The 72,089-nt window shown below is 43.2% G+C and overlaps 2 protein-coding genes and 1 long non-coding RNA gene across 4 annotated transcripts in view; 2 read left to right on the top strand and 1 right to left on the bottom strand.

Moving 5' to 3' along the window:
• The window catches only part of LOC308294485 (gamma-glutamylcyclotransferase-like), a 4,440-nt gene extending 3,589 nt beyond the window's left edge, over positions 1 to 851 (top strand). The window contains exon 4 of the mRNA XM_080737219.1: positions 504 to 851. Within this exon, the coding sequence (XP_080593345.1) occupies positions 504 to 659 (156 nt within the window). The 3' untranslated portion in view covers positions 660 to 851. The remainder of the gene's footprint in view (positions 1 to 503) is intronic.
• Positions 852 to 2,056: 1,205 nt separating this feature from the next.
• nod1 (nucleotide-binding oligomerization domain containing 1) lies at positions 2,057 to 18,625 on the top strand. 2 transcript variants are annotated; one of them, XM_080745531.1, is made up of 13 exons: positions 2,057 to 2,265; positions 4,035 to 4,202; positions 4,630 to 4,731; positions 5,982 to 6,156; positions 8,810 to 10,643; positions 12,299 to 12,382; positions 13,311 to 13,394; positions 13,491 to 13,574; positions 14,544 to 14,627; positions 15,075 to 15,158; positions 15,828 to 15,911; positions 16,890 to 16,973; positions 17,823 to 18,625. In XM_080745531.1, exons 2-13 carry the CDS (start codon positions 4,119 to 4,121, stop codon positions 17,893 to 17,895), a joined length of 2,856 nt encoding a protein of 951 aa, XP_080601657.1. In that variant the 5' UTR covers positions 2,057 to 2,265; positions 4,035 to 4,118; the 3' UTR covers positions 17,896 to 18,625. The 2 variants fall into 2 exon arrangements, with proteins under 2 accessions (XP_080601657.1, XP_080601658.1); XM_080745532.1 differs by lacking the exon at positions 4,630 to 4,731.
• Positions 18,626 to 31,853: 13,228 nt separating this feature from the next.
• LOC308303819 lies at positions 31,854 to 43,612 on the bottom strand. Its single transcript, XR_013963023.1, has 5 exons — positions 43,476 to 43,612; positions 42,983 to 43,021; positions 42,911 to 42,952; positions 32,319 to 32,499; positions 31,854 to 32,103 (listed from the first exon to the last, which is right to left on the bottom strand). It is a non-coding gene; the product is annotated as an uncharacterized lncRNA (long non-coding RNA).
• Positions 43,613 to 72,089: the final 28,477 nt, after the last annotated feature.

Here is a 72,089-nt window from a genome sequence, read left to right as displayed (position 1 = left end):
CGAACGTCGTTCACGGGCGTCAGAATGACCGCGTTCGACAATATCGTTCATCAAGCGAAAACAATTACGTTCAGTTCACGTTCGCCCAAAATATGAACGTGTTCATGAACGATCGTTCTTTGAACGCGTTCGGGTACAACACTGGACACACCGCACTTTTATTCTACCCATGAGGCGGGTTCTGCCAATGCATTTCAATGGGAACGGAGCATTGTTTTGCAGAAATCCGCAAAGGGCAGCAAACTGCTCCACTCCCATTGAAATGCATTGGCAGAATCCGCCCCCATACAGTAGGTAGAATAAAAGTGCGTTGTTACCGTGCCCTTAGACCGGCAACCACTTGGGAACCCCTTTTTGGGGTAGTTGTTGCTATGTACAGCATATAGCAACATAATGTAGTTGTAATTTCTGAACAAATAGTTGACGTTTTTCAGAAAACAGGATTTAGAAGGCCTCAGGTCTAGACCTCTTAAACCTTTTTTGTGTGTGTTCTTTCTTTGCAGGTAGTGTGTCTGGGTGCCATACAGAACGGTCTGCCACAGCATTACATAGACAAGCTGGAGGCGGTGGAGACCAACGGATACAGTGGTCCATCTGTTCTGGACAAGATCCCGGGTTTGAGTCCTGCTGCTGATAAAAATCACACCAGTGTGAACTGAGCGGTGGTGTCCATTCATTTCAAGTGTGTGTGTGTGTGTGTGTGTGTGTGTGTGTGTGTGTGTGTGTGTGTGTGTGTGTGTGTGTGTGTTTGAGCGTGTGTGTGTGTGTGTGTGCATGCATGTAAAAAAAGTCTGTGTGCCGTATCAACATTACAATTCATTATCACACCAATAAAAACATAACAGTTCCAATGGATGTTGGTTTTCCATATAATTTTTATGTTCTTCTTCTTTTCATATATTCTCTTTCACATCAGGACATTGTAATTATTAATAGACTCCCAGACCCAGACTCCCTCCCCGGAGTTCAGAGTTTGGGTATAGAATTACACTATGTGTAGGATGTAATTTGCATACAGATGTAAGGGGACTTAGTTTAATTGACTACAATTTTAAATATGTATTTTAATTTAAAAGAACAATCCTCTCTGTCACACTTTTATCAGTGATCACTGGCAGATCACCCTCCCCTGTGCCTACGGTTGCTGACCCCATATATAGAAATGATCAATGTGGAGAGTGAGTATCAAAGATCTTCTGTGGCTGCAATTTACAATTTACCAGATGCTCATTTCCAGACCGACTTGCAAGTGAGAAATCAGAAGAATAGCAGAGCTAAGCATCAGTGTTAATTTTGTCTACCAAAACATCAAAAAATGTTTGTCGACTATGTTTTTTCACTGACGAAAACAAAATGCAAACTAAAACTAAGACTAAATATATAGGCAATTTCGTCAACAAATAAAATCTAGAGTAAAATGTTAGGGAGTGCAGTGGAGAAGAGATCCAGTGGAACTAAATGACAGGTCGTTTTATGTTTGGTTGCATGCGCTCTGAAAATAGCAGATCTACAAGCTCACAACACATGGCATCGGCTATTTTCAGCATGCAACCAAACATCAAGGTAAATTGAGTGCAGAGAGAACAATTAGTGCCACAAAGAAACTATAATAGGTCAACAATAGGCTCATTGTTTATACCCTATAGTTTCTTTGAGTCTGAAATCTGTTTGCAAAACTATGGTTTGGGACCTATTTATGGGTCATGATGGCCCCCAAAAAAATAAAGTCACCATGCATAATAAATTGATATAACTATTAACCATATTTGAACTGGGGACCCCTCCCCCTCCCTATTCCCGACTGTGAAATTATTATTATTCCACATAGCCTACATTTGTTGTTTATTTAAATCATACTTTATCAAGTTTATATAGGCCTAGTGAGTGTTTAAACACAGACAGATAGTGGCGGGATACTGGTTTCACAACAGAGATGACGTAATAACTTTCACTTTCACTTCCCTTAGTGTCAAGCATAATCGCTTACTGTTTGCATAGGAGTTTATTATCAGATACCAGATGGGTGGAGCACACCGCAGCGACCGTTTATGAAAACAAAAGACAGTAGGCTACAGACCACTGTTCCGGTTTTGTTTGTTTTGTCATTAATAATAGCGACAGTATTTATATGGGGCGTGGATCAGGAGCAGAGAGAGACCGTTCCTCACAACCGTTACAGAGTGGTCGGATTAAAGACTGACAGACGTATGTAAACATGTTCTGACACGTTGATGGAGGGAGAGCACGTGCGTGTATGTTGTTGTGGTAAGTTTAAACAATGATTGGCTAATAATGTTTGACAACAGATTATCATTAAATTGTTTGCCGTTGGCTTTATTATTATCAGCCTAAATCAGGAAGAGTAGCCTAGTAGTAGGCTACGTAGCCTACTGGGCCATAGACAGGCTGCCCGCTACCAAGGTGGGCAGTGGGCACTTCTGGGCACCTCAATATAAAAATGTAGGCTATATTTTATCCAAAATGTAAAAAAAAATATATTATATAGCCATACATCAAGTCAAGTCAAGGTCAAGGATGACGGGCATGATGGGAACATGCACAGTGCATCATTGTCAGACTTTATTTTATTTTATTTCAATCTTTCAACTTTTTGTTTATGACCCAAAATGCCTTGATTACATACTACACAGGTTTTGTAGCAATTGTAGAAATGGAAGCCCTTAATTGTTGAATGTAATAAGCATGTTGTAATCATGTAGGGCAGGCTAATAGCCTACTTTACTTTTACATTTTTTGACAACATAGATTCTTTTACATCGAGGTGCTCAGATGGGCCTATGTGCCCACCTATATCAGTGTTTTATCCATTTCATATAGTCAGCTGTCCTCCTGTAGAACAGGGTATAAACATTCATAGTAAAGTATCAAACATTTGGAGAGAGAGAGAGAGAGAGAGAGAGAGAGAGAGAGAGAGAGAAAGAAATGGACATAACCCGTGGTATTGATGTGTGATAGGCTGTAGTGTTGTATGTAGATGTAGTAGGCTACAGACTGTATATTATGTTCCCCATTTTCAACAGTTTTGATTATATTTTGACACTTGCTTAGGCAATGTAAACTTATATTTTCTCCTGCCAATAAGCATGGCATGGGGCTATGGTAATAGGATAGGTGGGCACTATTATATAGGCCAGGGACATATAGGCAACTCAATGTAAAAAAAAAAAAAAATTTATGGGAGGGAATTTGAATATATATATACATATTATATAGGCCTTTATATATATATATATATATATATATATATATATATATATATATATATATATATATATATATATATATATATATATTAGGGCTGGGATGCGATTAAAAATGTTAATCTAATTAATTACAGGCTCTGTGATTAATTAATCGCAATTAATCACATTTAATCGCACACTGATATTTGACCTGAGAAGCATTTTTTTTTCAAGTAAAACACATTTTGTTGTACGAGTGAATCAACGAATGAGTTTTTTTAATCTAAATTTCGCATCCACTGGGCCAAGCAAAGCACTCTGATCGGCTACTTCTCCCTTTGCGTTTGTTGTCTCTTCTTGTTTGGTGCATCGCTATGATCAGTGTGCCCGAAACTGAAGGTTCTGTGGTGCAAAAACTAGTGCGATTAAAATCGCGTTAATTTTCTGTAATTAATTAATCGCAAGTAATCAGTTAAAGTCCCAGCCCTAATATATATATATATATATATATATATATATATATATATATATATATATATATATATATATATTAGAACATGCTTAATCATTCAACAATTAAGCTCTAATATTCCTACAATTGCTACACATTTCTACGAAACCTGTGCAGTGTATATCCAGTCATTTTGAAAAAAAGGGCGTAGGCCTGCGTAGGCCCGCTGAAGAAGAAAAAAAAAGATAGATGTTCAGTATGAGTCAAGATTCAAGAAGTATTTCACAAGCCTGACACATCAATTCAAGTCCAATTTCATTATAAAGCCTAAATCAATTCTCAAATATTGTTTTCTTCATTTGTTATGTTTTTCATTCAAGAAAGGGAACGTTTTCAACTCGAGTTGACTTCTTGGCATCTCACGACTCGAGACCTCTGCTGCTGCTTCGTGTGGTTAATGAGTGATGGGCCATAATGGAGAAGAAGGAGCCCTTCCTGGCACCAAAGTGCAGCTCCTCACATGGCACCGAGAGGTGCTGGTCTCCCAGGTTAGGCTGTCACGATTATGACATTTTACATGACGAATAATTGTCACTCAAATAATTACGATTAACGATTTAAATGTGTTTTTGTAGTTGACAATTACATTTCTGTTTGGCTTTTAGGCTTTGAATTTGCACATGGTAGATATGACACATAACCTAAATATACAAAGAAATTACTCACATATTTGACAACTTTATACTTAAAAAAAATAAAATAAAATAAAATTGATAGTGGAAATAGCCGATCGTTGTGAGTTTGTAGATCTGCTATTTCTACTATTTTTGACTTTCTTTTTAAATATAAGAACATTTCTCAACATGGAAACGATTGACGATTAAGAAAAATAAGCGATTATGTCAAATAAACGCGATTATGTAAAATAATTGCGATTAGACGAACATGTAATAATTGTGACAGCCCTACTCGCAGGTGAAAAGCATCCAGTGCATCCTTGACAACCTGTCACACAGCGGTTTCTTGTGTTCGGAGGATGTGGAGATAGTGCAGCGCGCCACCACGGCCCCTGATAAGGTAGTGAAAAAGAGGAAATGGGCGTTTTGGTTTTGGCACAAGTCATCATGCCATTTGGCTGTAAAATGATGAACTGAAACTCTTAGCCTAGCACATTCTCGGTCCTTTTGGTAGGCTACAAGTTGGGAGTTCTACGCAGACAGGGGAAGTTGCCTTACATAAGGACAACCGCAGCATACAGCATGTCTCAATGAATTGAGTACAAAGGACCCCAATGTAAACAAGACATAGTGCTTTCTTGGGTTTAAAGGAGTAGTTCACCCCCAAAATGACTTTTTTTCTATTGATTAGTCACGCAATAGAGACTAGAGTTCAAAAATATTTGTAGTTTTTTGTCGCATTCCTAAGACAACAATGTGATAACAATAAATTTACCCCCATTCGTTCCGGATGGGGACCCGTTTCGAAACGGGTCCCCATCCGGAATCAATGGGGGTAAATTTACTCGAATCAAATTTTTGTCTTAGGAGTGTGACAAAAAATATATATATATTATTGAACTCTACTCTCCAAAAAAAGTCATTTTGGGGGTGAACTACTCCTTTAAATCCTATTAGTAGACCCTGTATCTGAACTGTACTACTGTCCAGTGCTTTTTCCTATGCAAACTGCTAATAAAGTATTCAATCAATCAATCAATCAATCAATCAATCAATCACAATGCTGATGAAGGCTTGACTCAAAAACATGTTCTCTCTGCAGCGTACCATGCCAATTTATATATTTAAATAAAGTGCCTCAAATTACAGTTCACAGAGATTCTCTTGTAGAGATGTATTGTAAAGTAACATTTCCCGACCGTGCACCTGGCAAGAATGCTCAGTGAGATTGAAACGAGTTGGAGTCATTCTTGCTTCCCTGGTGTAAAGATGTTTTCGATATGTGCGGAAATAGCACATCTACAAGCTCACAGTGCATCAGACTCGTTGAGAGCTTGTAGATTGGCAATTATGTGCGACAATGTTGTACGATGAACTACAGTACATTATAACATTGTTTTTTTATACTGAAATCATGTTATTTGTAATTCTATATATTCATAATTGTTGTTTGCAAATCATTTTCTATGTTTTTAATGTTGCTATACAGTATACCGTACTCATAGGTAGAGGCTTTTTACTTCCTCCTGGCACTTTTCCTTTTTACATTTTGCGTACCGTTTGTTGTATTGGTTTTACATTCTGTGCTACAAATCAAATACATCAAGTGGTTAATGTTTTCCTGTTTACCTTCCTGACAATAATCTACAGGTACGCAAAATCTTGGAGCTGGTCCAGGGTAAAGGAGAGGAGGCCTGTGAGTGCTTCATCTATGTTCTTTATACAGTGCGTGATGCTTACATAGACCTCCAGCCATGGCTGAAAGACATCAGCTACCAGCCAACAGAGTTCACTCAGAAGATACAAGTGGTCAACACAGATCCCAGTGAGTAATTAAGTATTACTGAATTGCAGCTTTTAGTTTTAATTAAGGGTAGCTTACTGGCAATACCCTCTAGACCAGTGGTTCCCAAACTTTTTAGCTCAAGAGAAATTTGACCAGGGACCCAAACTAGTGAAAACAGCAGATCTACAAGCTCACAATGCATTGCGTCGCAAGGCATTGTGAGCTTGTAGATCAGCTACTTTGAACATGTTTGGCCAATGTTTGACCCGTTTTATAGTATAGTTTGTTGATCATTGATGCAGTACATTTCTTTTGTATTAAAATGGTTTTATAAGTCCTTAAATTGTCACTTAACTCGACACCCACCCCCCTCCCCCCAAAATCATGTGGGCCCGACCCACAGGTTGAGAACCACTGCTCTAGGCATGCCTGCTGTAGCTTTGACGTGTAGTCTACTTCTACAGAATGTGCAGTCAGGCTACTTAGTTTGTACTCGTTTACTGTACTGTACTGCACCTGTCCTCTGGTGTAGAACACGCCATTTATGAAGAGTTTCAACGTCCCAGGTCCCAGACTGGTGACTTTAATCAACAACGTTTTTCAGGCATTCATTCAGCAGTTAAGCCTGTTTTGTGAATTCCTTGTGCATGCTTTCAGAGATATCCTAAGGCAAACACACCTTTCAGCTATGGCACACACCAGAGTTATGTAAAAAGAGATGTGACAAAAAGGAAGTCCAAAATGCAAAATTGACCCTCATGCAGATGTAGTTCCTGGTACAGTACATGTGAAATGTATTCACATGGTGATATACAGATACCTTTTAAATACACCTTTTAAAGTGCACCACAAACTATCTATTGTGCTGCTATTTTACCGTTTTCTACAAACATCCAGGACCTTCTGAGAGGTTCCATGATCAGCTATTTCTGTAAAAAAAAAAAAAAGATAAAACAAAATAGTCAGTTGGAATTGTCACCACTCTCTTTACACACATCAGCACCATATAGGTGCATCTTTTTTGTGATTTGTGGATGATACTGAAGTGGAGACTGAGCTGTCAGCCACAGCGCTATTAGGATCTTTTCTCAGCACTTAGATGGAAACTCTCTTAACAAATCTGTACCTGTACAGTCAGGTATAGTGACCAAAATAAACAGTGCATTTATATAAAGTGTCTTTCCAAAGCGCTTCACAATGTGCGTAACGCACATTGCACATTCACCCACATGGCAGAGGAAACCATGCAAAGCACCGACCTGCTCACCAGAAGCATTTCAGTGTCTTGCTCAAAGACACTTCGACTCTAATCCAAGGGGAGCCACAGGGATCGAACCGGGAACCATCCGATTTCCAAGCAACTGCTCTTCCTCAGTCATTCAACCCTTACTACAGTATTTTCTAATTCAGTATTTCACAGTAACATGATAAACACTATAATTGTCCACATTATGAGTACCTATAGTGCACAGGTCTTCAACAGGGGGTCTGTGACGTGACCCCTAGGGGGGGTCCTCAGAGTTACTACAGGAGGGCCTCCAAATGTTCTTTACATTAACCACTTGAACACTAGCATCCCTATTCTGTCGGGTAATTCCCCCAAATCTACAAGCTCACAACATATTGCGTTGTGACGTTGTGCGTTGTGTGGCTACTTTGGTGTATTGGAAAAAAAGAGTATTGAGGGTTGAAATGGTAAAATATCTGTACATTTAACAAAAAACATTAATTCACTTGATACCTATGAGTGTGGTCTATGAAGCTATCTATGAAATAAATTGGAAAAAAGTTGAATATATTTATATATGCAGTGGGGGATTAGGGGTCCCTGCTTCATCTCTTTCTCAGCTAAGGGGTCCTTGACCTGAAAAACATTGAAGACATTTGATCTAGGGCCAAGAAGTCTAGTTCTTCGTCCAACAGCCACGGGTTACTGTTGGACAGAGAAGAGAACTATGTTGAAATGTATTTGAGTAAACAAATTCCACATAGCAAAGCTCAAGTTTTTCATACTATTGGGATCTGTGCAGCTTTCAACTGCTCAGTAGAAATATCTCCACCCCACTAACTATAAACTATAGTAGCCCCCTATTTCTGACAAATAATACTGGAAGTGCAAAAATACTGGAAGCCTGCTATTGTGCTGATGGAAGTGCTGTAAATCAAAGGCACAAAATATATTTTTTCCTTTATCGATTCTTAGTTTGACTAATCGAAATTAGACGTTTGCCCTGGACCCAAAGTACTGAATCTAGCAGATCACTGCTGCTTACGTGGCTGAGTGGCGCAAAACAACCTTGTAGTTCTGCTACTTTCACTACGTTTTTATTTGTATTTTGATGATTTTTTTCCCTTCTTTTTCTTATGAATTTGTTTTTGATTCATGAAAAATTGTGACTTTGAAATAATCCCTCGTGAGTCGTGGCCCATATAACTTGACCCCCGGGAGGCACCGCCGAGTGAGCTTAGGCGAGCTAGTCGCCGTGCCGAACATTTCGTCGGCCGCTCGAGCCCACCCAACGCCATCTGAGTCACTGTATGTCCGGACAGGGACAGAATTGTAAATCATATATGCACCTATCCCCCCCCCCCCTCCCCCCTTTCAAGTCACATGTTGACGTTTGGTCAATAAGTCACATTATGCCTAATGGGGGTGAGACAGTGTTGTCTCACTAGTTTGTTCCCCTCTCAGTCAGCAGGTACTGCGAGAAGCTGAGGGATCAAGTGGGCCGCGACACCCACTTCATCACGTCGTACGCCCAGCGAGAGCAGACCCTGCTGGACGAGCTGTACACCGACACGCTGATGGAGCTGCAGAGCGGCCGCAACGAGAGCCTGGGCTTCCTGGAGAGCCCCGAGCAGATCCTGGGGGACGAGGGGGTCTTCAGCCCCCAGGCCGAGACCATCTACGTGACGGGGGACGCCGGCGTGGGCAAGTCCATCCTCCTGCAGAAGCTGCAGAACCTCTGGTCCAAGCGCGAGTTGCGAACGGACGCTATGTTCTTCTTTAAGTTCCGCTGTCGAATGTTCATCGCGTTCAAAGACACGGATGAGATGTCCCTCCGGGACCTGCTGTTCAGCCACAACTGCTACCCAGACCAGGATGTGGACGACGAGGCTTTCAATTACATCGTCCGCTTCCCGGAGAAGGCTCTTTTCACGTTCGACGGCTACGACGAGATCCACGGGGAACTGGATCTGGTCAACATGCCCACGGTCGCCTCGCCGCACGACAAGGCGCATCCCCTCCTGCTGCTGATCAGTCTGCTCTGTGGGAAACTTCTGCAGGGCTCGCAGAAGGTCCTGACGGCACGGACGGGGACAGAGTTCCAGAGCAGCATGGTCAGGAAGAAGGTGGTCCTCCGCGGGTTCTCCCCGGCCCACCTCCGGGCCTACACCGCCCTGCACTTCAAGGGGCCGGAGCAGCGGTCCCTGGTGACCACCCAGCTGGACGCCAACCCCCACCTCTGCGGCCTCTGCTCCACGCCTCTCTTCTGCTGGATCGTCTTCAAGTGCTTCAAGCACCTGCACAGCGTGCACGACAACTGCGCGCTGCCCGGAGCGTGCGTGACTCTCACCGGCGTCTTCCTCCTGCTGTCCGAGGTCTGCCTCAGCCGCTCTGCGGCCCTGCCTCCGCCGGCGGCGGGGCTTGTGAAGAAGAGGAGCGCCAGGTGCACCTCCGAGACGTTCAGGGCGGGACTGAGGCCCCTGGCGGCCTTCGGGCGGCTGGCCCTGCAGGGCTTACAAACGAGCACCTTCGTATTCGACCAGGAGATGGTGACGGCCTGCGGCCTGACCGAGGAGGACCTGCTCGTGGGCTTCCTCCGGCCCGTGGGCCACTACGACGCCTGCGGAAGCCCTGCCACGTACGAGTTCCTCCACATGACCTTGCAGTCCTTCTTGGCCGCGTTCTCTCTGGTGCTGGACGAGCAGGTCGCCACGAGCTCCGTGGTAAAGTTCTTCATGGAGTGCAGCCGTAAGAGGGAAACCACCCACTGCCTGCCCTGCACCTCCTGCGTCGGCGGCTCTCACGGGAATCTCCCGGGACCACAGGACCCGTTCCGAAACACGGAGCACCTTCAGTTCGCCAACCTCTTCCTGTGCGGACTGCTCTCCAAGGCCAACGTGGCTCTGCTGGAGCACGTGGCGCCTCCGGTGCTGTTGAAGAAAAAAAGGGACTTCCTCAAATCCTACCTCTCCACCAGCGTCAAGTCGCACCTGCGCGGCTTGCCCCACTACACCACCGACGGCATCAGGAGGGTGCACGTGATGCCCCACTTCCTGTGGATGCTGCGGTGCATCTACGAGACGGGCAGCAGGGACGTGGCTCAGCTGGCGTCGAAGGGCATCACGGCCGGCTTCATCAAGGTGGCGTACTGCGACGTGTGCTCGGCGGACTGCAGCGCGCTCAACTTTGTGCTGCAGCACCGTGACAAGCCCATAGGGGTGGACCTGGACAACAACAACATCAGTGACTATGGGGTCATGCAGCTGAAGCCGTCCTTCTGCAAGATGTCGGTGCTGAGGTGAGGCGCGCGCGCGCACACACACACACACACACACACGATAAAAGGTTTCATGTACGTATGTTCTTAACCCATTTACACCCAAACACAAATCCGAGTGCCACACTGCGAGCTTGTAGATCTTCTATTTTTTTTTTAAATCGTGAACATTTGTGCAAGTCTTTGAATATCTTTGACCCGATTCTATTAATGTCTTCTAAATCAGTGGTTCTCAAACTTTTTCATGTCAAGGACCCCAAAAATGACATGTATTTGACCGTGGACCCCCATCTCAAAATATGTTGTTCCAGGGACCCCCCAGATGCACATATTTTAGTTACAAATGTTTGCTTTTAAAAATATATATATTTAAAGACTTGCAAAAAGCTGTGAGCTTGTATATCTGCTATGTTTCAATAGTTAAAGCATTAAATAATTCTAGGCCTAAATGGGTAATCTTAATTCACGGGTCTTCAGCGTTTCTTCGGCCCAAGGACCCCTTAGCTGAGAGAGAGATGAAGCATGGACCCCCCACTACATAATGTAAAAAAGCAAAATGTGTTGCAGATTAAACGCCTTCATAGACCTTTTTGACAGGACTATCATCTGTGTTCATCAAACCTTCAATACTTGGTAAACCTGACCTTTCACTCGGTACTTAGCCTGGTCTTTTTCCCCTCTACACCAAAAAATGTATTGATCTGTTAATCAGATCTACTGTGTGTTCAGGGGCGCAAATGGGGGGGTGACAAGGTGTTTTGGTCACCTTCCAGGTTCAATTTCGTCCCCTCCATTCACTTCCAGAAGTCCCCCCCGTCCCCCCCAGTCAGGGACCCCCAAGCCAAACTTTTAGGGGTCTGAATTCTGAAAATCACGCACTAAACGCGAGCGATTATTTTTAAGCCCCCCCCATCTAAAATCCCCAAATGGTTTGGTCCAGACCGTCCTGTGCGGCAGTGCCTTTCTAGCCATAGAAGAATAGCTTTCAGTTGACTCAGTGATGACGTCATAATATGGCGACTTGTTATGGCTGTGTGTCCTTATTATAACTCTCTGGGTGTCTGTGACTAGAGTCTAGAGAAGAGCACTGACTGGTGCACTGGTTTCAATTAAATTACTTTCTGGATCTGGACAATGACATTTGACGCTTGTACGTTTATTGGAATTAAATGGATACCAACCTCACGACCTGGCTGTCCCAAGTTGCTACAGAACTAGAAGTTAGAACTATGTACATTTCGGAAGGACCAAGTTGACCACAACAAGCAACAATGGTAAGTTTCTGATGAAGTGTGTGTTTTCGTGTAAGCTTTGGTTGTGTTGGTTATTGCAGTACTAGTGATAACTTCATAAGTAAATAAATAATACATCATAAAACCGTTAATGCCCGTATCTGAATGAAAATGAGGGGGGAAAACCGCCCGAAAACCGATCTTTGCACGCAAAAAAAACCAAATCGGTCGCGCGCGCAGGTCCCCTCCTATGCATTTACTGGATCTGCGCGCCTGTGTGTGTTCCCACCAGGCTGTCTGTTAATCAGATCTACTGTGTGTTCCCACCAGGCTGTCTGTTAATCAGATCTACTGTGTGTTCCCACCAGGCTGTCTGTTAATCAGATCTACTGTGTGTTCCCACCAGGCTGTCTGTTAATCAGATCTACTGTGTGTTCCCACCAGGCTGTCTGTTAATCAGATCTCGGACAGCAGTATCGGGGTGTTGGCGGAGGAGCTCTGTAAACACAAACAGTTGGAGTATCTGGGGTAAGAGATCGATTTATACACCTACAGGATCTGTGTGTGTGTGTGTGTGTGTGTGTGTGTGTGTGTGTGTGTGTGTGTGTGTGTGTGTGTGTGTGTGTGTGTGTGTGTGTGTGTCCCACGCATACCGGTAACTCAAGCACCGTCCGATCAATACATTTCAAACTTGCCATGAGGACCCAAGGGTGTGTTTGCTGTGCCGAGTGGGAATTTGGTCAGTACGGCGGTTGTCCAAAACCGAGAATCCACAACATATATCTGTTTGTGTGTGTGTCTGTGTAGTGGGTGCTGCAAGTGCTTAGTGCTCTGACAACGGGTACAATGGGCACTGCATTCCCATAGGCCGGGGAAGTGCTCCCAGCATGCATCACCCTAGCTAGCACAAGTATAATTCTTTTCAAATCTTTTTTATTGAAATGCAGTGTCATGTTAAGGCAGGTATACAAAGTGATGACAGCCCAAATCCCATTCCAATCACAATGGTTATTGACACAAAGTAGCATGAGTTAAGTATGGAGTAGCATGAGATTTGAAGCTATCATAGAACATAACATTCTAGTATAGAGTGAAGAAAATCCTGCCCATAAAAAAGGGTAATAAAAGAAAACATGTTTTTCCCCCTTCTGTATTCCCAATTTAGTATTGAAGCCAATTCCCCAAGCCCTGTTACTCTACGCTAGATCTATCCATGCTAATCCCCATAGTAGTCATTGGGAGGGTGAAGACAACAACATATACCCGAGCCGTCATGCCACTATCTTCTTTTCACCTGACATTGAGGAGCAGCACAAGTATAATTAAGTATGGAAATTAAGTATGGAACATAGTAGAGTCAGGCATTTCGAAATCGACAACACAAGGAAATTAACTTGGATAGGCAGAATATAAAAGTGATTAAACTGACTTGAATGTATTGACCTGTCTCTTTCAGGCTCTATAGCAATCACATCACAGACGTTGGAGCCAGACTTGTTGGACAGATAATTGAAGAGTGCCCAAAGCTTCGATGTGTCAAGTATGTTATAGGGTTTTAAATGAGATGTCTTATAAATGAGTGGTGTGTTTGTTTCATTCATTCTGACGTAACCTAACTCAACATAACTCCTGTTAGGATCGGCAAGAACAAAATTACCAGCGTCGGAGGGCGATATTTGGCCAGCGCCATTCAGAAGAGCACATCTATTTTTGACGTGGGGTAAGAGTTGACCGTCCTTTCACAGCGACAGCGACTAAGCCTTGCGCTATTGTTTGCAGACACACGTTGACTATAATGCAACCCTTCTCGACCTGTGGGCACCGGGGCTAACTGCAGGTGGACCCCAAATAAATCGATTGGCAAAACACTTTGAATGATTTTGTATGAATATATATACATGTATATAAAAAAATCTTTCTTTCTTTAAAACCTTTCTTTGAAATGTTTTTTCTTTGTCATAAATATAGGAACTTAGTTCATAATCAACTTCCATCATTTTTGTTGTTTTCCAGTAAGGGAGTAAACAAAAGAAAGAAACAATCTAACATTAAATATGCATATCAAAGGCAACATGAAATACATTAAGATACCTACATATACAGTACAGTACACATACTGTAGCATACGCCCATACAGTACTGTTAAGTACAAGGTGTGAAAGTGGTAAGTGGCAGTAGTTATAGTTCCATTGATCCAAGCCAGAACATGATTGGTTGATTGAGTGAAAATAAATATGCCCTGAAAATACACACAACCCACCCATCTGACCACTTAACATGGCAGCCGTTAAGTGGTCCAGGGACGTGCAGAGGCAGGGTCTAGAATGTCTAAAAGGGCATTTTGGTGAAAATATCGAAAATAGCCTAAGTCAATACTGGAGATGTGGTGTACGGCATGGATTTATACACAGAGAGGGCAATTCTTTCAACATAAGATTGACGCCGGCGTTCAAGTTCAGGAGAGTTTGGACAAGGCAATTTCTTGAATGCTGCCTTCAGGTATGGCATGGAAAGAGGGCATTTGCATTTCTTTCACCATAGTAAAAACTGCATTCATGGTTTGGAGAGGGCACTTTTTTGCAGATGGATAAAAGGGCAGGGGCTCAAGCCCCCTTTGATGTCTATATGTACACGTGCCTGGCAGCCGTTAAGTTTGAGAACCACTGTTTACAATGTCCCTGTTTTTCAGAATGTGGGGGAACACCATCGGGGATGAGGGAGCGAAAGCGTTCGCCGCTGCTCTGAGGAATCACCCGAGTCTCACCAACCTGAGGTGAGCGTTACACGTCAGTGTATCAAGCCGGGGGAGGCTCATTGGTTGAAATCGACTCATTTGATATGGTAGTAAATATAGCCCCCACTACAGGGCCGACAAGAACTAGAACCAGAACTTTCCAGAACCTAGAACTTCAAGAAGAAGTTCCGGGACCAAGTTCTGCTTACGTTTCCATCAACAAGACCTAACCGGGAAGGTCCCGAAAAAAGAAAAGAAAAGAGCATTAGCGCTGCTGGCCCTGCCCATAGGTTCCCAGAACTCAAGTTTAGTACTACATCAAGGGCAGGACCTAAAAAAGGTTCCCAGAACCGTGTTTGAAACCGGCCTGTGCATTATGGAAACAAAACCAGAAACCAAAAAAATAGGTTCAGGTTCTGGAAAGTTCTGGTTCAGCCTCGTAGTGGAAAAGGGGATTAAATGGCGGGTGTCTTTCTTTTCTTCTAGCCTCTCCGCCAATGGCATCACATCTGAAGGTGGGAGGAGCTTGGCTGAAGCGCTCAAAGAGAACACCTGCCTCAGAATCTTCTGGTAGGACCCAGGGTGGACCATTCAGGCTTATTCACTACCAGTGGTGTTAAGCAGTGGTTCTCAAACTTTTCAGGCTGCGACCCCCAAAATAATCATATTTTAACTGGGGACCCCCCACCCTGACGAGCACTAAGAGTTGAGGCATTATTTACATTTTGTATAACACGGTTGGTTCTATTGAGCTTGAGAAATGAGCCAATCTACAAAAAGTTAAAAATGTGATCCATCACTGCTGGATGACAGGATCATTTTTCATTTTTAAATAAAAATGTTAAAGAACTTACCTGAATAATTCAACATAAGTGTGAGGTTATTAAGTTGTGGATTGAATGTTGTAGACTAGAGGGCCAATTTTCATCGAGACATTTTTATGGATTCTAACTATGTCAGACAAATCTTTGACAACATGGACCCTAGCATCCCTATTCGGGGGTGAACATTCAGCGAAAATAGCAGATCTAATGCACTCACTGTGAGCGTGTAAATCGGCCTCATGCACCACATATATCCATTAGGAAATGGAGTGTTTATAGTCGTTGATTGATACATTAAGCCAGGGTTTCTCAAACTTTTACATTTCAATGTTTCCCCTTAACTCTGACAGTGTACAAATGGAACCAGAGTCCCTGTTACCCACTTTGAGAAACACTGCATTAAAAACTGTTTCAGGTTGGTGGAGAATGAGTTGTCTGACGACGTGGCCCCACATCTAGCTGAGCTGGTTAGAAGCAACACAGGACTGTCTCATCTCTGGTCAGAAGCCCACGCACGCACGCATGCACGCACACTCTTTCTCTCACACTCTCGCTTTTGAAAATATGCACCATTTTTACAATGATAATGACAGAATGCGGCTGAACATGTCAAATGGTGTAACCCCATAAAAAGTAGAAATATTATTGAATGTGTTATCCACTTAGAAAATAGATTTTATTTTATTAACCTCAAGATATCTTTTGGCAGCTGTTAAAATGAGTGGGGTATAATGCTGAGAAAACCCCTGTATATTATCATAACGTCAATGTCGGGCAGAAACCTCGCATCTCCAAGTTTTCATGTTTTTCCGCAAAGTAAAGCCTTGCTTCATCAGACAAGGCCGTCGCACAAAAGTAGTGAAAACAGCCGATCTACAAGCACACAACACCGTTGTGTGCTTGTAGATCGGCTGTTTTCACTAGTTTAGTTCATTCTTTTTAAATGATAAAAATGAACAGTTTTGGACATACAAGCCGGTTTCCACCTGACAACGACGATATTATTGTCCAGCCGACAGAGACGATCTGTGTATACGTACTGTATATGGTTTAGTTAAACTGAACCACTTGAACCACCCCATGCCAGCAAATACTGGTAACACCATGGACACAACACACTTGTTCAAAATATGGATGCTGGTCTGTGGTGGTTTAACTAAACCATACATGTACAGTATACAAACAGATTGTATCTCTCGGCTGGAAACCTCATACTGTATGTCCAAAACACTACTTTTGAGGAGTCAAATTCAGCAGAAGTAGCAGATCTGCCGAGCTCACTGGTCCAGCTACTGGATCGGCTACTAGTGATGCTTTTGTGTGACGTGTAGTAGGAGAAAGAAAATGGTTAAAAAGTTTAACATAAGGAGATAAGCGGTTCTGCCCCGACAGCGAGGAAATGTGATGAGCTGAAGCCTGTTTCTGGTGTGTGTGTGTGTGTGTGTGTGTGTGTGTGTGTGTGTGTGTGTGTGTGTAGGTTAATCAGTAACCGGTTCACTGTGGATGGAGTGAGGCAGCTCTCTGAAGCCCTGTCCGTCAACACATCCATCATAGAGATCTGGTGAGGAATCCTTTTCTTGTCTCAACAGCACTGGAAGAAGTCGTCCTAATGTTTCACTTAAAGCGGCACTTGTCCTGTCTCACCTAGACACAGGATCTGACATAAATATTGACCTGACGGTCAAGATTAAATCTAAAACGAGCAAGCAGGCATCATGCTCTATTAGCTCAATGGTAAAAATCTCAGCACTGGGTTCAAATATGGGCTTGAAGAGGAAAGTTGTATAGCGTAGCAATACCACTATATAAAAAATACTCACAACTTTACTTGTGTACAAGTACAAAAGCATCTCGTCACTGTCGGGCAGAAACCTTGTATCTCCAAGTTTCAAATTTGTACCTTTTTTTCGTGAAGCAAAGCCCTGCTTCATCAGACAAGGCTGTCGCACAAAAGTAGTGAAAACAGCCAATCTACAAGCACACAACGCCACGCATCGCGAGGCGCTGTCACTAGTTTAAATCACTAGTTTAGTGATTTAAATCACTAGTGTAGTTATTATTTTTTTCAATTATAAAAACACAGTTTTGGACATACAAGGTTTCCACCCGACAATGACGATATATTTATTTTTCTCTTTAATCAATTACACACCCCGCCCCAGAAGACTCACCCTACCACTCCACTGGTCACCAAATGATTGGCTCAGGAATTAAACAAAAACTAAGCCTTTTATGAATTCAAGGCTTCATCTGGTGTGTAAATGATTGAAAATAAGTATTCTATTATTATGTTTGGGGGTGAACAACGCTGTTTCTACTGTACATTGCAGCAATTTGATATACTTTAGCATTGAGGTACCCTTTCAGTAGTTTCTAATGATTCCTGCATTGTATGCTATGAATGTTTCAGTATCAAAGGAAACCGTGTCTCCGACGAGGAAGAGAAGCTGTTTGAAGCAGAGAAAAGACTGAAGTTCCACTGATTTGTGCCAACGTGAACTTGTTTTTTTCTCAAATGTTTTGCCACATTTAAACATCCTTTTCTACACACCTCTCCTTAAGAGTATTATTACCAGAGAAGTACAGTAAAGAGTGTAGTAGGAAATATTATTACAATTGTTAAAAGTATTAATATTACATCATTCTCTTAAATATAAAATTAAGAATTTCCTACGAATAAATTGATTGAGCGCATCAGTTACTTCACTTCCTCTTTGGGCAGAGAAGTTCAACAGTGACTATATTATTTACAAACAGTGTTAAAAGTATGTTTTATGTTTTGCTCCATATTAAAACAGCCAATGAAGCAAAGCCAATAGACTTAGTTCTCTTTTCTAGTTCACTGTGGAATTATACGTGAACACCACCTCTGTTACTGTAGGTGTTGAAGGTTATACAGTTATTTAAATAGACATGACTGGGTTTGGTGTTAACCACATTCAACCTAGCATCTCTATTTTTGTCATGTCATTATATGCAAAACATTTCCAACTTGAGTTTTTGAAGTATGGAATTTTAAAAGATGGAAAGGTTTGACCCCTGTATGACTGTGACTCCTGCATAGTGAAATGTGACTCACTGCAATGTTTTTTTTAGTTTTTTTCCCTCACCTTTTTGAAGATCATGAAAGTACAGAATGTAAGCTTTCAAATGGTGTATTTATTCAAATCTGAAAATATTTGAACATTTTAAACTTGTAAACCCAGAAGAGAGACCCCACAATGTTTACCTGTTGTAATATAAAGATTATACAACAATCGAACTCTGTTAATATTGGGGTGAAAAAAACAAACAATAATAATAAAGGAAGAATAGAAAAAAAAAAGTATTTTCAAATGTTCTGCCGTTTTACAACTTGTGAGTTCTGTCCGCTGAACCTGGACACAAAAAGTTCTTCAAGTATTCTTGCGTGTCTTTGGTCATCATGGCTCCTTGAGCGACAGAACAACTGGCATACTGTAGGAAAGTGGTTCCAAAACTGGTCTGGTCTCCAGCTTAATGTACAACATTGTTCAAGTATATACACTATACAGGGTATCTGCACGTTTCTAAAGTTTTGAGTTTTAAGAAGAATTGAACTGCTTTCAAGGCGCTTTTAATACCAAAATGGCCAAATTGTCAAATATTATGTAAGAATGAGGCAACATAAAAATAGCCGATTTACTTGTAGTCCGAACCGAGTCAGACTAAATGTAATGCCTTTAATTTAAAGTGCTAGTCGGGGTCCCCTGTTCAAATATGACTGTATCGCTGTCTGAAGTGGTGCTTAATCCACTTCCATAGGACGACAATATTCGTCGTCTTCTTCCTCCAGCGGTGGGAGGTCAGACGTGGTCAGACTCTTTTCTACATCTACCAGTCCCAATGTTGGTCACCATGAACCTTTTTTAAGTAATATACAGCAACAGAGTAAAGCTCTAGCTAAGTGGCCAAACACTGGTCCACTGGACGACATGAGTTGTACAATCTTTTTCTTAATATTGTATGAACATAAGTTTACAGGGAAAATAAACCGTTACAAATGGAAAAAGGTTAGGCAAGGATTGGCTGAGGTGGTGCGCTTAATCCACTTCATCCACATAAGTCATCGTCTCCCTCGTCTTCATCTAGCAGTGGGATTCTAGTCATAATTTTCTTCCTAGATAGAAGAGAAAATAATACACATTAATGAGTTAATTCTGATTCTTTAGACTTTGACCAATAGCAGTCAAAAACACCTTCTTTGTCACACAGAATGCTATAGATCTTTGATTCCCGATCTCGAGCTGTGCTGCGTGTCACTCCCCATCTCTCTTGGAGAGCAAAGGTCCGTTTCTCAATGGATTTGTCATCTAGGAGGGTTATTAAACAAATTTGGCCGGTGTGTATTTTTAAAAGTGCGGGGACATTATTTATAGACCAAATCCAAAATGGCTACTGCGAAAATGAACTTTTTAATGGTTTGACCTACAATGATTCACAATGCATTGTTTCAGAGTTTATTTTAGTCAAGGAATACATATTTGGTGTATATAATGATTTGACCTATTTTTGACCTTCAAATGCAAGATGCCAGGCTGCCAATTTTGAGCTCCAAAAGGTTTTTTCTTTCAAAATCGTCACAGAGCCTTCATATTAGGCTCTAATGATAGCTATCTGCTCATGGTGATTTGAATAATATACAGTATTAGTACACAGAAGTAATCTCTGGGGTCAATAAAGTCAATGTTTGTGTGTAGACAACAGTTGCTGATTTGCAGTTTCCCATTTAATTGTTCAGTTTGGTTTTCTGTTACTCTGTTGTTGCGCTCCCTCAAGCAGCACACAATCCTCATAGAAGATATGGAGCTTAGGGATCGTCTCACACGACTAATTGAGTCAACAACAGCACTGTCAGATCCTTACGCAAATGATATAATGAAAAATGTAATGTAAATATTATCCTCCTCCTATTTTCCAATTATTTAATTTAACATTTTGGAAAAATAGCCCATTATACAGAGGTGCCCACTCTTCCTTAATGCCCATTCTTCTTGCAGGCCTATCCGATAGGACACTACATTTGAAATCCTGGCCCAGTCCCAGCACGTGGTGTAACATGTAATTTTACTACTTTCACCATTTTATGTTAATTGTAAAATAAACCACACTATTATATTGTTGTTTTCATTAATTAAAAATTCGATTACATATTGGTGCTCCTAAACCTTTTCTGATGCTACTAAAGTTTTAAACTGGTAGCACCGGTGCCACCACGTAAAAAGGTTGATTTTGAGCCCTGATTAAGGTACAATCAGCTTGTTTAAAATACTTTACCTTTAATTTGAAGGCCACACAATTGTGGTGCTCCACTGTGACTGTAGTCCTTTTTTCCCCACATTGTATAACCACCTGTAACATGACAGAGAAAAGAAAATGCCCTTTACAGTCAGCTTATAACTAGGAAAGTGGCCACAACATCAATTGAACCGAATGGCATTTGGTTTCATTTTACACTCTTGAAAGTTTCAATCATGCACCAGTAGCACATATGACCCGCACACCATCTTACACTTAGCCAAAACACTCCTTTTTATTTAATGATTTAATCATTAAATAAAAAGGAGTGTTTTGGCTAAGTGTAAGATGGTGTGCGGGTCATATGTGCTACTGGTGCATGATTGAAAGTATACATTGAACCCTGCCTACGCACCCGTCTCTAAGTCTATCAGGTGTGCATAAGACCTCGTTGCCTACACTCTTGAAAGTTAAATTATTGTTAAACATCTGCATTACTTCATTTACAAAAAGTCTACACCAGGGGTCTTCAACAGGGCGTCTGGGACCCCTAGGGGGTCCTCAGAGTTACTACAGGGTGTGTTGACTAGCTGACAAGAGACAACAGTGGCCCAATTCCAATCCGTTGACTTGCTGGCTGACTCACTTGACTCACTGACTTAACCAAAGTCAACATGCACGTTCACTGTTTGGGGCTTAAGGGCTGGAGGGTTGTACTTGTTAGTGAGGGTGCGGGAAGGTTCTTTTTCTTTCTTTTTTTTCAGGATAACATCCAAATGTATTGACAAACGAAACCTTGTCTGTCACTCTGCAACTCCAACCCTCGCAGTCCACAGCGACTAGAGGCCACCTGTACACAGGGGGTCCTCCAAATCATAGTAACTTTATTCTCCTTAGCGTCCATATTCTCAGAATGTTATCCAAAAATAGCAAATCTGCAAACTCACAGCTTGTAAAACGGCAGTTTTCGGCAAAGAGGTTTGGTGTAAAAGGGGAAAAGAGCACACTAAGTACTAGCCTAAGAGTGAGGTCAAGTTTATTAAGTATTAATATCTGAGAACACAAATTGACTGTCAAACAATGAAACTATGTGGGATCTATGAAAATGTTGTGGGGGTCCCTGCTATCTCTCTCTCAGCTAAGGGGTCCTTGGCCTGAAAACATTGAAGACCCCTGCTCTACACTGGTCTACAATGTTATTTTGGTCAATGTTTGCCTGATATCATTCCTATGACACCACATCAATAAAGCATGGGATTATGGACAAAATATTTTCCAACGATAACACAATCTCTACGTTTTGGATGTGAGAGGCTGAATCTCATTAAATGGTTGTCAGTGGCTCAAATGCTGAATTAATAATGGAATTGATATGAGAAGGGTTGAAAACCACTGCTCTAAGCCTCTTGGAAGGTTAGCTCCAGTTAGTAGAACAAAGCTGGGTCTAATTGAACTTGCTTACTGAATTGAGGTATGGTAGTCATGCCAATGAATCACACTAGCCTTTCCCAATGACAAATAAATTATAATATAAATACTTCATTATGAGAATAAAATAAAAATAAACATTTGTTCCAAACAGTTTCATCTAGGCCAGTGGTTCTCAACCTGTGGGTCGGGACCCCCAAATTATTTTGGGGGGTCCCCAGATTTAACATTTCAACATTGTTTTCTCACTCAACAGTAAACAAACCAACATAAAGTTTAAGTGTATAGAGGGTATCTGCACATTTCTAAAGTGGCAATTTAAGGACTTTTTAATACCTCTTAATTATTTTTTAACATCTGCCAAATTGTCAAATATTAGAGGTAGAGATCGAGGCGTTGTGAGCATGTAGATCTGCTATTTTCACAATAGAACAGTGTTATACAAAATGTAACTCTTACTGCTCATCTGGGTGGGGCGTCACAGCCTGAAAAGGTTGATCAAAGATCCCATTTTGAGACTTAAGCCACATTCTCATATAATGTGTTATAGTCAGTGCGAATGGGAGGGGAGAAGTTGCCACATTCTTGCATATTTAATTGATACGTTTGCGCTCACACTGCACTTTGTCAACCGCAACAAGGAATCGCTCAGAACACGTCTGTCCACGGGACACACATTTATGTACTGTATGTATCCAAGCTGCATAATAATGTCTCCTCCATCTCCCTGTGTTTATTAATTCTTCAAGTTCAACCCACAATGTAACCAGGCGTTAACCAAGCAAGCGTTAGCCTATTTACCTGCGGTCGGAAACGGGTGATCAAAAAATAAAACCAGCTGCGGCCGGCGGGACTCGCAAAATCCTGCCATAAATAATAAACCAGACAAAGAGCTTAAACTTTAGCAAGATATGAATGTCTATGAAGAGGAGAACGTCAACTCTCTCTTTCTCTCTCCTCGCTCCGTGCATATTAAACGTCTCCATTTGACACATGATTTGGCACACAGAGCGCAACCCAACGAGAGAGAGAGGGCGAGAGACTCACAAATGGGCCTATATTATATTAGCCTAGACTAGAGCCTATATAGGATATACAATAGTGACTCCAGTGGCACTTTCCTTTTATCTGACTGTGAGAAACTCCTCACAAATAGACTATGCACGATCGAGGGAGCGCTGATCAGAAATGAAATCATTGGGGGGACTGCCATGGGCCGTAAAGGCTAATGGTCAGAAATCTAATGGGAGCGGACGGTCAGCTCGGGAGGGGATTTAACCTATATAGCCTAACTATGGATTTAACCCGCACATGGCTCTACTACAATGTTTCATTGCCTGTATTTGAGGCGGATGCATTCACACCAACAGAGAACTGTATGCTGTAGCGAATCGAAACCACAGTTTTTTGGAGGGATTTTCATTTTTTTCTTTGATTCGAAAAAGAAGACGGATGCGTCTTCACACATACCCAAACGTTGCACATTTTCCGACCATACGCTACAGGATTCGTTTTAATCGCAATAAACCGTGCCCGTGTGAATGCCACCTTAGATCCATTTCAGCGTTCTGGATCCAATCTGCTCCCGTCTATTTAGCGATTGCCGCTGATATCTTAGGAAAACTCAACATTTCACTCAGTAGAAAACAACTTCAGATCAGTTGAATTGAATCCCTGAATCCTTAGTGTCTGTATTTGAATTAACCAAAATGACTCTTGGAGCCTGCATGAGAACAGCCACTTATGCACTGTGCACACTTAGTGTAGCTCTGTTTCAATTTGTTCACTAGTTTGTGTTTTGGTCTGTTACTCTGTTCATCCTAAGTGTCTCTTATTTTGTAGTAAAGTTCTTCTACTTCCTGTGTGTCCTGCTAACTGTCTTGTCTCTCCACTGTGATGATTGGTTAAGCCCTGTCAGCTGTGTGCTGTCTGCCTCAGCCAATCACAGTGTTGATTGTTCCTTGAGTTCACCTGTTTCTAGTTGTCTCCCTGTCTATATAAACCCCTCTGTTCCCCCTGGTCTGTTTGGTCCATGTCCATGCTGAAGTCACAACGTCTCAGAACGAACTCTATGAGCAACCAAAGGCTACGCCACTGCTAGCTTTCAAATCAACCTGCTAACTGACCTATAATATGGTCAATAAGCAAAAAACAAAACAAAAAACAACACATTTGACGGCGAAGCCCTGGCCGTTTTTCTTTTTCCTTTCTGTCAACATTTTTTAGTCCATTCCCTCAAAAATCAACATTTGACGGCGAAGCCCTGGCCGTTTTTTTTAAAACTCCATAATCCTTTACCTTGACTTTTTATTTCGCTGTTTTAGTTTTTTCATCAAAAAACACATTTTACGGCGAAGCCCTGGCCGTTTTTTCTAAAACCCTGACCCTGAGTATTTGTTTTCATTACCCAACACTTTCACATCCCAGTTCTTCTCTGTTATGATTTATTAAAATAGTTTGCAGACTGCAGTGTCCAATGTTGTCTCACTGCTTTACAACTTCACCCACTACGTCTGTAACATTGAGGGCTTTATCCATTGATGATGATGTTAATAACTTTATTTACATTGCACTTTTCAAAACATAAACACAGCATACAGGTTTAAAAAGGTCTATGGATTTAATGTAAATTAAAGACCCTAACCCTAACAAGCAATTAAAAACACATTTAGAAGATTTAGAAAGGAGACAAAAAGCTTTGGTCTCGGTGCAAAAACTGATAAAACCTAGGTTGGGTACCGAAGTCGATACTTTTAATAAAAATTCAGCTAAAAATAGGTGAAAAAAAACCTAGTAAAAACAGACAATCTACAAGCACACAATAAAAAATATATATATTTATGGGGTGCCCTGAGACAAAAGGTTTGGGAACCCCTGCTGTATATACAGGCGATCTACAAGCACACAACGCCTTAGATGATAAATAAAAAAATAAAAAAATGTTTTGGAAATACAAGGTTTCCACCCGACATGATGATATCATCATGTTTTAAATATAAGTATAATAGGTATATTATTATTATAAAATTATTAATATAAAATGGTAGGGGTGCCTCGGATAAAACACACTAGTTACCAATACTTGCAGGCAACTTCAAATTCCTCATTAGGTTTCCCCGTCCCCTCCCAACGTCCCAGCTAGTGTAGCTGGGGGGGGGGGGGGAATGTTGTGGGCTGGTCGACCGCAGCTGGTGTGTCCGGCGCCTGGGGGGTGGCGACTGCAGCTGGGGTGTCCGGCGCCTGGGGGGGGGGGGTGACTGCAGCTGGGGTATTCGGGGCCTGGGGGGGGGGGGGGGGGGGGCTCAGGTGTCTTTGATGGCCCAGGTGAGAACTGGAACAGACATATATGAAGTATTATTAATAATAATAATAATAAACTTTATTTATTTGTCTAGAACCTTCATGACATGAAATGCAGCTCAAAGTGCTCTACAGAGAAAAGTACCTCTTGGCTCACCTTCGGGTCTTTGAGGAGGTCCTCTTCTGTCTCCGAGCTGGGGAGGTCATCTATGGTGGTGGAGGGGAAATGGATTTGAGCGACAGCCTGCTGGAGATGAGTAGTGAGTGGAGGGTAGTGGCAGGGGGTGGAGGTACGCGGTGACAGAGGCCCCAGCTGGCAAGATTAAACATAAATCTCATTAGTCATACATCCCATTAGACCAAATATAAGTTTTGTATTTCCATTAGTGACAAAATAAATCACCTTTATGTTCGCCTTGGAGATGAAGTCCACCTCCGTGGAATTCTCCTAGATAGAGAGATGGATAGATACCTTTATTATCCCGCCTGGGAGTGATGACAACAGTCAGTGCTACGTATACATTTCTCAACACTATGCCAAACACAGGTTATATTTCCTTAAATACCTTTGCGACAGAGTCGAGGGGGGTGGAGGGGTTGGAAAATTGGGTTGAATGCTCCACCTGCGAGATTAAACAAAGACCGTCAGAAAACCAGAGGTCAGATGGACGCACGCACGCACACACACACACACACACACACACACACACACACACACACACACACAGAGATGAATACAGACCTCTTCAGCAGCTCGCCCTCCATTGGTCTTGGCCTGCTTCTTCAATTGTCCAACACTGGAGTGGCGGTGGTGTCTCTCCAGCTGGAAAGATTAAAGAAAAGCAGTCAGACAATCATACAGTCAGATGGACACACACACACACACACACACACACACACACACACACACACACACACACACACACACACACACACACACACGTAGAGTAGTAGAAATGACAAACTACTTTGGTCAATAAACCCTCTTAATACTATGGCCCTTAAGGTCAACTTTTAATAGTATGGTTCTTAAAGAAGCCCAAAAGTTTCCATGTGACATTAAATGCTTAATATTGACAAATGAAGCATTTTTGCCCCCAGCATTATCCCAAAGTGTTCAAGGCACCCCAAATAGGCTTTGCAGTGTTTGTTGTGCATTGTAAATATACCAAAAAAGAGACTGACAATAATATAAACATATATATTTTTTATCCAAATAAAACAATTTAAAACATCAATTTCAATCAACAAATAAAAATGACAACATTTAAATTTTGGTGGAGGTGATGTCCTCTCCTTCCTGGGCCTCCCCATCTGGCTCCTCTCCTTCCTGCTCCTCCCAGTCTTCCTCCACTGCCACATCACCACTCCACACCAAATTCACGATGGCTATGCTGATTACCTATGAGATTACATAAAGACAGTCAGACAACTAGACAGTCAGATGGATAAACACGCACACGCACACGCACACGCACACACACACACACACACACACACACACACACACACACACACAAAAGTAATAACACACCATTCCTGGCCGAGCCGCACGTTTTGATGTATATATTGCGGCGGTGGCGTAAATCGTGCAGCAGTTATTACGTGCCGAAATTTGCTAGAACATTACTTACTTACTGACTTAAGTATGGCGGATTACAATAAGTGTTTTGCCATTGCATTGCATGGCAGGCACACTTAATAATAGCATCAGGGTGTGTGCACACTATCAGGGTACATGTACAAATGTACAAATATAAAAATATACATTGTGTACACATCTACTTACAGCTCTTCAAAATTTTGAACGGATGTTTTTCCACGAGTCTTCTTAACCTTCCCAATCATCGACGTCGTCCAATTTCTCGTAGCGCCCAATATCGCCGCGACTCGAACTGCCTTCAGAAGAACTGCTCTCAGAAGAACTGCCTTCGCTCTCAGAAGAACTGCCTTTGCTCTCAGAAGAACTGCTTGTTTCCTCTTCAGATTCTGATATGTCATCATCTGAGTCCAGCTCCTCCTGAAGTCAAAGTGCTTCAGTTCAGTCTCTAGCTTGAATATTTCCATGCATGCACAATGAATCTAGAATATATCAAAGTTAAAAAAAACACTAGGAAAGAAAATTTCTAAGAAATTTTAAGTGTGCCTGCAGCTCGCTAAGTGTCTGCAACCTTGTGTAGCGGTTGGTGTTAGCATTAACCAAGCAAGCGTTAGCCTATTTACCTGCGGTCGGAAACGGGTGATCAAAAAATAAAACCAGCTGCGGCCGGCGGGACTCGCAAAATCTTGCCATAAATAATAAACCAGACAAAGAGCCTAAACTTTAGCAAGCTATGATTATGAATGTCTATGAAGAGAAGAACGTCAACTCTCTCTTTCTCTCTCTCTCTCCTCGCTCCGTGCACATTAAACGTCTCCATTTGACACATGATTTGGCACACAGAGCGCAACCCAACGAGAGAGAGAGAGCGAGAGACTCACAAATGGGCCTATATTATATTAGCCTAGACTAGAGCCTATAGGATATACAATAGTGACTCCAGTGGCACTTTCCTTTTATCTGACTGTGAGAAACTCCTCACAAATAGACTATGCACGATCGAGGGAGCGCTGATCAGAAATGAAATCATTGGGGGGACTGCCATGGGCCGTAAAGGCTAATGGTCAGAAATCTAATGGGAGCGGACGGTCAGCTCGGGAGGGGATTTAACCTATATAGCCTAACTATGGATTTAACCCGCAAATGGCTCTACTACAATGTTTCATTGCCTGTATTTGAGGCGGATGCATTCACACCAACAGAGAACTGTATGCTGTAGCGAATCAAAACCACAGTTTTTTGGAGGGATTTTCATTTGTTTCTGATTCGAAAAAGAAGACGGATGTGTCTTCACACATACCCAAACGTTGCGCATTTTCTGACCATACGCTACAGGATTCGTTTTAATCGCAATAAACCGTGCCCGTGTGAATGCCACCTTAGATCCATTTCAGCGTTCTGGATCCAATCTGCTCCCGTCTATTTAGCGATTGCCGCTGATATCTTAGGAAAACTGAACATTTCACTCAGTAGCAAACAACTTCAGATCAGTTGAATTGAATCCCTGAATCCTTGTCTGTATTTGAATTAACCAAAATGACGCTTGGAGCCTGCATGAGAACAGCCACTTATGCACTGTGCACACTGAGTGTAGCTCTGTTTCAATTTGTTCACTAGTTTGTGTTTTGGTCTGTTACTGTTCATCCTAAGTGTCTCTTATTTTGTAGTAAAGTTCTTCTACTTCCTGTGTGTCCTGCTAACTGTCTTGTCTCTCCACTGTGATGATTGGTTAAGCCCTGTCTGTGTGCTGTCTGCCTCAGCCAATCACAGTGTTGATTGTTCCTTGAGTTCACCTGTTTCTAGTTGTCTCCCTGTCTCAGTGTTGCCAGACGTACGATAATTATCGTATTTGTACGATAATTTGACCCTCTGTACGATGTACGATCAATAATTCCAAAAATGCCCAAATGTACGATAATTTCGGCATATCATCAAAAAGAGCGTGAATTCACTATTTTCCCTGGCTGCTGATCTGGGATCTGGTTTGGCTTCTCAAAATAAGCCAGGAAATCAGTCAATCTGACCCTAGATCTGTACTTGGAGGCATTAAAAACACTGGTTGCATCTTTCCAGACCAGTTTCAGGCTTTTATTTGTGTAAGCTCCAAGAAGTTGCCTGCCTCCACACAGCATATCTGATGCGTTTTTGTCACGCAGGAGTCTAAAACGAGGTCGTTTCTTACACTAAAGACGCATTTTTTGGTGAAATTACGTTTTTACGCGAGTGATTTCTCTTTTTTTGGCCGTGTACGATAGTTTCATGTCAAATACGATAATTCTGAGCCTCCGGTACGATAATTCAACATTTCCCATCTGGTAACACTGCCCTGTCTATATAAACCCCTCTGTTCGGTCTGTTTGGTTCATGAATGAATCCATGCTGGAGTCACAACGTCTCAGAACGAACTCTGTTGGTGTGTTTTTATGAGCAACCGAAGGCTACGGCACTGCTAGCTTTCAAATCAACCTGCTAACTGACCTATAATATGGTCAATAAGCAAAAAAAACAAAAAACAACACATTTGACGGCGAAGCCCTAGCCGTTTTTCTTTTTCCTTTCTGTCAACATTTTTAGTCCATTCCCTCAAAAATCAACATTTGACGGCGAAGCCCTGGCCGTTTTTTTTTTAACTCCATAATCCTTGAACTTGACTTTATTTCGCTGTTTGTTTTAGTTTTTTCATCAAAAAACACATTTTACTGCGAAGCCCTGGCCGTTTTTTCTAAAACCCTGACCCTGAGTATTTACTTGTTTTCATTACCCAACACTTTCACATCCCAGTTTTTCTCTGTTATGATTTATTAAAATAGTTTGCAGACTGCAGTGTCCAATGTTGTCTCACTGCTCTACAACTTCACCCACTAAGTCTGTAACATTGAGGGCTTTATCCATTGATGATGATGATGTTAATAACTTTATTTACATCGCACTTTTCAAAACAAACACAGCATACAGGTTTAAAAAGGTCTATGGATTTAATGTAAATTAAAGACCCTAACCCTAACAAGCAATTAAAAACACATTTAGAAGATTTAGAAAGGAGACAAAAAGCTTTGGTCTCGGTGCAAAAACTGATAAAACCTAGGCTACACAGCACACACAACAGTGTTAAATATGTGTATGTTAGTTATAAACATACACTGATACACAACACAGTTAAAGGACAACTTTAGTTTTTTTACAACAAGGGTTCATATTTTAGATTGTAATTAAAGAATATAAAAGATGAATGTTAAATTGATTTCATTTACTTATTTCTATTGTTTTAGAGATTCTTATTTCAGTGGTTGGGGGCATGCGTACAAGTAGCTAAATATGTCATTTTACACAGAATAAGCCCATTCCCAAAATACAACGCAACCTTTCATGGTTGGATGTGACTTATGGGGGCTAGAAGTGTTACTGTACATAGCAATAAAGAAACTGCTGGCTTATTGTGTCTAAAAATACATATTTAGCAACTTGTACGCATGCCCCCATGCGTACGCATGCCCCACATTTTAGCACGGTAAACGCGATAAAACAATATAGAACGAAGCAAATGAAAACATTTTAACACTCACTTTTTCTTTTCTCTAATTACAATCTAAAATATGAAACCTTGTTGTAAAAAAACAAAGTTGTCCTTTAAGGCACATGAGGTGATCTAGGGCAGTGGTTCTCAACCTGTGGGTCAGGGGTTACTCTGTTCATCCTAAGTGTCTCTTATTTTGTAGTAAAGTTCTTCTACTTCCTGTGTGTCCTACTAACTGTCTTGTCTCTCCACTGTGATGATTGGTTAAGCCCTGTCAGCTGTGTGATGTCTGCCTCAGCCAATCACAGTGTTGAGTGTTCCTTGAGTTCACCTGTTTCTAGTTGTCTCCCTGTCTATATAAACCCCTCTGTTCCTCCTGGTCTGTTTGGTCCATGAATGAATCCATGCTGGAGTCACAACGTCTCAGAACGAACTCTGTTGGTGTGTTTTTATGAGCAACCGAAGGCTACGGCACTGCTAGCCTTCAAATCAACCTGCTAACTGACCTATAATATGGTCAATAAGCAAAAAACAAAACAACACATTTGACGGCGAAGCCCTAGCCGTTTTTCTTTTTCCTTTCCGTCAACATTTTTTAGTCCATTCCCTCAAAAATCAACATTTGACGGCGAAGCCCTGGCCGTTTTTTTAACTACATAATCCTTGACCTTTTATTTCGCTGTTTGAGTTTTTTCATCAAAAAACACATTTTACAGCAAAGCCCTGGCCGTTTTTTCCAAAAGTATTTACTTATGTTTTCATTACCCAACACTTCCACATCCCAGTTTTTCTCTGTTATGATTTATTAAAATAGTTTGCAGACTGTTTTCTCTCAACAGTAAACAAACCAACATAAAGTTTAAGTGTATAGAGGGTATCTGCACATTTCTAAGACAAATTAAACATTGGCCAAATTGTCAAATATTAGAGGCAGAGTTCGAGGTGTTGTTAGCATGTTCGAGGTGTTGTTGGCATGTAGATATGCTATCTTCACAATAGAACCGTGCTATACATTAGTGCTCATTGGGGTGGGTGGGGTGGGTGGGGGGGGGGGGGGCCCTCTTTTTGGCCCCTGCGAAAAAGACCCCATTTTGAGGAATTATCTCCTTTTCAATTACTTATCAAAATAAATGTTATTACGGCCCAGATCCCTAAAACCCTAACCGAAGGCTCTTGAGGTTGCTGAAAGGTCTAGAGACAAATGGACACCACTTTAGCATAAAGGAACCTTAACATTAACATTTTCCCTGAACCCTGAGCTAGACCCCTACCCAAAACCCATCAAGAAGCTTAAGAACATTCCCATGATACATCCTAGAATGACGATTCAGATTTAATTTTGAGGGGAAAAAAAACAATCTTTATTCGAATTCAAGAGACATGAACGTCATCAGGCACTGGGATAGGGGAGCCTGAGTGGCTGGAGGGGGCGCTGGGCCTGGGCATCCGGAGGAGTGGGCAGCTGGGGAGGGGGCTGCTGGTCAGCCTCAACAGGCGCTGGACTTGAGGAGACGGAGGGGCAGGAGGGGCACTGGGCCTGGGCACCCGGAGGGGTGGGCAGCTGCCGATCGGCCTGAAGAGCTGTCGCTAGGCCTGAGAAAGTGGAGGCGGAACAATATCCATCCCTGTTATTGCGCTTGTTCATGAAAAGGCAGTATTAGTGTGTGCAAGTTAAGCTTGTATGAAAAGGCAGTATTAGTGTGTGCAAGTTAAGCTTGTTTTGCTAACGTGTATTTGTAACCAAACACCAACTTGACCACAGATAAAGGAGACATTTTCTCATGAATCAAGCTTTTAAGGCTGCCTACCTTTTCTCCGATCAGTGTAGTCTTATCTTTCCAATATGTATCCCAATTATCACAGCTTCGACCTTTTGGCTTTGGTGGTACATTTTCAGGACGTGGAAATCTCTTAAAGGCTTCTTTTAATGACTCGTCGCCATTCTCCTCGTGTTCCAAGAGTTACTCCAGAGCTACATAAATGTCCATGCTGAGCAGAAACATACAAACAAAATGATCAACATTTGAGTTACTAATTCAAAACCATGCGTTTACTTAAATATTACAAAAAGTTAGATTTTCATCTTTAACTGCTCACCAAGCCCTCTGGTCAACGACTCTCTTATCTGGCCACGAAGACTGTCCAGTTTGTGACAATCACAGATCTCTGGAATGGCCACCGTCTTCACCAGGAAACAGCTGCAACACAATATCATAACAATTAACATCTGTCTTTGGTCAGAAAAGTTTAGTTTCCTATACTTACATATGAGCAGCTAGATGAAAATCACTCTCAAATCACAAATCTAATGTGGGAGTTTTCAATCCAAAATCTTAATTTTGGCTGTGTTAGGGATGTCAGATACTGTATGAATGAACAATGTATTTAAATTCAAGTAGAACCTTGTTTGGGGAAGTTAAACAAGACTAGATGCATAAATATCCAAATAATTTTATATACCAGCAGTGACGTTTTTTGTTTTTTTATCCCACGATTTTTGCAACCCATTTTTCTCACCCGGTGACTACCTAACCTGTAGTCCTGGTTTCCGCTCTCCCCCTGCCGCGCCAGGGGACATTGGGGAGCACTGGCTGGCTAGGCTAGGGGTAGTATAGAAACCAGGACTACTGCATGTTTTTGTGTGAGGGCCTATGCCCAAGGAGACACGGGGAGAACATGCAAACTCACCACAGAGAGGCCCCATCGCCAACCCCACCTAGGGTGTGGGTGCTGATGACGCGGGTGGAGGAACACGCCCCCAGCGCCCACAGCTTCCCCCGGCGGGAATCGAACCCAGGACCTTCCAACTGCACCACCGTGCCCCCCTTACCAGCAGTGATGTTCCCCAATAAAATGTTTTTGGGCGCTGTGAGCTTGTAGATCGGCTATTTTCAAAATGTTTGCCTATTTCTTATATTTATTTTACAATTTGAACTTAGAACTAGGATTTCTAAATACACTAGGCTACAGACACCCACTAGTTTCAGTGCGCATGCGCCATGTCCCTGCAGTGTAGATACGTCACATTTCAGTGCCGTCCCTTGGGTATGGCGGCACCCCTTTTGGTGTAGCACCTGACACGCTGTGCCACTACGGTCAGGGAGCGGCCCAGTGCTACACTAAAACTTGTGCCCCTAGTGAATTCGGTCACACAAAATGGCATCGGTGGAATCAAAACAAAACATTTCTATCGTCTGTAAGACTTTCTACGCGGATTTGATTTGTGTTAACGTAGGGTAAAGTAGGATGCCTTCACCATTCAACAATGGTGGCGTCGGTGGACTTTTAAAATGATTGTTTTTTTTGGTTTTGTTTTTTGCAACACAGTAAATTATTTTAACGTGGACTCCAATGGAGGCGGTGCGTCCGCAGGACCCCAGGACCATGACGTGAATGCGTCTCTAAGCAACGTGAACGTGTGAAAGACGTGGAACGCGTAGGTAATGACGTCTCTGATACCAGTAATATACCGCCGTCTGTCTTGGCCATATAGTGTGGTTCTGCTAACAGGGCATCAACTGGGATACGATCCCTTTTATGCCCATATATGGAGATCCCTAACAGAATCCCTTAAATGCCCATATATGGAGATCCCTGCGCTGAGTATCTGACATCACTGTGATGTCACCTGTTTATACCCATATATGGAGATCCCTGCTCTGAGTATTATGACATCACTATGATGTCACCTGTGATGTCAGTGATGTCTCAGGGGAACCACATTGTCAGGTGTTACCCGTCCGGCCTGATACGGTCAAGCTGTGACGGTTCTGATAGTAAACTGCAACCATTGTATACATGCAAATTCATTTTTTCCAAAGATTGCACAAATAAAAGACAATAAGTCTAAACTCCAGTGCTACAGTCAAGCATACAAAAGAGATACTGAATGAGCCATTAAAATGTTCAGCATCAACATTATATATCATTACTTTTCTTTTTCTTCATGGCATCTTTTCACAGATAACAAACATTTTGGCTATCCAGCCTTCTTCAGTGTATGGAAACTAGGGGTGTCTGCTGACTTTGAAGATGCTGTGACAAGTGTCCACGTGGACACCATCACTGCTAATCATCCTATGTGAGGATGACACCCCACACATGGAAAGTGGTTGCTTATCACTGCTAGAAGTGTAATTAAACCATTTATTATTCTCAATATGTTAACATACAACAAAAGGTGCTTTTCTATTTAAAATGTTATTATATTATATTATACACATAAACATTGTAAACAGGTAACCGGGAGCGATCTGATTACATATGGACACATGGTGCATTCAAGGAGCTGAAAAACCTGTGCTGCTGATTATTAATTAATACCTGGCAGTGAATGTGCTAAAGCACTTTGTAACAGAACAACCAAATGTGTGAAAGGGGATTGGGGAGTGTCCGCTAGTGGCATAAGACACAATGGGCTCTATTTTAAAATCGGCGCTCGGCAGATAATTCGGCCATTATCGGCGGGCACCACCCTCATATGTGTTCTTTGTTATTAAGAAATGTGTGCTGAATGTAATCAAGTGCGCTGTCCGTTATGTTTTAGCGTTGCACGCATATTTAACCGCAGGAGGTGTCAACTCCTGCGACAACTCAAGTCCAGAACCTTTAAAGCAGAAATCAGACATATGACATAATTATGTTGTTATATTAATCAATGTTAAAATTTAGATTGGTAGATAGAAAATAGACAAATAGCGTGTACTGCTCTTACCAGGAGGACAAAATGGTTTTCTGAAATCACCTTTGGAAGTAAATATAGCTGTGCCTCCTGAGTGAGAATAAATTAATAAAATAATGTACATTTTAGGTAATAGCATTTGCACAATCTCAATCAATAACAATAGCCATAAAAATACAAATAATAACAACAATATAATACTACTACTACTACTACGACTACTACTACTAATAATAATAATAATTACAATGACAATGATACCTCTATCCGGTCTGTAACATTGGCGCGGACCTCTCCATAGTCAGCCACTTCACTTTCCCACTCATTCCAGTCGTGGTCTGTCATACTCCTGTACTGTAAGCCAATTATGACAATAACGCTAAATAATTAATAATGTTTGTCTAAGAATTGAACTGTACTATCAAGAATTAAAATGGATTTCCCTTAATAAACCTGACTGCATTCTTACATGTGGGAACGGCTCCACAATTTGGGCCACTCGGAAGTTTACCAGCTGAAGATTTAATAGAAATAGCAAACATTTAGAACATTGTCTTTGCACAAACATTTAAACACATTTTTAAAACATAACGGTAAGACTCCCTAATCGGGAGATGAGCAACCATCAGGTCGCAGCATGATTTTAGGGCAAAATGGGTAGGAGCAGTGTCCACAAATGTGTTTGAAAAAATCGTCCAGATGGTGGCGCTATATGGGACAGATCCATGTTGATGACATGAGTGTAGACATACGGTGTACCGATTTGTGTGATTTTAGGGCAAAATCTGTAGGAGCAGTGTCCAAAAATGTGTTTGAAAAAATGGGCCTGATGGTGGCGCTATATGGGACAGTCAAACATTTAGAACATTGTCTTTGCACAAACATTTAAACACATTTTTAAAACGTATACATTATATTTTACATCCATCTATTTATGTTGATTTTATATTTTTAATTTTGTATAACACATCTGCTGACAACCAATTACCTGGCCATATTCTTGGATGGACGTGTGTTCATGAGGAATGAAGAATGCCTCTTTCTTCATGGAGCAGTCGAACCATACGTTCTTATTCCTGGTCAACTAAAAAGAGATCCTAGTAAGCTTTACGGCTTATTTACACAAGAACCACTTCATGTGTCTCATATAACATTGAAAGACAGATAGAACAGAGTACTTTGCATAGGATAACATCAATTACAAAAGTAGAAAATAGGAAAGGGGGGGGGGCCGAAGGGTCCATAGTATGTCCGAAATGTCCGGTCTAATGCTTTTCAGAAGTCGTGAGTGACGTCATTTTGTAGTCGAACCAGACCTTTTGACCGAAAAGTTCGGTTTCGGTCAAAGTATGGACAGGCCTTTAGTTTATTTACACGTCTCGAGTAGCAGCCGTCTGAAGTTGGCTTTTCAGACCAATTTTGAAGGAGGCTAGGGATTGGCACTCCTTTAAGGCCTGCGGTAGGGTGTTCCACATGTTGGTGGTATAGCTAGAGAACAATTAGAGCCTTTTTTATAAGTCTTAAATCTGGGTTGAACATGCCCGAGAAGGAGGACCAAGCTTTTTAGAGCTTTAACTCTTATACTGCTTTGAACGTTCCTGTTCGCCCCAATTCTTGAGGTCGAGTAGGGCCAATACGGCCGTTCGTTCGTTTGATGTTTTTTATGGATTATGATAAAAGACGTCCTTGCGCAACTTTTGAATGCATAATTGGTCGTCTGTCTCGTTTTGAGGACAGCCGGAAACCGGTCATAAAAAAAAAAGTAAACAGACTGTCCTGGCTCCGCCTGCCCAGAGCGACTCTGTGCCTGCCTAGCTGCCAGGGGCGTCAATTGGGTATGGCAGGGGTATGCAGCTGCCATACCTTGACAGGGGGAAATAATAAAAATGTACTTTTCATCGTGCCTGTTGCTAAGGTATGGCAACATGACTGGTGTCTTCACCAGACACCAGTCATGTTGCCATACCTTAGCTTGTTCTGAACTGACGCCACTGCTAGCTGCTAGCAGCCTTGAGGGACTATATTGTTTTATGCATCGGGCTGTTAGTAGAGAAAGAGAGAGAGAAACGTTGGTAAAAGCGATCATTTTGTCGGAAATCAGTTGTTTTATAGTATTAGTAGTATAGTAATTGTAGTAGGTAGTAGTATTTAGCAGTACTAGAATATTGAGATGTACTAGGCCCTGCTCAGTATCAATCCGCCGAAGCAAAGCGACCATCCCCCACCACCCCACGGCCGGGGTCGCAGACGCAGACAGCAGCAGATCCACGTCAGGAAAGTTTCGACAACAAACTTTAGGATTACAACCTGAACCTACCCGCATTGGTGACCCAGCAGCGCCCACGAATGGTGGTGGTGGTCGTGATGATGATGATGATGATGATGATGTGATGAAGAAGAAGAGAAAAAGATTCCTGTAGTGTAGCCGCTGGCTTTGAAGAGAAACATATTCCATTTCTTGGTGCCGTTGGTCGCGAAGAACCGGGTCAAAAAGTGCATCAAGAGCCTCCTGATATCCCGATATGGACTCGGAGACCCCCGCCGTTCGTTCCTGAGAGGGAGACCCCCGTGCTGGGACAGTGGACACACATCTCCACCGCAGCGACCACCAGACGTAGCCTACAGAGGCAGAGACTAACTGGACGATTTGGCCGACGATCTGGCTTCCGCGTAGAGACCCCTTGGAGAACAGAGGCCATGATTCTACTGTCCACAGTGGTAAGACATAATTCCAGTGCATGCATGTATGTATACTGTATGTGAAACATCGCTTCAGGCTTTCTTTCCATCGCATCCGTGAGGAAATGAGAAGCCTTTGAGTGACAAGCCTCGAGCCTAGTCTGAGTGATCTCTATTGCGAATAAACCAGTGGGATCCGGTCTAGAGCCCGCCTACTGCATCCGGCTATTTACACGTACACATACATGCAAGACATGTTTCCGTATCCGGACCGGATCAGTAACTTGATCCAAGCAGTTAGGATCCACGTGCGTTTGTTTTTGTCGCTACAAAGGACACACGTGGAGTTCCTATCACGCGTGTGCACGTACCGCGTGTAGTGTACGTGCACTGCACAGCTACTAGGATTATTTGATGGGAATTTAGGATTTATTGGCTTAGTTTGTGTGTGCGTGCGTACGATGCGTGTGTGTGTGAGAGAGGGAGAGGTTTCTTTTTATCGTCGTCATCATCATCATCATCATCAGTAGCTGATGATGTAGCTTTTCAGTTCAATTCAAAGGAGCTTTATTGGCATGAGAAAACATACGTTTACATTGCCAAAGCAAGTGTTACAAATAACTAGACCAGGTCAACCTGGTTGTGCCAGACCCCGGTTCTGCCAACCCCCTGTCTGTCATCATCATTTATGACATCATGCCTTTTGTAGGTATGTCATCATCATGTCATCATCATATATACCCTTTATATAGAAAACCCGGACAGACCGACATTTGCTTATGTAGGCCTACCCATTTCATGGGTCTGGCAAAAACTGTTGAAAATGGGGAACATATATACAGTTGGAGGGAGTACAGCTTTGTGTAAACAGAGCTATGTTGCATTGTGACATTTTATATAGGTATACAGGGTATAAAGGGAATTTCTCTGTGACAGTAAATGCATGGTAACTATTTACTATAACTGCATTTTATGTTATATATGAACTTATTGTAAGTCATTTGCTAAATGTCAAAATTGTAAATTGATTTGTTTAGATATAAACTATTTGATATTTTCCTGGCTATGATTGCCAGACCCATGAAATGGGTAGGCCTACATAAGCAAATGTCGGTCTGTCCCTTTTCTATATAAAGGGTATATATGATGATGACATGATGATGACATGCCTACAAAAGGCATGATGTCATAAATGATGATGACAGACAGGGGGTCTGGCACAACCAGGTTGACCTGGTCTAGTTTTAGATGATGAGTCGACGATGATGATGAGCCTACTTCTTCATTTCCACATCGTGGTCGTCCAAGGACAAGGATAGGTAAAGAAAAAACAAACTTTTTTCTGTAAATCAGACTTAGCACCATGCACATGCTCACATAGACATCAAAGGGGGCTTGAGCCCCTGCCCTTTTATCCATCTGTAAAAAGTGCCCTCTCCAGACCATGAATGCTGTTTTTACATAATTACTATATATATATATATATATATATATATATATTTGTGTGGTAAGCAGGAAGTGCATAGAATGTTAGAGAGGCAGGGGTTGACATTTCTAAAACGGCCTTTTGATGAAAATAGTAGGCCCCCAACCTCCACGCATTCTGCTGTGACGCGTTGTGAGCTTGAAGGTGTACTATTTTTCATGTATTTTATAGTAATTATGTATTTGTATAATTTACAGATCGACCATGGGCTCGTGTACGAGTTCAGCAGACCCGGTGGAGCCCTTCCGGAGGAGCCTGGCTGGAGTGAAACAGAATGGAGCCCCAGGCCCTGTGCAGGCTGAATGACACGCACGCACGCACGCACGCACGCACGCACGCACGCACACACACATATACACTCTGTAGACATGTAGTGTCACACTAAAAAGTGTGAGATAAAGAGAACCCTGAAAGCTGAAGCAGGATTCAGGCTGAAGCTCATGTCACTGTGTCAATGTTCTGCACTGCTCTTACTACTGCTCTTACTTCTCTTACACACTAAAAGTGTGTAAAAAGACACTTTTTCTTGTTTTTATTTTTTTGAATTTGTTTGTAAACAACCACTGATCATAGGTGTGATGTTACTGAAGCCAACAATAAAAGGCTAAAGAGAGATTTCTGCCTGAAAATGTATTCTTCACAAAAATGCATTTTTCTCAGCTTTATGTTCTCAAAGAGCTGTTTTTAGGCAATATTCTGCAGCTTCTAGCTAATGGACAGAACAAGATAAAAACTCGAAATCTTTTTCTGTTGCAAAGTAGACATTCTATTCTTCGTTGCCATATAATTGTTGTCTTTATAGTCGAAACCAAATTTCTCCAGTAGGCCTTCAAAGATGAGCGACAATTCTCAATTTAGCTGGCAGTGGATTGAGCTTTTTGTTCAATTCTGTGGCAGTAAAAGAGTTAACTTTAAAGGACGGGGAGCAGGAATCTTTCCTTGTCTAAATAATGATGCACATCTCTCCAAAACCCCCTAAGGATGTCCACATTAATTTAAAATAAATAAATACACATAGGCACATTTGAAGTTATAATCAGTTCCTCCCTCTACACCCTCTACTTCCTTCTACTTCGGGACCACGCCTCTTCCGTAACGTCCCGTTACATCACATCACTTTTACACCATTCAAATAATTTGAAAGCTTTAGTTACTGTACTACAGAAAAACATACATTAACCACTTTAGCCCTATTGTATACCTTGGCTGTTTGAAACTAGTCGATCTGCAAGCTCACAATTGTGAGCTTGTAGATTGGCCACTGCGCGTCGCGTCTGAGGCTACTGTCCATGCCAGAATGAGATGAGAGTACCTTTACTTAACTGTTCTGCTGCCATTGACAGCGCTCACCGTCATTAAAACCGGTTACTACACGACGCCATTGACAGCGCTCACCGTAAATCTTACTGTATTTACAGTAAATGTATTAATACTTACTGTATGTAGCTCCGGTCGCGGCCGCATCGGTAATGTCCGCGATTTGTTTAAACCGCACGTTGGGCGTGCACGCGAAGTGAAGCTCCTCCATGTTAAGTCAATGGAGAGGCCCATAAAGAGACTTCATTTACTCCAAATAAGACTTTATATCCCATAGCACGGCTCCAAACAACAACAACAAGACAAGCCTTGCGGCCGCCATGACACACTGATGACGTAATCGTTGATGTCATTCAGCAGTCCGTGTGTGTACACACATTCCAGGCATGCCTTACACAATAACAGCGTGTGCTAATGGGCGGATCTGCGTGGCGTCAACGAAAAGTTAACCCTTCATACCCTGCAGCACTAATTGTGTTAAGTAAAATATGTGAGTACCTTTTTTCCGCCGATCATGCAGCTGCGGTCCACCTCCAGCTTGATGCACTTATTCCGTATACGTGGATTTTTTCTTCAGGTAGGTTTGGATGCCCCAGAAACTGGGCACCTCCTCCTTGGGCAGCATAATGGGCTTTGGAACCGCGTTTGGATCCCTGCTCTTGATTCCCACCAGGGGGATGAAGTGGTCTTCGAAAAAGTTAATGAATGATCTATTAACTATTTATAATGGATACTTATTATGAAGTGTTACAAAAAAAGGGTGTTTTACCTGTTCCCCAGCCTGTGTCAAAGGGAAAGTACTTCCACAAAGCATTTCACTTGCATGGTACTTTCGCAGGATTACCAGTTGGGCTGGACTGATATACTGTATGTGTCTGACACTGTTATTTTCCTTACTTCATGCAGGGCTGCCTGTTTAATAATAAATAAATAAATAAATAAATACATAAATAAATAAATAAATAAATAAATAAACAAACAAACAACAATAATAATAATAGCAAAATAACAGAACAGTTACTTTATAAACAAGGAGAACATTCAAGTGTATTCAAGCCATCCAGATATATGTTGATCTGTTGAGTGAGGCGTTTCCTTGACACCCACCAAAATAACAGAACAGTTACTTCTTTATATTGAAAGAAAAAAAAGTTACTCATCAAATAAACAAGGAGAACGTTGAAGTGTCAGAACAAATACTAAAAAAAAAAACATGTCATTAACAATGACATGATTAACAATCAAAGATATTTCTGTCCGGTTTTAGTATTTACTCGACAAAGGTAAATACTCAGGTCCAGGCGCATACCACATAGGCTCTAAGCCTTTTCTGAATGTCACTCCCCCATAGCCTTCCTTTTGCCATGATATTTGTACTAAACCTCTACCATATTGCAAAGTGTCGTGAAAAAGTAACTTTCCATGTATGTGTTGGGGCAGAATAATTCTCAAAGTCAAAGTGGGAAAGTTGTTCTGCATGAGGAGACGTATAAGTGTACAACGTTTTCATGGCTGTAGGTCAAACACGGCATGAGCTATAGTGTGTGCCAGCGGCTACGTCATTGTAGTCCTTATCGGCCATCTTCTGGGACAAAACACAGGTGTTTCAATTGTTTGATTGCATAGAACTAATGTTATAGTCTAATCAGAACACCTGTGTAAAGGTGGTTGCACACTGCTGCGTTTTTCGTTGCGAAATGCGTTTTTCAGGGCAAGGAGGGAGAGAGAGATAGAGAGAGCAAGGGACTGAGTGGTGCGCGAAACGGGCGGCAGTGTGCAAACGTGACTGACATAACGTGAGGTTGATTTTTTATTTGCGTTTTCCGAAATTCACTCCGATATTCGGCCCGAAAAACGCAGCAGTGTGCAACCAGCTTTAGGCTGTGTTTACCCAAGAAATGGCCGCTCTTAGAACTACATTTGGCCCACCCTATATCTCTTCAACGCTTTTGCATTCAATTGATTGCTACAATTGTCGTGGGCTTGGTGTCCTTGTCTTCATGACATAGCCCTCTACCAGATTGCCAGGTTTCGTAAAAAAAAGACAGTAAAAAAAAATAATGAGGATAATAATAATAATAACAATAGGGGCTACAGCCCTTAAGGCTTGGCCCCCAATTAGTCAAATACCTGACAGACAAAGACCCCACAGCTCCAGCCGTCGTCTTGGCGCCATTGGATGGGATACTTTATAGGCCAGGCATTAATTCCACCAGGGCCCGGGACACGGCATTCACCAAACAGTGGCCGTCTCCGGTCGTGTGGACTGGGATGAGACACTATTGGTTATTGTTGGCCATCTTGATCGCCTCCAGGGTTCCACTGAGGTGACTGGTGGCAGAGGGGTCCTTTGATTGATTGAATATTTTATTAGACAAAAATGGAGAACAGTGCAAGTATAGTCTATACAATAACAAAGATAGATGTTAGTACAGAACAAGTACAGTTAAAACACCCTGTCTAAAAGGAGCATCCCAAACAAGTCCTTTTACAGTCTTGTTTATGTTGGAAGTCCTTGGTATTCAATTCATGGACTTAACAAATAACAAGTAAAGAAAACATTCAAATATCATTGCAGTTATAAAAACACTATATGTATAGTATAGGGGAAACAAGGGTAAGGGTGCTCACTTCTTGCCTGTCTATGGGAGAAGTGATAACTACCTCCGCCTCTGGCCTCCTGAAAGGTGAGTTTTCAGGGCAGTTTTGAAGGAGGCCAGTGAGCTACATGGTTTAAGGGAGGTAGTCAATGAATTCCACACCTGGGTGGCAGTGTTGGAGAAGGAGAATTTACCCAATTACCTGGCCATATTCTTGGATGGACGTGTGTTCATGAGGAATGAAGAATGCCTCTTTCTTCATCATGGAGCAGTCGAACCATACGTTGTTCTTATTCCTGGTCAACTAAAAAGAGATCCTAGTAAGCTTTACGGCTTATTTACACAAGAACCACTTCATGTGTCTCATATAACATTGAAAGACAGGTAGAACAGAGTACTTTGCATAGGAAGAAGGGTCCATAGTATGTCCGAAATTTCCGGTCTAATGCTTCTCAGAAGACGTGAGTGACGTCATTTTGTAGTCGAACCAGACGACATCCACCAGGGATGTGGATGTGGATGGATGGATGGATGGATGTAGATGGATGGATGGATGGATATGGATGGATATGGATGGATGGATGGATGGATGGATGTGGATGGATGGATGGATGGATGGATGTGGATGGATGGATGGATGCATGATGGATAGATGTGGATGGATGGATGCATGGATGGATGTGGATGGATGGATGGATGGATGGATGGATGCATGATGGATGGATGTGGATGGATGGATGCATGGATGGATGTGGATGGATGGATGCATGGATGGATGTGGATGGATGGATGTGGATGGCTGGCTGGATGGATGGATGGATGGGAGTTAGAGTTTCAGAGTGCAAAAAATGGGTCCATTTGTATTGGCAGCTTTTCCAATAGTCCAATAGTCGAGCACAGGTCATGTAGGGCAAATTACCAGAAAGAGCGAATACACTTCCCGGCACCGGCGTCTGCTGCGGAATTGCCGCGACAGGCACAGAACAGGACCGGCAGTTCGAATGCACGCACCGGCAGGTAGGACCGGCGGCCGCCGCACGGTCAGGTAGATAGGACCGGCGGCCGCCGCACGGACCGGCAGATAGGACCCGGTGGCGGCCGCACGGACCAGCAGGTAGGCTCGTCGGCGGTTAGGGTTAGGTATACTTTTACTGAGGTTAGGGTTAGGGTTATGGTTAGGTAACGGCCGGCACCTGCCACGGCAGCGTCACGGCACCCGCCGCTGCTGGGAATTGTATTCGCTGTCCCTCCAAATTACTCAATGATCTCTTTGCTTGATGCAAAGTGTTAGGAAATGAAGCTAGTTAAAGCTTGTGGCTGGTCCCTTCATCTACAGTAGTAGTCTCCGGTCAGGGAGATTGAGAGGCCGATGCAAGGGTTCAGAGGGCTTTATTTAATAATCAGAGGTCAGATGGTATGATGGTTTCTGTAGCCATAACAGAACAAAATGTACAATATGTCACAAATACAATGTAGGAATGTAATATCAAACTCAAATACAGTACGCCAACATGGCATTAATAAACAATTCCAACATGTGAAATAAACAATCAAAAATAGCCGATCTACAAATCAAAATAGCTCACAGGTTTCAGAAAATAGTGTGAAAGAACATAATTTGTCAGTGCAGTATTATATAAATCAAATAAAACAAACCCATGTCAAACAACTTACTGAGAGCATTCACACATCCTCTGCCTGACTCTCTGAAGGTCAAAGAAAGGTGGTCAAGATGGCTGCAGGGCTTTTTATAGGGCTAGTCAAGGCCCCCTAGGTGCCTAAACACTGCCTGACCTAAAATGTCATGAATCAAACAACAGGTGGCGGGGGGAATTCTGCACACAAAGTATCACAAAAGCTGCCTGGGACAATATACAGTATTTCAGAAAGAAACATCAGAGCAGCCAGAAACAAAACAAATAATAATAATACAAAATAAATATACATGAAAAAGCTTTCATTGAGCTACCTGAGGAATTAAGAAAGAACATGTTTATTATGCTATGATGTATTTGTTGTTGCGGCATAGCACAACGATTGTAGCCTGATTTCAGACTCTGCGCTGGAGCTTAAGAGTCTGAGCCTGAGCCATTGTGTTGAGATTTCAAAGGGGAGGGGATTTAAAATTTGAAATTCCCAATCACAAGCGATCTGGTGGGAGGGTTGTGTTTGACTTTTGCACACAAAACAATCCCTCCTCCCCTCCCCTCAATGACATGCACCCAACAGGTCAGTGTCTTTGATGTTTCACTGATTAGAGAGAATCACTAACGAGCTACTCGACACTTGTATGGCTCAATCAATGCCTGCAGTTCGGAGTCCTTTTGAAGTTCAAAGGGAGCAATTAAGAACTCTGGTGAGCCACGCAGCCACCCCTCCCTCCACTGTTCCTGTAGATTTTTTTCCGTCTTGCTTTGAATTCATTGGTCGGTTCGCCAAGATACGGCTTTGAACCGAATCAAGAGACTCGTCATATGACATATCCAGACCAAGAGATGCAGTTCACTCAGAGAGTGGGCGGGTCTATTGGCTGGAGCCAGGCTACAACGATTGTGCACTTTTTGAAGAAAGTATGACATTTCTACCATAGTTAGTACATACCATAAGGTTTATTTTTATTTGATCCCTGAGGCCCAGGAGAGGTCAAATTCAAGATGGACGCCAGTCCAGCGTGTCTAATGTTCAAACACACACAATTTTGGAACCAAACAGAGTAGGACAACACTTAAGGTGTCCTTTCCAAATAAGTTATGGATGCCCATTCATTTGGTGATACTTTTGAGATAATCAGAATTCAAGAAAATGCATTTAGGTCAAGGTCAAATTACATTGAAATTTGGTGAAAAACGAATAGCTGGATTCAAGCAGGTCTACAGTACAGCTAAACATATAACTTGCCCAGATTAGCTGAACACATTGTAGGACTCAGCAGAGTCGTGTGAACATTTTAAGCTATAAAGATGTGTATGAACTGTTAAAATTGTAGGTATGATGGCAGTTTAAAAAAAAACGTGTTTAAACGGTGAAATTAACTACTGGAGTTAGAGTGCATATTGAAAGTTCTGTTGAAATTAAGTGAATACACGAAACATTGCTTTCCATTTGGACACTTGTTGTGGTTATACGATACAATACAATAGCCTTTATTAATCCCTTAATCCAGGCAGTTCATATGTCCCACACGTGGGATGTCTTTCTGCTTCGGTCAGTCTGAGGTGAAATTTCCATCGTCTTAGTTTCTGTAATTATTGAATTTCAGCAGGGTGGGTGAAAGGCCCAAGCTGTTACGGGTGGATCACTCTTTGTCTGGACTCTACCCTTCGACCTGTTCAGCTTCGTAGAATGTGCCAGGAGTACTAGCCTCCCACCGATATAGATTTAGGGGTCATGGAGACACACAAACCGCCCCACCGCGGTAAGGTGATGATCCGTCGGTGACGGATTTTTTTCATTTTAATGTTTTTTTCTTTTTTATTTTTTTTATTCCCAGGTACAATACACAGAACCAAAGAACTAGCGACAAACTGACGACGATATAAGGGGAGCAAACCAATCAAAGAAACATGAGACAGGCGAAGAACAAGACCAAACACAGGTGGAGACAATTACACTTAATCACAGGACAAACAAAAAGCGCCAAAAGGGGGTGCCAAAGAAACACAGAGAAGTGACTGGCAAGGGGGCGATGAGAAGCTAACAACTATCAAAATCTTAACAGTCTCCGGAACAGCGACCAGATCAATTCATGGCACGATTTTGATGCTTCCGGGAGAGTGGTCCAGAGTGGCTGCCACTCAGTTCTTTCCTTTGTCCAGCCCCAGTCAGATGGGTCTGGCATCACTGGATCCAGGACCAGTGCCTGGTTCCAACAGTTGGCCTGGTAGCAAGTTCGCTTGATGTGTTCTTTGAGGGCTACCTGGGTTGGAGGAATGTTCTCTAAAGTTCTAGACTTCTGTGTGAAGAGCTGTGTCCTGGCATCATTCACCTCCGTGCTCTCACTAGTTCGGTCGTACATCATCACTACAAATCGTTCGAGCAGTAACCTTGATTCTTCATAACCTCACTTGGCATACACAGGAGTTCAAGGAAAGCATCATTGACCACTGGGAAAGACTTCCAAGTCTCCCAGGCAGTCCTCTTTCCTCGGCCAGCGAATGCAGAGACAGTGTCACACCCAGTGAAAGCGTGAAAGACCGGGAGAGTTAGGCACTGTGTGGAATTCAGTGCGGCAACCATGGTGAACAGCTACGTACTGAAAGCTTGACCTGGTACCAAAAGCAACCCACAGCTCATCAGGAGCTATTTTGTTGGATGAAGCCACAGCCAGTATGACCACCACATCAGTATCAACAGTACGTATCGTCACCTTCTTACAACCCTTCTGCACGGCATCTGCCACATGCAGAAGTAGACGAGTGTCGGCCTCCTCTTGCGAACATGGGGCAAGGCAAGCCAAGCATGACTCAACAGGAGAGCAGAGGACTCCAGTTGCATACAGTTCCTTTCCCTGTGCGAGAGGTAGATGAACAGCTTCACGTGACAGGAAAGAAAACGTAGTTTTATTCTCATCGCATCGAAGGAAGTCCTTCCAGTTCTTGGGCATAACAGTAGGAAGAGCCACCCTTTTCCTAGTGCCCTTTCCCCTCTTCTGTCTGGTTGAAGCTTTCAGGATTGCAGGTAGGTATACATCCCAGACAATGTCGACACATGTGCTTTTCTCAAGTTGAGCAGAGATGTATGGTGTAAACACTGTTTCTCCATACTCTTGAAATGTTCTTGATGTGCTAAGATTTAGCATTTGAACCACAGCTGCACCATCAAGAATTACTGCATCAGCCACAGGCTCTTGTTTTTGGGCATATCTGACTCCAGGCAGTGAAGTAGATCACAGTCACTCTTCAGCGCTGCGAGTTGTGCCTTGTCTTTTGACTTTATCTTGACAGGTGGCCTACTGAACAATGGCAACTTGTTCTTTGGAATTGTTTGTGTGACAGGTGTTGTACACTGTTCTAACCTTTCTGTCACAAACTTGCTGTACTGCTCTTCACCAAGGCTCTCGATCCTTCTCACAGTTTCAGCCACTTGGGTGTCCATGATGTCCCTTGTGTCAATGACTAGTAGGTCTTGGCTGTGTTCTAGAAATGGATTCCCCATCTCTTCCAGCACTGTCACAAGTGCCTTAATCTCCTTCAGAAATGCATCTTGCACTCCAGGTTGCTGGTCATGGTGATGGTGTCCAGTGTCGTTAGCTACAGGCTGTTGCTTTTTTTCCTGTTCCTCAAACTCTTTAGTGATCCTGGCGATTTCTGGTCTGGTCCTTCTATCATCCAGCGTCTGAGTGCTCCTGGATTGCCAGTCAGTCCAATAGCCCCACCAGAACCTTTCACCATTGCATTGTTCTGCTCATGGGACTGGTCAAGTGCAATAGCAGAAAACATATTGCTGGTTTTGTGCACCACAAAATTGCCAGGCTTGAATTCTGCCGGAACACCTGGGAGTTTTTCAGCAAGAGTCATCATATCACGGATGTGTACGGGAAGCCACCTGCTATAGTGTGTGTGATCAAGGGCAAACATCCAGAGTATGATCTGAGTCAGGGATTCTACGTACAGCTGGAAGTTACCTTCACAAAGTGACCTGATGTACCGCAGCAAGAGCAGCTCCAATGACAGGGTCTTAAGCCAGTAGTCAAAGTGAACACTGGCCTCTGCTCGTTGTATGCACCACTCATCAAAAGATGGACTATCAGGTGGCATGGCCTCAGACAGTATCATCACATGAGCAGTCTGCACTGTAAGCTTGTTGAAGGAGTGTGTAGAGGCTTGCAGCTGTGACCTGGTGTGCATGGCGGGTCTTGGTGACATGGCTGGCATGTATGAAGGAATTTGCTGTTCCGGAACTTGCAATATCAGCCTGGACGAGGGCATTGGTCCAGCCACTGTCTTCCAGCCAGTCTCATTCAACATGGCCATCTCGATGTGTAGACCACCGAACATGATCACAAAGTGATCCTCTCCGTGAGTGTCTGGCCAGGACCACTGGATTGCTTACCAAGAGCAAACAGTGGTTGGTCAACAGCAAGGACAGGAATCTGAGCAGGGTTTACGTGTTGCACTGCTGCCTTTACGATGTACATGGAGTGCTGTATCATTGCCACTGAATGTGCGTTGTCAACAAACAGAGGCAATAGTGCGTTGATTGCTGCAGGAGGTAGGCAGACCATGATATCATGCCATCTAAGGCACACAGCATCTTCCATCCTAAAGTAAGTAAGTAAGTAAGTACATTTTATTTATATAGCACCTTTTACAGAGAGATCTCACAAAGTGCTTTACAGGCATTGACAGAAACACACAATAAAAACAATGCAGGTAAAAAGGCTATACAGTTAGTTACTAGGAAATATAAAATTAAAATCAAATACCAACAACAAATGCCTGTTCGAATAATAGCGTTTTGAGGTTCCTTTTAAAAATGTCAACAGAGGTTGCAAATCTCAAGGCTTGTGGAAGAGCATTCCACAGTTTGGGGTCCACAGCTTGAAAAGCCTTGTCACCTTTAGTTTTTAGATGAGTCTTTGGAACCGTTAATAAACCCTGCTCAGCAGACCTTAGGGCCCTTACGGGCTCATAGCGTTCGATCACATCATTGAGGTAGCTCGGAGCCTGACCATGCAGAGCTCTATATGCAAGCACTAAAACTTTGAACTGGACCCTGAACTTGACGGGGAGCCAGTGCAGAGAGGCCAGGACTGGGGTGATGTGGCACCTTCTACTGGACCTGGTGAGCAGTCTGGCGGCAGTGTTTTGGATTAGTTGTAGGCGGTCCATGGAGGTTTTGCTGAGGCAGGTGAAAAGTGAGTTACAATAATCTAGTCGAGATGAGACAAAGGCATGAATGATCATTTCCATTTCAGGGTAGGAGATAATTGGTTTAAGCTTAGCAATGTTCCTAAGGTGGAAAAAACATGACCGGGTTGAAAGGATATGGGTATCAAGGTGCATGGATTGATTAAAGTTAACACCAAGGTTTCTGAGGTTAGAGCGGACATTGTCTTTGAGGGGGCCGATATTGTCAATTATGGTGGGAATAGTGCTTTCTGGAGCAACGATAAGCACCTCTGTCTTGGCCTCATTCAACTGGAGGAAGTTTTCAGATAACCAGGCCTTTATGGCTGATAAGCATTCATGTAAAATGTTAAAATTAAAATCATCAGGGCTCTTAGAGTTAAAAGAATAGTAAAGTTGAATGTCGTCTGCATAAAAATGATAAGACATGCCATTAAAAGAACTGATAAGGTGACCTAGCGGTAGCATATAAAGTGCAAATAAGGTTGGGCCCAGGACTGAGCCCTGGGGGACCCCGAATGAAAGGGGAGCGGAGGTTGACACATGTGTGCCTACAGCTACAGAAAAGCTCCTATCCGTGAGGTAAGAAGAGAACCAATCTAGGGCCTTCCCTGTGATTCCCACCTGGTTTCTAAGCCTATTTATTAATACAGAGTGGTCCAGCGTGTCAAAAGCAGCACTCATATCCAGCAGAACGAGAATTGTGCCTTTACCTACATCCGAGGCCATCATTAAATCACTTGAGACTCTTAAAAGGGCTGTCTCAGTAGAGTGCATTTGTCTAAAACCTGACTGGAATTTATCTAAAATGCTGTGGTCATTTAAAACTGTTAAAAGTTGATTGGCAACGATTTTCTCTAAAATTTTGGAAATAAAAGGGAGTTTAGAAATCGGACGATAATTGCTGGGAGATTCAGGATCTAAGCCAGTTTTTTTTAAAAGCGGATGAACAGTGGCGGTTTTAAAATAGGAGGGGACCTGTCCAGAGATTAAAGAGAGGTTTAATATGTTGAGCAGAGATGGGCCTATGGTGGTAAAAACATCCTTTAAAAAAGTCGTTGGAATGACATCTAGTGGACTAGAGGAGTTTTTCATGCTAGTCACAAGCTCTGTTAATTTACTAAATGAAATCGGAACAAAGGAGTCCAGAATGGACTGATGGTCAGGAACTAGATGGGGAGTGGGAGGGGAGGGGATGATGTTTGCCCTAATGCTGACAACTTTGTTCACAAAGAACATGAGAAAGTTATTACAATCATTTACTGAAAAAACAGGGGGGTCAGGTGTTTGTGGACATACAATGTTATTAATTGTGTCAAATAATACTTTTGGGTTTCGCCTGCTGGAGGTGATTAATTTGGCAAAATAAGCAGCTCTAGATTCCTTGACCATGGAGTTAAAATCATTAAAAAGAGTTTTAAGATGTAACCGGTGGACCTCAAGATTAGAGGATTTCCACCGGCGCTCAACGCTTCTGCACTTCCTGCGTAAACAGCGAATGTCGTCGTTTAACCACGGAGCTTTATTTAAAGTGCGGACAGTGCAAGATTTAAAAGGAGCGACTACATCTAAAATATCTGAGCAGTGAGAGTTAAAGGACCTACACCATGAATTTTCACTTTTTCTATTTTAAAACCTTTTTTTGGGGTCCCACTGGCACCTTCTATCCTCACAAAGTCCTATTTCTGACCGTTGTGTCTTTCTCTGGTTTTGGGCAGACAGAGATGAAAAGCTTTCCACGGGTTCTCAGAACGGTGCTGTTCTGAAGAGTTGATCCGTGTGACGTCACACAGATTCCTCCCCCCCCCCGCCCTTCAGGTACAAACCAGAGCTACTCTTCTAAACCCAGCCCCTCATTTGTTTCTAATTTGCTTAGCCTCCACCTGCATCAGCAGCTGGCTTACTGTGTTCTGGGGCTGCTCACTCAGTGCTCTCACTCACTTTTATTCTATGAACATTTTTGCTATCAACATGTCCAAGGAGAAGTCTTAACGTTCCTGGATTGCACTATAAATGTGACGTTATAGACTGCGAGGACCCAAGCTTCGTCCCTTCTAACAAGGAAACAAAAGACCTATTTTTAATGATCCGAGGCCTTCTGAAGCCTGGGCCTAAATTTTCCACGGTGGCCGGGTGGGAGCTCGCGGTGGCCGGGTGGGAGCGAGCCACGGGGCTGCTGCTGCCCGCGGCGCTGCAGATGCAAACGCTCCAACCAGGAGGAAGAGGAGCGGGTCGAGCGACCAGACCGAGCGTAGGTGCCCGACGTAGGCCGCGACAAGCAGCTCCGACTCGGCAGTGGACAGAGCCGCGGTCCCGGCAGCGACAAGCAGTTCCGCGCTCGTGCTGCCGCCGAGCGCGCCTCCTCCCCACCCACCTGGCCACTGCGGCTCGGAACTGCTTGTCGCTGCCGGGACCGCGGCTCTGTCCACCACCGAGTCGGAGCTGCTTGTCGCGGCCTACGTCGGGCACCTACCTACGCTCGGTCTGGTCGCTCGACCCGCTCCTCTTCCTCCTGGTTGGAGCGTTTGCATCTGCAGCGCCGCGGGCAGCAGCAGCCCCGTGGCTCGCTCCCACCCGGCCACCGTGGAAAATTTAGGCCCAGGCTTCAGAAGGCCTCGGATCATTAAAAATAGGTCTTTTGTTTCCTTGTTAGAAGGGACGAAGCTTGGGTCCTCACAGTCTATAACGTCACATTTATAGTGCAATCCAGGAACGTTAAGACTTCTCCTTGGACATGTTGATAGCAAAAATGTTCATCGCCGATTCTGAACGTACTTTACTATTATATGAAATGGATGCTTCCCTCTGTTTCCCAAACACTGGGTCGGGACCCATTTGTGATTCGCTTATGGGCTGTTATATTTCATACATTTTTATACATAAATACAATGCGCGTGGGGTTGATTGTCTATGTATATTAACGTTCTCTAAGGGACGGTCCGTTTAAAATGAATAATTGGTATAGTCCATAAGAGGGGGGGGTCATCAAATATTTATCTGAGCAGTTGGGGGGGCCATGTTTTTTTTATTTTGTCTGTAGGGGGGGTCATGCAACTTTAATTAGTCGAATTTTGTAATTAAAAATGCTTAGCTTTGTTGTTTATCTAAACAACATTAAGTTAGTATATCAAAGTTTCACCCCTACATAGTTGACTCAACTTGGTACATTCCAGTCCTACACGTCCCTCGGCCCCGCCCCCTCCTCTGCTCTCCACTGTTCAATGCGTTGTTGTGGACATTCACTGCGTGCTGTGCTGCTCACACAGGAGTTTCCTGGTAGCAGCTGGATACATATAGGCTAACAAACACCTTATTTGTTGTCACAACTCGAAATGTTCACTTACCAAGAGAGGAATATAAGCATACCTCCAGTTTTTCCCCCCCAAAAAGAAAAGCATTTAGAAAAAAAGGTGTGTAATTCTCTCTCTCACTCTCACTCTCACACACACACACAGCTGCAGTGGGAAGGAGTCAAGGAGAGAGAAAAGACTCATGCATACTTTGTTTACTTTGCTTGGTTTTCATATCATGGAAAATGGATCACAGTTGCTCAATCTTTCTTTAGTTTGGAGTGTTGTTGTAACCCCAAGAGGGCACCTATGGAACCAAATGGACCCCCAACATCAAATAGTGTGTTATAAAATTTGCCTCTAGGTATTGATAAACCTATAGGCTATAGCAGCAATTATGTTAAACTAGTATCTAGTAAAATAACGGGTGGCTCTTAATAGCCGCTTTGTGAGTTTCTGTAACCCAGAGAAGGGATAATATGGACCCTCAAGGCTGTCATGGGTCCAGTGGTGGAAAAAGTAGTCCAATTATTTAAGTAAAAGTATCAATACAATAATGAAGAAATACCCAGATACAAGTAAAAGTCTGGAATTCAAAATGTACTTGAGTAAATGTACAGAAGTATTGGCATCAAAATGTACTGAAAGTACCAAAAGTAAAAGTACTCGTGCAGAATGTCCTGTTCTTTTCTGATCTTTTGAAAATAGCAGATCTACAAGCTCACAATGCGTTGCGTCTATTTTCAAATGGCCAAAAATGTATAGGCTATAGGGCTGAAGTGGTTGATGTAGGTAATCCAAATATACAAAGTAAGTAAAGTTTTCAAATAATTGTAGAGGAGCAAAAGTACAATATTTGTCTCTGAGATGTAGTGGAGTAAAAGTATAACAGTATTGGAAATTGGAAATACTCAAGTAAAGAACAAATACCTCAAAATTAAAAAGTACAGGACTTAAGTAAATGTACTTAGTTATTTTACATCACTGCATGGGTTTCTCCTGTTGTCTTGAATACAAAAAAACATTGTTTATAGTGGGGGGGGGGGGGGGGGGGTCATGCATTTTCCTCAAGTCTCTCAGGGGGGGGTCACCCAAAAATATTTGAAGGGTGTGGGGGGGCCAAGGAAAAATATAAAAATGATATCACATGTGAACCAGCACCCCCTAGTGGAAAAAAAACGAATGGTCCCGTCTGGTCTAGCAACGGTCGCCCTGTGTCATTTGACAGTAGGCTTATATCATACAACATAGGCCTACAGTAGGCTATAATCAGAGCTGCAACATTATCCTATTTTGTATTGGCCCAATATTACATTATTTGTTGCCGACAATGTTGGAGAGGAGGGGAGGGGGGAGGGGGAGGGGGAGGGTGGAAAAACTCCACTAGATGCGCCACTGAGCAAACAGAGGCCGTTTTGGTATTGCAGCTGGAAGGCCTCATTATTGCACAGCTATAAGAAACAAGAGGAATGGTCAGGGTGTGTGTTGGGGATTATGACCTGTCTAAGACTCAATTTTGAGCATATATTTATACAAAAAATATAGTTTTAAAAGCATGGTGTAGGCCCTTTAAAACTATGGACTAAAACATCAATATCACTGTTGTCGTTGGGAGGCAGTATCAGACTGTTAAAAGCAGCTGAGAATTTTTGGGCTGACCGTTCATTTATCATGCGTGAGTTTTTAACTCGAGTCCCGGCTACACAGTCCGGATTAAAAAATATATTAAAAACTAGGGATTTGTGGTCAGTTGTGGTCATGTCGTTTGCAACTATGTTATCCACATCTAAACCAAAGCTAAAAACAAGATCCAGAGTGTTGCCCTTATTGTGTGTGGGACCTGAGACATGTTGTACAAGGTTAAAAGATTCTGTAAGACTGATAAAATTCACTGCAGCGCTATCTGTGCTCTTATTAATATGAAAATTAAAATCACCAAGTAAAATAAATCTCTCGAACTTAATAATGGAGGTTAAAAGGTCACTAAAATCAGATAAAAAAGAGCTGCTAAAACCAGGGGGCCGGTAAATTAAATTAAAATACAATAAAATGGATTTGTTCGCCCTACCTTAGTAATTAAAAGTTCAAAGGAGCTATAAGAACCAGCATTTACCAACCTAGAAGGGAAACAGTCTCTGTATACAAGTGCCAGGCCGCCACCTGTATTCGACCCGGCTGGCCTGGAGACACAAGTGAAAGAACATTTCGGTGGGCATAGTTCTATTAGTGACATGTATTCGTCTGACATTTGCCATGTTTCAGTGATACAGAAGATGTCCAGGTTATTAGCTGTAAAAAAGTCATTAAGGAGAAATGATGATTGGGTGATAGAGCGGGCATTTAACAAGGCCATTTTAATGGTTTTGGGACTCAGGGGGTCTGGGAGTGAGTGTGGCTGGTGTGATGGAGTGAGTGGGGTGATATTTCCAAGATTTGCTCTTCTGGTGTTGGGCGGGGGTCCAGTAGTGGCTGATGGTCTATGAGAAATGAGTACAGGAATTTGTGAGTAATCTTGGTAACTGGTTATAGGGGTATTACGTATTGGCTGGCGTCATTCAGTTGCAATATAATGGGAAATGTTGCTCGCCAGGATTCTTTTGCCACACTGGTTGGGATGTACTAGGTCACGGTAGAGTGATGGGATTTTCCAAAAATTGTCAAAATTACTAATATAACCATAGCCGCAGGCTTGGCAGAAAATTTGCAGCCAGTTATCAGCGCAATAAATGCGACTGAACATTTCAGGGCCACGGTGGAGGGAGGGGATTAGGCCCATGAAAATAACTGATTTATTTAGATTTTCAATTGTATTTGCCAGGACCTCATAGTCAGACCTCATTTTTGATGCTTGCTTGCACCTAATGTCATTGAAGCCTACATTTAGAATCATTGTGTGGGCAGAGGGGTGACTTTGGAGAATGATTGGAATGTGGTGAATTAGGTCAATAATTTTGGCACCAGAGAATGAATAGGTGATACTGTTAGGAATTGAAACTTCACGGATTATCGAATCTCCTAAAATGATGTAATCTGGTAGAGAAGTGAAGGGGAGGTCTGTGTTGATTGAGATCGATGCAGCCGATCTCGTGTGGAGTGACAGGGTGTTGGACACAGCTGGAACTGATGAGGGAGGGGGAGGGTCAGCCCGATCAGGAGCAGTGGACACTACACCTGGCGTTGTTGGGTGGATGACCGAGAGAGAGACGTTTGGCGTGGGCAGACTTGGTGGGAGAAGACGGGGCCGTTTTCCTTCGCGGCCGCCGTGTCCAGGTATGGGGGTCGATGTGAGGGAGCGAGTTGAGGAGCCAGAAGAGGAGTCGGGACCGGAACGTTTCCCTGGACGGGACAGCAAGCTGGGGTGCGTTGGTGGATTCCCTGGAGAGTTGGCCGTATCCTGGAGCGGAGCGTAGAAATTCGAGCACGGGAATATATCGGCCATGCTGCAAGCCTCAGATCCGGACGGGTCGAAGAAGGACAACCTCCGATGCTGGCTCTTTACCACAGAGACCCAGGAGGCAGCACGTACGGGCCCCGGTTTGAGCATGCCGGTGCCCGAGGCACTACCCCCCGGCCTGTGGACAGCCGCGGCGGCGGCGGGCACCCGGTGTGCAGCGCTGGCACTCGGGGCTTCTAGAGTCTTAAGGCGGTCCTGGAGGAGCGATTTTCGGGTGAGTAGGTCTTTGACCAGGCTCGTGATGGAACAGAGCTCATTTCTGATGTCGCCCATTTCCTTCGTCCTTGGAGGCATGTTTGTATAGAAGATGTAGTAGCTAGCTTCTAGGCTAAAAACAAACCACAGCTAGCCCCTAGCTGAACTGGCGTCTAGGCTAAAAACGAGCCACAGCCAGCCAGCCAGGGTGGGTACAGTCCATAGATAAAATAAAATTAAATCTATTGTCCTGATCACTGAGATCGCATAGGTGATAGGAGATAATATTCCACCAAGTTAGGATCCAGGAGTTGGTAAAAAAGGCTGATAGAGTAAAACTTGTTAAAAATGCTGTTAAAATGTTACTGTGTTAGACGGAGCGTCTGGCGAAATCGTCCGTCTGTCAGCCTTCCCAGCATGAGAATAGCATATCTCAGATCGCACTGGCAGACACCTGTCATAGGAGACAGGCTGTGGTTGTTTTGGATCTGAGTCTGATGCTTGATGTAATCATATTGACTAGAGCCAAGAGAGATGGAGGCACAGCTCTCTGCTGGCAGTTTTCCTGGAATGACCCATCAAAGGAGGAGAAAATTACATCAAACATCAATTTGCGCACCACCTGTGGTGCACGTGTTAATGGACGGCATCACTGTCATGCTGACAGGCCATCAGGAGAGCTGGTCCGATGTCCTTCTCAAAACTGAGAAGTGTGTCTCTTCCCTGTGAATGTGCCTTCAGATGAGGAAGCGCAGAAAGTAGTCTGTCTTTCAGTCTGGTGGTGTGAATCCGTCAGACCAAGCTGTTCCAGTCTGGTCTTGTACAGCTGAGCGATGTCAACCAATTTGAAGACAGGAGCATTGTCCTCATCACTACTCATGTCTTCTAGGTATGCTACTAACTCAGCAAAGGCTATACCATGCAGGCAAGAATCCTCTTCATTAATGCCTTTGGATGCGGCCTGCCTGGCTCTGTTGTACAATGAACACAGACAGCTGTTGTGGTACTTGGCCTCAATGGCAATCATGTCTCCTGCCCTGTGTGCTTTCAGAGTGGATTCAATGCCATCCCCATCATCTAAACGCTCCAGGTTTAGATCCATGGGCATGTGTGGGCATAAGGGAGCGGAACTGGAGAAGGTCTTCGGCCAGGTATGCATAGCCACTACCAACAGGCTGTTTTGTTAATCTGAATGGACATTGTAAAGTCTCATCTGTTACTGCTTGGCAGAGGACACAAATGTCCCAGTTAGTGCTGGGGGGCGGCCTGGATTGCTTGGATGTAGGCTGGGTAGGGTCACCCTGTGACGCTTTGGCAAGGTTGAGACAAAATCACCAGGGCAAAAGAGTGAATGGACTAGCTGAATAATATTGACTATTATAACATTTTAAATTCCTGTGTTGCTATTGAAGTCTGCACTGTTCTTCAAATGTTTTAAATGTTCTTCAATGTTTTACGTTTTTATTTTTCTCTGCTTTATTGTAATCGTGTACCTTTCTGTTAAGCACTTGTGCTTCATTTTCTGCTCTGTAAAGCGCTTTGAGATGCATTTCATGTCATGAAAGGTGCTATACAAATAATGTATTATTATTATTATTATTATTACCCAGGCCAATTTCATCTTTCAATATTGCTGTTTTAAGTATTTTGAGAAGTTTCAAAACCGCTGTCAAGCTTACATTTCATGTCATGAAAGGTGCTATACAAATAATGTATTATTATTATTATTATGTAGGCCAATTTCATCTTTCAATATTGCTGTTTTGAGTATTTTGAGAAGTTTCAAAACTGCTGTCAAGCTTACAATTTTAACAGTACATACACATGCTATACATCAAAATGTTCACACCATGCTGCTGCTTCTTACACTTTCTATGGATAATTCGTGTGATTTATTGTTTTTGACCTGTAACCTTTTGTAACACTGTGCCTCCTATTCAAATCAATGGAACTTTCAAACTGCACTAACTCAGTTACTTTCCCTGTTTCAACATATTTTTAAACTGCCATCACGCCTACAATTTTAACAGTTCGTACACATATACATATATAGCTTAAAATGTTCACATGATTCTGCTGAGTCCTACAATATATTTTTAGCTGTAGACTTGCCTGAAGCCGGCTATGATTTTCTCACAGAATTTCAACATAATTTGACCTAGTGCATTTTCTTGAATTCGGACGATCTCAAAGTATCCCCAATGAATGGGCATCCCAAACTTAGTTGGAAATGACACCTTAAGATTTTTCCTACTCTGTTTGGTTCCAAAATGATGTGTGTTTGAACATTAGACACGCTGGACAGGCGGCCATCTTTAATTTGACCACTCCCGGGCCTCAGGGTTCAAATCTGACTTACCTCCACTGATTGTGGTTACGCATGCACTGCAAAAATACCAAAGGCAGGGTTATGATCGGTGTAACAGACAACGGGAGTGATGACGACAGCGGAACGGGAGACGTCCCCGCCCACTGCCGGTCCTTTAAAACGGCTATGTTAGCCGTAGCGCATCGAGCCCTGTTTCCAGACTCCCCGCTGAGCCGCACCTTTTTGTTTTTTTCCTTTGAATTACTACTTGTGTTCCTGACCCTTCAGAAAGGTCTTATTTGGGAACTTTTCGTTACCTTTGCAATTAGCTTATTATTTTAGTTTCTTGTTAAGTTGTGTTTGGGCCAGCCTGTGTAGCATTGTGTTTGTGCCGCCGGTCGCCTGAACGAGCTTACGACTAAATAATCCTCTACAACTTCATAACGTATATCAGCTTCTAGTAGTGTTATTATATTATAGTGTTATTCTGGACCGCATCGCTGTTTATTTAAACGAGCAGAAGGTTGACTCGGTGTCGTCTGCGCAGATGTGTTTGAGCTCATTCACCGTTTTGGGGTACAAGGCGGGAGTCTAATAATCACTGTGGGAAGGGGGGTAAACCATGGTAGTCGGGACCCAGTCCCCAAAATGGGAGGGGACCTGTGATTTTCTGCCGTACTTTTTATTTCTGTTTTATCTATTAGTTTGGTCATTAAGGTCCACAGAATGACAGGCCTTCTCTGCCAGAAACATCGCGAAAAAAAGTTATGGCCATTTGTATATTCACTGTCCCATCGACTCCAATACACTGTGACTACAAAGGAAAAGAAAAATATATATATAAAAAAAAAGTCTGCTTTAAGTAGCACGTGAGGGGTCAAACTGTGGTGTTTTCATGATTCTGAATCCATTGCAAGCATTTTGTTTTGCATGAAAAACATTCCTTGGTCTACATTTCGACCCCAGAAAATGGTGAAAATTGATGAGTCATCAAAAAAGGTTTAAAAAGGTGATGATTCATCACTTTTCACCATTTTCTGGGTCTAAATTTTTGCCCAAGGAATGTTTTTCATGCAAAACAAATGCTTGCAATGGATTTTTTAAACTTTTGTTTGATGACTCATCACTTTTCACCATTTTCTCGGGTCGAAATGTAGCCCAAGGAATGTTTTTCGTGCAAAACAAATGCTTGCAGTGGATTCAGAATCATGAAGAACCCCCAGTTTGACCCCTCACATGCTACTTAAAGTAGATTTTGTTTTTTTAATATTGTTTTTCCCCTGTGTAGTCACAGTGTATTGGAGTCAATGAGACAGTGAATATACAAATGGCCATAACTTTTTTTGCGATGTTTCCGGCAGAGCAGGCCTCTCATTCTGTGGACCTTAATGACCAAACTAATAGATAAAACTGAAATAAAAAGTACGGCAGAAAATCACAGGTACCCCTCTTTTCTTTGAGCTTTTGGCCATGTGGGTCCTCGACTATGGGGAAAACAGTCACCGTCCGAGAGCGGTGCGGGTAAAAGCGAAACGGTGGAGGTGCGTAAATGTTTTTTCTGTCACGAGACAGGCCATGTCGTTGTGCGTTGTCCTAATCTCCCTTTAAGTAAGGACAGTCAAAATCAGATCCAAAAGAAGCCAAAAAGTGTTAGTTTTGTGCGGTCTGTGCCTCTGTGTCCTCCTAGGACAGGTGTCTCTGTGCGGGCAGAGACGGAGGAATGCTTTGGCCCTTTCCTGCTTAAAGGTACAGTTTCTCTGTGTGAGAATGAAAATGAACAAGTCCCTGTCACCATATTGCGTGATACAGGGGCGGCTCAAACATTGATGGTACTAACTGTTTTGCCTCCGTCCAACAGCAGTTCGTGTGGCTCTGATGCACTGGTCCTGGGAGTCGGGATGTGTTCAACGCGTGCGCCTCTCCATCGAGTGTTTTTGCGCTCTCCGTTGGTCACAGGTCTTGTGCAGGTTGGTGTACGGGAAAATTTGCCAGGGGGTGGCCATCATTCTGGGAAACCATCTGGCTGGAGAGAAAGTGTTCCCTGCCCCTGAAGTGGTAGAGAAGCCTGTCATTTCTAGTGTCACTGTGTCCGAGGGGGCACATCCTATTTTTCCTGCTTGTGCTGTGACAAGAGCGCAGGCTAGGACAAATAGTGAGTTAGACTCTCTCTAGGTCGTCCTCAGACGAGCCTTCCATCGTCGCTTCCAGTCATCCCGGTTCTCCATACATCTGGCCAGCTCGTTGGTACTTTGTGCTCCTACGTCTTTCTTGAGTACATCCACATATGTTATTACTTCCTTCAACACATCGCCTCCTGTTGTTGTCAGAGGTGGGTGTTCTGGTAAGTTATAGGTGATAGTTTTCTTGGCATTTAGCCTAAGGCCAACCTTGGCACACTCTAACTCCACTCTGTTCAAGAGTTCCTGTGCTTGTTTCATGTTGTCAGAGAGCAAGCTGATGTCGTCCGCATAGTCCAGGTCCGTTAGGACTACTGTCTCGACCTCCTTGGTGTTAATGTGAAGCCAAGATCCTGCTCTCGTCCACCGATGGCTTTCCTGAGCGCGTAGTCTAGGACAATGATGAAGAGGAAGGGGGCTAGGGTGTCTCCCTGCATTACACCAGCTCGGCTGTCAAACTCCTCACTGTTGCCATCTGGGGTCACCACCTTGGCCCTTGTTCCTGCGTACATGGTCTCAAATAGCCCGGAGTATGTTGGGAGGGACATCGTAGGCCTTAAGGATCTTCACCATCTGTGGATCGAATCAAATGCCTTTTTGAAGTCGATGAAGCACAGTACAGCTGTCAGGTTATCCTTTTTCACCTCCTCGATTAATCTCCTTAGTGCCAATATCTGGGCTACGGTAGTTCTCTCCTCTCGAAAACCATTTTGGTTCTCCCTCAGTCACGGTCGATGGCGTGCCGTATCCTGTTCAGGATCATTCTGTTGAAGACCTTGGCAGTGATACATGTCAGGCTGATACCTCGGTAGTTGTCTGGCATTGAGAGGTCTCCAGCTTTAGGCACCGGGATGATGTTGGACAGAGACCATATTTCAGGCTGCTTGTTGTGCAGTAGAGCAAGGTTGCAAAACTCTAGGATGAGGTCATCAAGGTTACAGTTCTTCAAGACCTCGGGGTATGCCATCCGCAGCACTTTTTCCCTCTCTCACTGTGGATTTTGCCCTGGCGAGCTCACTGGCTGTGAAGGGACCATCGTCGATGTTTAGGCCCTGGAGGAATGCCGGGATATTTTCCTCCTCTCCATCCTCTGCTGATGTGCCCAGCAGGCTCTGGAAGTGGTCAAACCAGCTCGCTACCCTCTCCTCAGGGCTGTGTCCCTCGACCTGGCCCTCCTTAGCCCTCTTCCGACCAGTCATCTCGTTTATTACCCTCCAGGCCTCCCCGTACTGCTTTTCACCTTGCGCTGCTTGCACTCTTCGCACACTCTCCATCAGTTTCACCCCTTTGATGGTGTCGTAGGTGTTGAAGAGAAACTGTTTGGCTTCATTCAGTAACCTTCGACTCTCCACGGTTGGTTCATGCTCAAAGTTGAGTCGCGCTTCCTCCACCCTACCCCGTGCTGCTACAACCTCCGGATGTTTAGACCGCAGGGAGGTTCTGGCTCTGTTCAGCACAGGCACACACAATCTGGTTGCCTCCTCATTTGCAACAACGAATCTCCCATATTCGCTGCTAGGCTCCTCTCCCTTATCCAGCTGCCGAAAGCGCTTCTTAACCTCCTCCGTGTACCTGGTTTGAAGGCCAGGATCGGTTGTGAATGCCTTCCAGTCATGCCGGATCTTGGGGCTTGGCTTGGGGACCCTGAGGCTCAGTCGCACCCTCATGGAGACCACGCGGTGATCACAGAGCTGAACGTACTGTATGGCTCAGCGTTCAGGATGGAATTCCTCCACTTTTGCCTCACTAGGATATAGTCCAACTGACGTTGCATACCCGAGGCTCGGTCTTGGAAGGTCCATCTCTTCCCTGTTCTTTTCTGGAACATGGTGTTCGCTGCCAGGAGATGGTGTTCCATGAGAAGGGCAGTGAGGTATGTGCCGTTGCGGTTGGTAGAGTCGTGGTATGGGAATGGTGCGTTCTCTGGTCCAATCCTTGCATTGAAGTCACCCAGGATTGCCAGGAAGTTGTGCGCCGGGACGCCTCGGACCGCTGTTGAGAGGTCCTCATAGAACTTCTCCACCTCCTCAGGTGCTGCCACGTTAGTGGGCGAGTACACGACCATGACTGTTGTTACTGGGTTGCCTGAGAACTCTGCGATAAGGATCCTATCGGTGTGATGGTAAACCCGTCGGAGAGCCTTGCGCGCCCGAGAACCCAGCATTAGCCCTACGCCCCCTGTTGCAGCCTGGGCCTCGTTTCGCCACGCAGATGCAGTGATGAACGTGCATCTCTCCACTCTGCGGAAAACGATCCGGTCATCTGTGTGCACTCGTCTGTGTTCCTGGATTCCCAGGATCTCCACCCCCCGTTCCTCAGCACAGAGTGCTAGTTCCACCAATCTAGCTTCTTCTCTCACTGTACATGCGTTGAAGGTTCCCATTACAAATGGTCTCCGACAGCGCATGAGTGCATTGGACGGGGTGCTGTGCTCGGACAGGACCCTCCCTCGCGGGTTTGGGTACCTGTCGTCATGATGTCCTCCGGGAGGAGGACCAGCACCACCATCCGCTGCGATGCTCCTGCGGACTCCCGCCGCTAGAAGTATAGGATTTGGGATGACTTTGTTCTCCATGGTTGGCTTTACAATGCAGTCCTGGTTTTACTTCAGATTGTCCTTCTCCTAGGTGGGTTGCCTACCATGGCTATGAGCCCCACCCGCCCCCCTGCTATTTACCCATAGCTGGGAAAAGACTCTACTGGGGCCAAAGTAGAGTGTGAGGAAGTTATTTTGAGCGATTCTTTTTTCTGTAACGAGGAGCTGTTAAGTGCTCCAGTTGTTAGACGAAAACAGAGGACTGGGAATGTGTTGCCTGTTAGCCCAGGGTTTGAGTTTGATGCGAAGAGAGACTCGTTCGCAGTTGCACAACAGAATGACCCGTCTTTGTCCAATTGTTGGGAAGCGCTTCTGATGCGTAACTGGCGCCCGCCCGCTGGCAGTGAGGCCGATGCAGAGTGGCAGATAGTTCGACGAATTGTAGTTCCTCGAAATCTTCGCTCTATAATACTGAGCTTGGCTCACGATAATGTTTCCGGACATTTTGGTGTTCGCAAAACATATCAACGTACACGCCTGCACATTGTGCACAAGGCTCGGGAAGTGGCCCGTGATGCGTTGGGCGAAAGCCAGAGTCAAATGAAGAAGTATTTTGACAGAAAAGCGGTGCACAGGGAATTTGTGATTGGGGACAAGGTGCTGGTCCTCCTCCCAATTCCCGGCTCAGCTTTTCAGTCAAAGTTCAGTGGGCCTTATGTGGAAGAAAATCAATGACACTGATTATCTAATCTCAACAGCAGACCGTGGGAAAACAAGTTGAATTTGCCATGTAAATATTCTCAAGCCTTGTTTGTCTCGTATGCTGTCGGTGCCGGTGGCGGTGGCTACCGTGGCACCCTCACTCTATTCCCCCGAGAGTGACGGCCTGCGCGTGAAAAGCTTGGCCGATGTGCGATTGCAAAATTCCGACGTAGTGGCAAATTTGCCTTCCTTTTTGTGTCATTTGGGCGAGCGGGAACGAGGAGACATTATTTGATTGAGAGTAACGATGGTCTCTTTTCAGATACACCGACCCGTACGACTACTATGGTGCATGATGTGGATGTGGCGGGGCACGCGCCGATCAAGCAGCATGTATATCGGGTTAATCCAACGAAGCGGGCGTTGCTGAAGAAAGATGTTGATTACTTGCTGGAGAACGGGCTAGCGGTGCCCAGCTCAAGCGCGTGGAGCTCTCCATGCATCCTAGTGCCCAAATCTGATGGCAGCATGTGTTTTTGTACGGACTATCGTAAAGTTAATAATGTATGTTATTCTCCCCGACTCATACCCTCTGCCGCATATGGAGGACTGTGTCAACCGTGTTGGCTCGGCTAAATTTGTCACAAAATTTGACTTATTAAAGGGCTATTGGCAGGTCCCGATGTCAAAGTTATCCGCGTTTGTTACACCAGATAGCCTGTTTTAATATACTGTGATGCCTTTCGGTTTGAGGAACGCGCCCGCGACGTTCCAGCGGTTAATGCACAATGTGCTGGGTGGCCTCTGTGATTGCGAAGTTTACCTTGATGATGTGGTGGTATATTTGGACACATGGCAAGAGCATATGGGCACATTAAAATAGTTTTTTGGGAATTTTTTGGCAGCAGGACTAACGTTAAATCTAGCTAAATGTGAATTTGGCTGTGCTACAGTTACTTATTTGGGTAAGCAAGTGGGCCAAGGCCAAGTGCGCGCGGTTGACGCCAAGGTTGAGGCCATTGTAAATTATCCAGCACTTAAATCCAGGTGTGAGCTTCGCAGATTCCTTGGAATGTCTGGATATTATAGAGCTTTCTGCAAAGATTTTGCGGATGTAACGGCACCATTGACTAGTATGACTAGTATAAAAAAGAGTACGTTTGGTCGCCTGTCTGCCAACAATCGTTCGATGCCTGTAAAGCACTTCTCTGCAGCACGCCAGTTCTGGCAGCACCTGTATTCCATCGCCCATTTAAGCTGGAGGTAGACGCGTCTGGGAGCCGTTCCCACATGTAAGAATGCAGTCAGGTTTATTAAGGGAAATCCATTTTAATTCTTGATAGTACAGTTCAATTCTTAGACAAACATTATTAATTATTTAACGTTATTGTCATAATTGGCTTACAGTACAGGAGTATGACAGACCACGACTGGATTGAGTGGAATCGTGATATGCGTGATTATGTCTCCATAATCACGCATATCACGATTCCATGGGCGGGTTTCCCAAAGCGAAGTCATACCGCGATCGTAACAGCCCGTCGTAGGACACTATCAGGGCTCTGGTACGACGACGAAGCGATATCCCAAACACAACCGTAAGCGCCTCTCTCAAAACAGGCTACGCATGCCCGTAGGCTGGCCAGAGCCTTGTATTAGAGAGTTCTGCCAACTCTGGCCCTGTGTGAACGGAGATGATGCAACGAAGAGTTGCACCGACTCTCCTTGAATGGCTCTGGGTCTATGGATCGATATAGCCTATCCCCACAACCTGTGCTCGCAAATGAATTTCAGCTGTTGTGTGATTGTACTCGGCTCATCAAGAAAACACTTCTGAAAATTACCAAACTTTAAGCGCTGTTATAAGCCAAGTGACCGCACAAACCCCTTGCAAGCTCGACTTGCAAGCTTTAGGCGCTGTTGGTATTTGACTGCACAAAATACTTGTTTTGAGTTTAGACTATGACTTTAGTCTTAAATATTTATACAAGTTACCATGTAATTGTAGATCCTTTGTTCTCAAAGAAGACCCGGGTTACCGGGTATCTCAATAGCCCATAGCAAAATGTTATCTATTTCTTAATCTCAACTCCTGAGACATAACTATTGCCTTCTCTTTTGTATATCATTCTTTGCTCATTTGCTGCTGCCCTATTACTCCTAAAACCCTCTTAGGAGCAATAGATAGATGAGAATGAGTAAGATAACCAGGCAATAACTTGAGAAGTATTTGAGAAGTATGATAAACCAACCGAATCCAACAAGCCATCTATGAGGCTTAGTTGAGATGACCCTAAGCAGTGTTTGAGAAGTATAAGAGAAACAGGCCCTGTCCATATCTATAAAATCCCCGGGCGTTTCTGACTTCGTTTTGAAACCTCTACGCCTCCACACGGGCCCGTGTAGAAAAATATGTGTGTCCACACGGTATTATCAAAACGCTATAAATCCCTGTCTGCGCGTCGCGTCCCCCTGCTCTCATGCAATCATTGCAGCAGCTATCTATCTATAGGCTATGCATTGTCCAAGTTTCACAATCTTCACACTTTAACATGCACAATTGCTATTTAAATATTAATTTAATATAAATTCGCGAACTATTTCTAGAGCAGGGGAGAGGAATCGTCGAGAGTGTGGTGCGCTCAAGAGAGAGAGAGAGAGAGAGAGAGAGAGAGAGCTTTGTAAGACGGGACCGTTTAACGGTGCAGCAGAGGAGAACGTTGCATAGCTATTTATTAAACCACAATCGAATGTTCTTTACTTGCATAATGGGGACTCTTTTTTAAATTTGTAATAGTCCCTGGAAAATGTTTAGCCTATTTGAACATCTGATCTCTAAGTAAGTTGCCTCAAGTTGGAAATGAGACCATAATCATATGAATGCTTCAGTGCACTTGTTAAAGCAGCATCTATTACTAAATTAGAGTGACAGACACACATGTTAGAGATAGGAGAGAGATGGAAGATAATGTAGGCTACACAGCCTAGACTAGAGCCTTTTTTTGTGCTTGTGCTGATCGTGGAAATAATTTAAAAGGCAGCACATGCCGTGAATAATCAACATATTCTCACCTTCAAAGCGTCAGACAACTGGTGATCATTTGATATTGGCAGTTGATATCCAAACTTTGACAAAGAGAAGAGGCAGGCGCGTCGCGTCAGATATGCTCCGTTAACAAGACGAGGGCTGCATCTCGTTATTGATAATGAGCACCTTATCGATCCAGTTTATTGAGCCGGTGGAAAGCTATGTGAGACTACACATTCAGAATATAACTGGTAGGTCTATATTTTGCAACTGTGAGTTCGTGGCTGGCCAGTGACCACCAATGCCATCTATGAAGATGACATTTGACAAGAGTAACAAATATCATTAAAACAATCATTCATTAGGGCTCCATCCCTAAACAAGACAGCTGAGCTCTCTAATGTTAACATGTCGTGAATGCGCTCATAAATATGGATATTCTACAGAGACCGCCACGGGATTCTCTCATAGTAAGGAGGAGGAGGCGAGGAGCACAAGGTGACGTAAGCATGCAAGCAAAGAACTTCTCCGTTTACGGTGTCCACAAGGCAAAAGAAATACGCCCGGGTAACAAAAATGCACTGCAGCCGGAGTTTTGGAAACTATTCGGCTAGTCCTCCGTTTGCATGCGTCTGCATGTGGACACCCATGGGTGTTCGTGGTTTTACCTCCCCGGTGAAAAATAATCCGTTGTCGTCTGGACGGGGCCACAGATGAGAACTCCAGAGAAAAACAATGCTGCTCATGTTTAGCTCACCCAGACAGAACGGAGCTACTAGCGATCAATAATAAGTCTCTTAACTGTCTCCCATATTCTTACTTTGAGCCAGTAATGAGCAATAATTGAGATCTAATTACCCAGAACCTTCTTCTCACTTGGAGCTGTAAATGAGATACAGTATACATGCAGCTATTTTGATTAAAAAAAAACAATACAATAATTTCCTTCAATAAAACTTTATTTCTGTAAGGTGGCAGAGGATGAAGTGCTTTTAACAGTACAAGACTTTTAAGGACAATACTACTTTGGAAGAGGTTTGGTTTGTGTATTTACCTTGCTGTGATGTTAACTCTAAGGTGAACAAGAAATTGATATATAATAATATAGTTAGTTATACAACCCACACTTCGACCAAAGTGGTCTTGCCCTTTAACAAAAAAAATAAAACTTCAGTTACTCTTCTTACTACTCATGAATTCAGTGCCAAATAAGAAAAAGTTACCCTAATCAAATGTGTCCATAACAGTCACTGCTACATAAGTGTGAAAAGTGCAAAAAGCAGAAGTGACATGTGCTCCCAGCAAAAAACAAAAACAAAAAAACAGGAACAGTCAGTTCTATTACTGCAGTTAAGTTACAGTTGTCCTTACCAAACGACCGTTGTCTCATTGTAAAACGTGAGAACAACAGACACAAAAGATTTTCCCAGTCTCTCACGTCCCCCTCCAGGGTAGATGAATCTATAGTTTCCTCTCTTACTCCGGTATACGTTAATCTCAAGGTGGGAGGAGTTCTTCAAGATTGTATCCAGCCGTTCGCACCCTGGCCACTTCATCCACCCCTGCAAGGAGAACCCTGCCTTCCTCACCAGTCTGTTGAGGTTGGAGGCAGCACGTCATTAAAAAAAAACAAAAAAAAAAAAACACTTGCCATAACAGATTGGTAGAACATGTGTTGCATCCTGTGGCACACGCCAAACGATCTTGTTTTCTCAGGAAGAGTAGGCTGTTCTTCCCCTTGCTGTGAATCGTCTCTGCGTTGTCCGACCAGTTTTTCCACGGACACCGGCACCGCCTTCCATCCAGCTTCGGTGCCATACCGTAAGACATAGTCTGCAGACAGAGAAGATGAAATTAGCTATAGAAGCACTGTCAACATGTTTTCTCCACGCCAGTGATGTCGTTCGAAACTTCTCTCAGTCAGTAGGGGGGAAAAAGATACAATGTTACATTAAACCCTGAGACACAATCTCTTCAATCAAAATAACCAAAAAGTTAATGATCATTTTGGCCTACATCTGCCACTTTAAGTTCAGCCACTGTTGCAGCGCTGCAACAGTGGCTGAACTTAAAGTGGCAGATAAAACATCTCAGTATCAAATCAGTGCATCACCAGAGTACTCAAATAACAATATACTTTTCAGTATTAAAATTCAGTGCAGCATCAGAGCCCTCAAAATAAATCTTCTCAGTTTAGCATCACAACCCTCAAAACTATTACAAATGTATCAAAAATCAGTGCAGAATCAAGAGCCGGGAGTCTCTGGTAGGGGACCCAACCGGTAGGAGACAATATCATCTCAAAAGTATTAAATAAATAAAAATAAAAACAAAATAAAAAATAATAATCAGTGCAGCATCCGAGCACTCATTTCTTTGACCCTGGGATTGACCTTGGTGGTAGCAGCCTCAATCTGGTAAAAAGCGATTTGCAAAAAGTGGTAGACATTGGCCAGATTCTGGTTGTATGAGGTAGCAAAGACAAAATGAGTTTTAAAAAAACGTGTCGAAAGAGGGTTAGGAGAGTCTGGTGACTTACACGGGAATGCACGTTTGTCAATCACAATGAAGTATTTGTGTATGGTACACCTCTGGGTCCCCACAGCCAGTAGATAGGGTTGACGACTCTCGGTGATGCTGTCCAGATGCCCCTCGACACTGGTCCCAGTCTGTGACAAGAGAACTTCATTAGTCATGCTATTACAATTAATCTGTTTGCAGTTTAGAGCCCCATCTTTATAGGATAGCCACCAGAATCACTTCTTGCCACAACATGCAACCATAACAACATTCTGCATTATCTTTACTTTGCTAAAGGGGGACGGGGGGGCAAAAGCAGACAATTATCACAGGGCAGTCGCTGATTATATGAGCATGGTCATCGCATGATTTCACAAAAGTATAGTTTTAAGGTTGAATGTTATCGCATGATTTCACAAAAGTATAGTTTTAAGGTTGAATGTTAGGGACAGAACAGTGAGCCATCTTAAACTTTAATTGAACTATAACCTTACCTAGATGAACTTCACAAGGTGGTCAATGGCTTGTCGGGCTGAGAGCTTCCCTGGTCTCTTGTTGCAGCCTTGAGGTGAGGGTGGCATGAGGTGGATAAGGCAAGTTGGAGGACATCTCACTGTCCCATCCTGAAAATACAGGGGGAGGAAAAAAAACAGAAAGACATTTTTACTAAAATCTTTACATTTTGGTTTCAAAACCAATTCCCTCTTCCATTAGTATTAGTCCTTTAATTCCAGCATACCATTATTCAGTTGTCCTGTTGGGATTCAACTTTATGAAGCAGATCTTCAAGGTCGCCTGCCTGGGAGAGGCCATGGCTGGACTTTCTGCCTGTAGCGAGTAGGCCACTGTTTCAGAACTTTGCAGCGATGGCATCACCAAACATCAGACTGAAATTCTGCTCCATCTGCAGACAAAATGGAATACAGAGGACAATGGCATACATTTTAATAGGTTCACCTTATGACCAGGGATGTGATCTGTTTAAAGTCCATTTATCATGTCAGTTCGACTTTATAGCAAGACAGTTTCAGAGCGACATAGCATTCCTGCAATGTCAAGAAATCTTGGAAAGGTGATGAATATTTCAGAGGACTTCACTGGGTCATGAACCATTGCTTGGCGATGGGTGAAGGTCTGTTTCATCTTCTCCTTGACGATTGCTTCATCAGTTGTATGCTTCATCAGTGTGATGGCCTCACGACACTGGGTTTCTGTGCTTAGCTGGCATTCCTCACTGAAGGGGATTCTGACACTCTGTAATGATCCTTTCTCCTCCAGGTTTGGCCATCAAAATGTTTTCAATCATCTAAGTGGGAGGGGGAAAAAAGGGGGGGGGACAGGGATTTGGTGGACAAATATATTTATAGTGGCAAAAATGTAAACCATGCCCCCCATACTTCTCCATAATTGTACTTTGCCATTTACCCCCCTGCTACCCCCTTTCAGTGGCGTCAGTTCAGAAAAAGCTAAGGTATGGCAACACGACTGGCTTCACTCACGTGCAAGACACCAGTCATGTTGCCATACCTTAGCAACAGGCATGATACATTTATTTTAAGAAGTACATTCTATTTTTCCCCCGTTTCTACAGTTTATTGGGCTGGATATGGCAGCCTGGATTGGTTGTTCAGTGCGGAACCTTGGCATATACCATTTGTCAAGATGGGGAGAATACAAGTGTGAAGTATAATTATAATGCCTTGTTAAGTGACCATTTTTGTTAAATTTTGCATTTGTAGTTATTTTACTGTAATTTAA

Source organism: Nannobrachium achirus (genome assembly GCF_963921795.1).
Source record: "Nannobrachium achirus genome assembly, chromosome: 2".
NCBI classification, from domain to species: domain Eukaryota; kingdom Metazoa; phylum Chordata; class Actinopteri; order Myctophiformes; family Myctophidae; genus Nannobrachium; species Nannobrachium achirus.
This window is presented reverse-complemented; position numbering and strand designations above follow the sequence as displayed.

Bases quoted from the DNA above. Each gene is read 5' to 3' on its own strand.
- nod1 (XM_080745531.1), top strand. From the start codon at position 4,119: ATGGGCCATAATGGAGAAGAAGGAGCCCTTCCTGGCACCAAAGTGCAG. The intron at 4,203-4,629 runs GTTAGGCTGTCA...CCCTACTCGCAG, and splicing joins GAGAGGTGCTGGTCTCCCAG to GTGAAAAGCATCCAGTGCAT. The intron at 4,732-5,981 runs GTAGTGAAAAAG...AATAATCTACAG, and splicing joins CCACCACGGCCCCTGATAAG to GTACGCAAAATCTTGGAGCT.